The sequence below is a fragment of the Parus major genome, chromosome 3 (genome assembly GCF_001522545.3).
Source record: "Parus major isolate Abel chromosome 3, Parus_major1.1, whole genome shotgun sequence".
Taxonomy (NCBI): domain Eukaryota; kingdom Metazoa; phylum Chordata; class Aves; order Passeriformes; family Paridae; genus Parus; species Parus major.
Genome location: NC_031770.1, coordinates 12,889,625 through 12,961,713, shown reverse-complemented (window position 1 = coordinate 12,961,713; position 72,089 = coordinate 12,889,625).

The window sequence follows — 72,089 nt, the reverse complement described above, 5'->3', positions numbered from 1 at the left end:
AAACTCTAGCCGGGTTAAACATTTCGAGTTCTACTTATTTTTCTCAACATCTAAAAAGGGGTTTTGTCAAACCTAAAGCATAAATCTTACTTTTTAATTTAAGTTTCTTATTTTTTAAATTTTGTTTAAAAAAAAATCAAACTGAAACCAAAGAAAGTGTTCTAACGATGTTTCTAATTCTAATTTTATTACAGGAACATTAGAAATGGGAAAACTGAGCCGATGCCTTCAGCAATGAGATTAACCCAGTTCTACTTTTCTTAAAAACTCTTCCTGTGTGATCTAGTACAACAATGAAAGCAGCCTTAAAATAATAGTGAAAAAATAAAGAAACCCATCCCATATCCTCCAATATGTTTAATTCATTACCTGGGCACCTAAGGGTATATGTTAAATTAAGAGCAGAACACTTTAATTAAAATATCATAAACTCATGAGCTTTGAAAGTTGCATTTTTTAAAGTAGGTTTGCTCATTAGTTAAGACCTTATAAATACCTGACTGTTATTTACTTATTGAATCTGAACTCCATTTAACCCTACATTTATTAGATAGTGTCCTTAGTCATAAAAATGATTTAGAAACCTCTACAGTCATTAGTCTACAGACTTTCCTAAAGATATTGAGGGTCCATTTTGAGTCTTTAAAATATCATGATATAGAAAATGTGAAGGGATTTATACTGGTTACTTGTTTAAGACTAGGTAAAAATTGATAAAAGCTGTGGTGACTTTATATAATGAAAGTGTGTTCTGTGTTTCCAGCATTCAGGTATAGGTGGCTCGAACCAGATCAGTTCAGGGACATTCTGAGGCTGTAGTCATGTACTAGAGAAGGATTTGGTATAAAATGTAGCTGGAGAACGTTTCCAGTCATAATAACATGCTTAGCAAATGTACCATGATGTTAATGCTTCTATGTAACTGAATGTGTTATTTTTTTTTTCTGTTTGATGTATTGAAATAAAAAATAAAATTAAAAACTTCAAGATTTTTATAAGCATTACTTTAAATTTTTAGTCAATGTATGGCTCTGGATATATAAAGGATCACACTTGCTGTTGCAAAAGTCTACTGGAGGCAAAATCACAGTCAGTGTTATTTCTAAACACCACAGTTTATCATTGCAGTTATGTACACTGCTAGAGATTTCCCTGTTTTCTCAAACATCTTTCCTTTCAAGATGCTCAAATCTATTACTCCCTTTATATTGTGTGACTGAAATGAAGAACTGTTTCTTTAGTATCCAGCCTTTCTCAATGATTTAATTTGTGTCAGTAATAAAGCAGAAATGGAAGACCAAAATATTTCTTCCAAGCCATCCATTTCTAAGCAAGAATTCAAGGACTGAGTTCTGCTTATGGACTTAGAAAATACTCAGATAAACCTTACTGTCCAAAGGACCACTTTTACTGGTGCTGGGGTTGTTCCATTTTACCTCAGCTGAAGTTCTGCCAGCTTTTCATCTCTGCTATGGTAGTGAGATGGGAAAATATTCTGGAGGGTCAGTTCAGTGCTTTATAGAGTTATTTGCTTTGTGCTGAGAATTGGGTACAGGAGGAAGCTCTTTGTGGTACCTTGTATAGCAAAACCTCTAATTATTAACAACTCATAATTATGTATAAAAATCAAAGAAAATCTAAAAATCCCTAAGAAGCAAACTTTCAACTCTTATAAATTTACTGGTAATTCCAAAGCATCTACTAAACAAAAATATTTTCCCTGCTGGATTATCTTTCTTTTAATTCTGCAAATACATTCAATTAACTGCTAGGGTTTTTTGGTTGTTTCTTTTATGCCACCTGATATTGTGAAAAAGGTATGCCAGACATGAAAAAAAACAGCCACAAAAGAAGAAGAAGAAGAAGAAGAAGAAGAAGAAGAAGAAGAAGAAGAAGAACAAGAACAAGAACAAGAACAAGAACAAGAAGAACAACAAGAACAAGAAGAACAAGAACAACAACAACAACAACAACAACAACAAGAACAGGAACAAGAAGAATAAGAATAATAATAAGTAGTAATGGTTTGCTCTCCTGTGCAGTGTTTTGAAGCTCAGTAATGGGAGCCATAGTAAATATAAAGTCTGTTGCCATTAATGCTGGATGGAAAGTGCTTGAAATTGAACTTGTCACCACCAGCCCTGACAGCTCCCTGTGACAGTGACTAAGCAGCTTCAAGAAAGTTAATTGATAAACTCTCAGCCCTGTAGAAGATATTTAAGCCTTTTTGTTTGTTTGTTTCCCTACCTGCATGCCTTTTAAAACAAAACAAGTGATAACAGTTAATTGGTATTTTAGTAAGAAGAAATATTCCATTTTACATTTATTCATCCATTTCCCCAGATGGATCTGTTGACATTATGAGCTTCAAAAGCTGGCTCTGCCTACCTGCATATTAAACAAACCATTCTGCAGCAGATAAGGAGGGTGTTATTGCTGTGTTATCATACAGGTGGAACACAGTTTAACTTGGATAATTTGTAAGAGCTCGAAAGCAGCATCCAACAGCTTCATGAGATACAGGCTGCAAATTATTCCTTTTTGCTGAAGAGTCAGACTTACCTTTACTGCATTCAGTTCAAAACCCACTGAAATCAGTGGGGCTTCAGCAGATCCTGTTAGTAACAGCCAGATCCACTTAGCTGTACCATTCACTTACCCTGAGCTCAGTCTGTACTCCCTGATCCTGCACTACTGCAGGTAGGAAATGTTCTAACTGAGTTATTTCCTGGCTGTTCCCAAGCTCTGTGCATTGGGAAATTCACACCTACTTTCTGACATGCTTGCATGGACTGAACAGAGGGATAAAGCAGCAGAGATGTTTCAATGCTGTCTTGCCAACCCACCCTTGAAGAAGGGGATGCAAAACCAAATTGAATTTAAGTCTTGAAAAAAGAAATCAAATTGCACTACCTGCATTCAAAATATTTTCCTTTTCAAAGCAGGAATAGAATTTTTTAAGTGGTAAGTCTGGTGACAAATAACAGAAAAAAACAATCTCTCTAAGGCTTATTTTCTTATCTTGAAATGCATTTCACCCCTATCCTGACACTGAGCTTTCTTCACATATTTACATCAATTGCTCTATTAGTAACACATAAAACTGTTCAACCTGCATGTTGTGAAGTAAATGATGGAGAGTTTTGAACTTAAAATTATTTGTTTGGTTTCTTCATTTGTGTCATATTCCTAATTTTCTTGTGTAGCTTTTTTGCTGAGCACAAAATTTCATTCCTTCACAAATACCTTTTCAAACACAAATAAATTTTGAGTTTGCAAGATTTTTCTTGTCTAGAAGAAGTGTAATTTTCTATATATATAATTTGTTTCTGTTTATGAATGCTCCAGTTGAAACAGAGTAACTGAAATCAGCAGTGGTACAGTCTGTTTTGGCAGCCTTCCTATGTCTGTAAATCAACCCTGAATGCAATAGCAGCAGTTTGCAGAAGCAGACAGTTCTGCAAGTAACAGAGTATTGTATATACTTGTGTGGCCATTTTAAATAAATTGTTATTACAAAATATGCCAGATAGTTAACTTTGAAGATTAAAAACACTCTATGGAACAGAAACAACAGGAACACATCTCATTGAGGAAGATTTTGTGCAATGTTCTTTTATAGTGACTACTTGCATTTAGTCTTTTCTGTTAAATAACAGAAACCTCAATAGGGGCTAATCCTGAGAAGGTTGTCTCAGCTCAGACATCATCCTTGGTTAGTTTCACTGTTTCATACAAGAGAGGATCCTTTCTTTTAAACTTTGAGTGAGCAGATTTTCTTTCATTTATTCAACAGGAGCTTGGGCTGTTGTCCAAAGTTTAGCTCTTTATCTGCTGGGAGGATACAGCCGTTCATCTGAGGTGAAATAATTTGTCATCTCTGTGTCTGTGCCTGAATGTGTGACTTGTGAGTGTAATGAGCTCAGTGATAGCTCACATGCTCTTTGTTTTTCACTTAAGCAATAAAAATAAGCTTGGTCACTGTTCTTTTCTGAATTTTTTTTCTTTGAATTTTGAAGCAGTTTTTTGGTTTTTTTTTTCATTTAAGATATTTCTGCAGGAGGAGCAGGTTTATTACAGAGCAAATAAATTGTCTCTTTATGCTCTAAAACCATTGAATATCAAGTACAGGCATTCACCTTCTGCTGCTTTTGTCAATAAGGATTTCACCATGAGCGGCTTCCTTCTATAGCTTGTGTTTGTTTTTTTTTGTCTTAGGAAGTATCTGGTGAAGTTACTTTGATCCATTTCATCCAATGTATGAAGTGCAGAACTACAAAGCTTTTGTGAGGAAGGGTATGAGAGGAGAAATCCATTAACTGTTGCAAAGTCAGCTGCAGTGGAATGGGAACTGAGACCTTCTTGGGCATCACTGGCTGATTAGGAAAAGGTGGGGCAGATAAAGTGTGTTGGTAAAGCTGTGATTCAAAATAAATGCAAGAACATTGGAAAATAAAACCACAAAACAAAACAACTATTTAAAAGTCAGCTTCTTTACTGTGCCGTTCAAGATGACACTTGTTAGAAACAATGACTACCTCACAGGGCAAGTAAAAAAAAGTGTTTATTCTCAATTGTGCTCCTTCATATATACTCACATTCCAGGAAGTTAATTAGCTTGGATTAATAATTAATAATTAATTAGTCTTTTTCACTTTGTTTAAAAAGTTTAATAGACAATTTACTTAAATTTTCATTTAAGCATACCGTCCAAAATTCAAAAAACCCAAACCAATACACTTTGTTTCAATACCAAGCATGTTAAAGTAGCCTATGTAGTTTGATGTTTCCTTACAAAATATTCTATTGCCTAAGTTGATGTATATCTCAATATCTTCACATTTAAAAAGAAGAAATTATTATTTATTTATAGGAGACCCTAATTTTTATTCAGTTCTCATTATGGTTCTGTACTGGATAATTCTTGATGATCCTCTGAAAATCTTAACAAGTTTTGTCTCTGAAATATCTTTACGATTATGTAGACCACATAAAATAATGGTTTCCTGGTAAATGTCCACAGTCCTTGGAATCTGATACTTGTCAAAAACTGTGAAGGAATCACTTCTGTTCTGCTTTATCTCAGAGTGGAAACTGATAAGCCTTATCCAACATTCTTGATGAACAAAGGAAAGAGAGAAATGTATTTCTCCCTTAGCAAGAATATAAAGACCAGTGAAAAAAATGCAATTATTTTCCTGGAACTTCTTCCTGAGAAATCTTACCTTTCAAATATTAAATTAGATTTTTATAAGAAACTTCCATTGCAAGAACCACCACCTAGGATAATTTTTTTTTTTTAGTTGATTCTCTCTTCCTTTCCTCTAAGGTCACTCTTTTCATATGCTGACAAGCTGCTTGATATGAATCAGACACCACCAGTCTGCAGGAAAGACTTGTTATATGCATTGATTTTTGCATAGCATGTACAGTTTGAACTTTCTTATATCACTGAGGTTCATGGTCTAAGTACATATTTTTTTTAATTTAAGTGCACAGGATCATTAAAAGTAGCTATCAAAATAATAATAATAGAGTTTAGATTATTTGTAAATTATTTATAAGGTGTTTCTTTTTCTTTAGACTATTACACATTAACATGAAATAAAGACTACCAGAATAATGTACATCCCTGGGATAAGCAATGTTTATTCTGAGTAATAGAAGTCAATGTCAATGGACTGTTTGAATTAATATGTTTTCCTTGAAAAGAAATAAAGTCATATCTACAAAAGACACCTTTTTGAATGAAGAATCTGAGGGTTTGGGGATTTGGTTTTTGCTTATTTTTGTTTGTTTGGGTTTGTTGGTTTTTTCCATATGTTTAGATTTAATTTTTATTAGTTACATATATTTTCAGGAATTTTAGATTAATCAACATTTAGTTTCTTAGCCAGGGAGATTATTTATTTTGTTAAACTTGTGTTATATTTAACCATGGTATAAACAGATACGATCAAGAAAATCACTTGCATCTGTGTCTCTGAAATATGCTATCTCTATGTAAATTTACATTTGAATTGGAGGATTCAAATGCAATTAAAGCACTCACTCTACTGCTAAATGGATTGTTAAACTGGTCTATAATTTTTAGTTTCCAAAGGCCCTTGGTTGCCTCTCACAGAATCGTTTACAAATGTTCTGGGAGTTCACTGGAAGTGCAACGATAGCACATCTGAAATTGCCTCCCTTGTTATGCATGTGTGTGCTTGCTAGCCTGGGTCAAAGGCCTCAGTGTCCCACTTTTCCAGCCAAGCACAAACAAGTGGAATAGCCAGGACATTATGTGGTTACCAGGCAAAAGCACCCACTGATTAGTGCCACCGAGTAATTGGCAGGAAGGCAGTTAAAGACAAAGAGTTCATCCTTGCTACATCATCCGCGTTTGCCATTTGTTGCATTATTTGTATCAAAATCGGCCTGTTTAGGAGCAAGAGAGATGTTTTTGTAATGGAACCACAGCAATTGGTTGTTTGTTTGTTCCTGAAATTCAAGCAAGCCATCTATATAACTTTCTATAGCTTAATTTTGCTTCACTGAAATCAAGCCTGACACCCTAACTGAGCAGGGTCTTTGTTTTCCAGCATGCAAAATGTTTACTTTTGGAGAGGAGCGAGGGGGTAGTGGTTCATAGGGAAAATGTTGTGCCTTATCTTACACTGATGAACTTGTAGATTCCTCTAAAGGCACAAGTAGAAAGTCTTTAAAAGAAACTAAGTTTTTATTCTAATAGCAGCCTGTGTCTAGAGTGAGAAATACTTTGAAAACTGCCACAGACCTATGTTTTTGAGGTTAATATCTGATCAATGACTTCCCCTAATTTTGTGTGCCAGCCTAGACTCTACCTGCTTTACTCATGTCTAAGAACAGTGTAGTATTCTGATTTATAACAAAACTCAGTGTATGAAGGCACTGAATTTCTTGGGGTACATTTTAAGTGCTTGCACTGATGAAATATAGAATATCTGCAGATTTAATTTTGCAGCAATGGAGATTGGAGTTACCTAAGAACTTCCAAATATTCTTGACTTTAAATACTTTGTGCTTTGTAATGGCAAACAGATATTCAAAGAGACAGTTTTTTAGTTAAAGATACATTTGTGACAAAGAAAACCTTATGCAATGGTTCGCAATTGCCAAGAATGGTGTTCATTAGAAAATTCATTAAACTTTTCATTGATATAAAAAGTCAGAAGGGCTGAATTTATATTTTCTGTACACTGACACAGGCCCTTGGAACTCGGGGGAGATATGCTCATTTTCAGGGGATCTGTCTCACTCAGAGAGTTATTGCATTCCAAGAAAAGTGGAGTCCCAAAAGACTTCACAAGGTGATATTTCATTTTCATCTCCAGATTACTGTAGTAGGTCATCAGCTTTGACTGCATGATAAAGCTTTCTGAGGGATGTTACTTTCCTTGCACAGAGCCTAAAGCAAACAAAGCCTGCCTTTTCAAAAGTGGATATCCATTTTGACAAGAAAATGGAATCAACTCTAATAAAACTAAGAGAAAAGGTGAAAACCTATTATTTACAAGCTGGGGATTGAAAATTACTGTGACTGTTCTTGCTGCTTTGACTTTTAAAGGAAGTCTGATTGGGTTTTGGGTTGGTTTTGTTGTTACTTTTATTTTTGGTTTTCCCTCAATGTGGGAAAAAACTTGAAAACTTTCTGTTTTCTGTAAGAAACACACCATGAAATATTCTTAGTGGTTTAAATGTGATTTATGATTTTATGTTGAGTACATAGCAGACTGTTTTTCCCCTGTTCTAAATAATGTGGAACATATTGAAGCTTATTTTTTAATAGAATTTGATTCTTCTGTAAAGTCAGTTCTTGATTCTTCCACAGGCTTCCCATGTGACTTCCTCAGCCACAATTTGTCACCTTGTAACACTGAATTAATTTGTTCCATATTTTAGAGGTCTTCTGAGAATAAATCTACATATTCATGTAAAGTGGCAAGATATTAAGTGATGACTATCCCTTTTTAGGGGAAAAAAAAATCTATAAATAAGAAAACTCTGTAAGACCACAGCATTTTAGAACAATCCATTTTTTGCATAAAATGAATTTATTTCTTCTTTGTTAAACTCCAAAAGATCCCTGTTTTTTTATTAGGAAAGAAAGGCTACAATTATCAGGCACTGGAATGATTCTTGTGGTCCAGTCCAGTCTATTCCAGTAATGTTAACAGAACCTTCTCTTTGCTATTGGAAGCCATAATTGAGTCCCCTTATTCTGCAAAACACTCTGGAAAAATGGAAATCTACTTTGAGCTTTCGGAATAATTTGCCCCATTTCCTAGAATAATAGTCAAATTGTGTGTCTGGATATAACAAAAATTGTGTTTATAACTACAGTGATGTATTATGCAATACCTCAGCATTTCGCTGAGGCACGTTGCAAGTGCACTCTGCTGTTGTTCCCAATCGATCAATTTCTGATGGAATTAATGGAAATATTTTCCATTATTTTACTTCAATTTTTTATGGTTACTAATATTTAAAATGGGAAGAATGAAAATATTAAAATATTTTTAAAATATCTCAGAAAATAAGAGGTTATAGATGTGCAAGAAATTAATATTTTTTTTTAAAATAGACTGGCAGAGAAAATGTTGGCTTAAAGGTGTTAATGCTGCATTTCACACTTTGTAGGTGTATTTTCTTGTCCCATAAATATATAATGGATCATACAACTATTTTTACAGCATTTCCATGTAAGAAAAACTCATTTTAAACTAGCAGAAAGGAGAAATCAAGAAAAGGAATTAAATGTAACACTGAGACCTTCTTGAGATATTTAAGTATGTGTTTAATTGAGAACATATTGCAATTCTGTGGAAACTATTTTGACCTTCCCACCTAAAACCAAAAAATAAATCTAAGTTACTAAGACAAAGCCTGGAGATGAACTCCTATTCATCCACTCATCAAACTTAATCAATTCAGAGGCAGGCATCAGAAGAATCGGGACAGGTCATTCTGAAAAGAAAGACAATTATTCCTGAGTCTATGTGTGTGTCTGCCTATGCTTAGAACAGCACAAATGTCTATTTCAAATAAATTAGGAGTTATGTAACTTAAGCTTGCTATTAAATATTCTCAACTGCATTTGCAATATTTGCTGTTGTGGCTCTTAGTATAACCTAGAGATTTCTGCTTTTAAAAATTAATCGACTGTGCTGGTAGCTGCAATATAATTTTTTTTTCCCTTCTATTTAAAGAAGGAAATAATATCTTTTCACATCCTCCAAGGCATCTTTCCAGTATTCTCAAGGCTTAAATGCTAGCTGTAAAGGATGGGACACAATGTGAATATTAATGTCCTGGCTGAGCTGACAAATGTACTCTCTTTGGGCCAGGGCCAGACATGAGCATTCAAAGCATGGAACTGGTCCAGAAGGCTGAGATTTTCAGAGAATCTGGGGAAAAGCCTGCCAAAAGTGCTCAGCAGCTTCCCCATAAAGAGATTGCTCTAGAAATCTGCAATGTGTGGGTGAAAAAAAGAAATGAGCTGTGACAGGACTGGAAGGAGTTGAAACTATTTGGGATGGTGAAGGAGGACAAGGTTTCTGGTGCATCAGGACACGGACAGAGTGGGAATGACAGGCGAACTAAAGCACAAAAAGGCAAATATTGCCATGGTTGGTTGCAGTGAAATGTTTGAAAACAGCCACACATTTTAGTACATTCTACATTTCACCAATGTCACAAAGATCAGGAGGATAAATTGAACTCTTTCAATAATATTAATTTATTTTCCTTTACAACCAAGTCTGCTCCAGAAGTGTACTGACCTCAGGAGGAATTTGGTAGTGAAGGCAGTAATCCCATCACATCTTTCATTGGGAACTGCAGAATCAAGGCTGGGGGCTTGTAAAGGGAACTGTCAAAAGGCATCTTTCTCCTGTATCCTTTTGGACATGTATGTGCATAGAAGCTCCTCTTAAAACATCTTTTGTATAAAATTCCTAAATTATGGCATAATCTGGAGGCAGAGATGGCTCAGTGAACCCTCTAATGAGTACAAATTAGGAAGAATGTCCCAAGAGGGATGTGCAGAGAGGATTTAGGACAGATTACTCCAAAGAAAAGGTGCTCTTGGAACAGACAAGCAACCTAGAAATTTTGTCTGAAAGCCACTCAAACCTTTCAGCAACAGAGAAAATTTGCTGCCTCTGTCAAGCTTAGGCTGGAATTCCATCTCTCTTCACGCTCTCCTTCAGTGTTTCCAGCCTTCATTCCTGCTCACTACCTCCCTCTGCTTATATTCACACACTGGGAAGATCAACTTGCTAGGTGAAAGGTAAAATACCTTTTACCATCAGGGTATATGTTTGTGAATATATCTTTTAGACAGATCTTAGAGGTATTCTGATTTACAAGAAAGGTGCCTGGGCTTTGTGAATATTGCATAGGAACTGCTAGTCTCATTCTCAAAACAGGAGAACATATTGATATTAAGAGGGGAGGAAAAAGCTAGGTAAAACTTCAGCTCTTCTCTGAAACCTTGTATGAGCAGTTCTTTCTTCCCCAACTCAAAGCTCACCTTAGATTTACTAATTTTTCCTAATTTTTTTGTTCCCTACAGAAGTCTACATGTAGTTTGTTGGCCAACTCTTTGTAGCAGAAAACGAGAGTGGTCTTGCTCTGACAAAATCAGAATGATTATGGCAGCTGAATTTCCAATCCTCTGCTCTCAGAAATGCCCTTCCTTCTTATTTTTGCAGTGCAGGTAGCCTATAACTTTCCTCTATGCTTTATTCTAAAACTCACAAATTATTGCTGCAAAGAAAGTGCTTTGTTATAATTTTACAGACTTTCTTTCGTGGTTTCATGGTGAAGGTCCTTCCCGTGACTCAGGGAGCTCAGAAGCCAAGCTCCATGGTGACTGCAGTAGATTTTTTGTAGGAATACTCAATGAGCATGGATGAAACACTGAAATCATCCCTGGTTGTGTGTTTGTTCCCTCACCTTTCTTCTAGATGTTCACATTAGTTCAACAAAATGCATCAACAGGAGGTACAGATATTATTTTTAAAGGCAGGTCTTCATCTGTTAAGAGTAAATTTTTAGGCTCGACTCTTCTAGGAAAACAACTTTTTAGTTTTAGAGTTTTAGAGAAAACTCTACTTGTATGCAGAGTCCAAGATAAGGTTTAGAAACTTTGGTATCCAGTTTCCAAGCTGGCTTTGGACTTACAGGATATGTGTTTGGGATTTGCCTTATCCCAGCCCCCTCAACAGGTAAAACATAAAGGGAAACGTACAAGCAGTTGGTGCAAGATGCATACTGTGGGATGTAGAGCCTCCCCTCTAGGGAGGCTGATCACAAAATGAACAATTGGAAGAAGAACCCTTTCAACAGCACAACATTAAGAAAAATGTAAATATTTAGTAGTAAGGAGAAGAGCAAAATCGATAATAAAAATAAAATTTCACAACTCACCCAAACAAGGATTTTCTTAACCATTGTTTTGATTCAGCCTCATTTAAATGAGAGGGGCTTCCAAAAGTTTATTTCTATAGATTCACTAATTGCCCCACAGAAAAAGGCCCAAACCCAAAAAAAAAACTTCAGCAAAGAAGCAAAGCAAAATATAAAACCAGCCAAAACAACAGCCAAAAAATACCCATGACATCTTTGTAATATGGCCACTATTATTCTGAAAATATTTTTGAAATGAAGTTAAGCATTAGGAAAACACTTTGTTGCTATAACTGTCTAATGATGCCAAAGTTACCAAATCAGTTTTTTTCCCACTGCTTTTTTAATGCCTGTAAAGATAAGAAAGAGCAGAAATATTATGCATTGCTGCATATAACATCACAGGAAAGTCCTTAACGTTTCAACAACTGCTCTGAAATGACAAGCATTAAAGGAAAAGATCTCATAATTTTTGGGATTACTGGAGCATAAATGTCAACAATTGCTATTCTGATTTGATGTCTGTCTGGTTTTCCTGTGATTTTTTAATGAGAAGGTTAGCAACTACTGGCTTGGGTTACCCAGTAAGTAGTGATGACAACCTGGGGTGGAAATGAAAGTGACACAAATGCCATGCAATAAAAAGCAGCAGTTCTTGAACCAAGGGGAAACAAAAAAAATTACAAAAGTAGGTGGTGAATAGGTGGACTGGCTACCAGTAAATTTTACAGAATACGAATACATCTTCAAACAGTAGCTTTTAATGTGACTAAAACATGTATAAAAATGGCTTGAAGAGACAGTGATATTGATCCATGCTGATCTTTATCAACATGACAAAGTAGCATTTCATTCAGTAGATCTTGCATTACAGCCCACTCAGAGCATTTAATGATCTGCAGTATCATACAGTTTTAAGTGATTTCCATAGCAAGAAATCTTTTAACAGGGAAAGCTGGAAAAGAGAACTCCTGCTGTGATCTCTATTCTGGTGTATCATTAAAGTTAAAACTTTCCCCTCAACATTTAGCAATGACAAAGGTTCCAACCTTGGGAGAAGGGTTTCAGAATGATAAGTGGAATGGTTCCTTCCACATGAAGTGCTTTTACCCACTGTATTGCTAGAGGGGAATTTTGAACGTTAAGGATGTGTTCTTTTATTCATTTGGGAGCATATTCTCAGGCCAGATGCAGTCTTTCATGCCTTGCTGTTCTGTAAGCAAAATTTTAAAATAATGTCGCTCTTGTAAGATTTTGAAGGAACTCTTAAAGGATGTTGCTGATATTATTTTATAGACATTTTGTTCCTGACAAGGCAATTTAAAGGTCTGAATCAAATGTCAGATCCTAAACTGTATACTTTGTAACTTCCATCATTATGTTTTGTCAGAAAGGTCTTCAAATTTTAATCATGCTTTTTATTAAAGACTTAAGTTGAGCACCTGCTGTATGACCCAGGAAAAAACCTTGACGAGTACATTTGTTATCTTCAAAACAAGTAACTTAACTGCCAAACTTGTAGATAACCCAAAGTATTTGTATGCATATCATCCCCTTTAATTTCAGTCATTTTTCATTACAGAAGGGAGGAACCTGGCTCTGATTGTTTTAAATGGAATATCAGGCCCTCTGTGCTCTGACATCATTTTATGTACAAAATGTGCAAAAGGTCCCTGTCTCCCATGACCTACTTCTGGGTGCAGTTCTAACCTCAGCTGTGCCTAAGTTAGGATAGCATCTTGAAGTTGATGTTCCTATTCCTAGGCAGTGCCCCAGTAACCAGCAATAAAGTGAAAAAGGGTGGAGTTAACTCTTCACTCTCTGGCAATTAGGATGAAAATAATGAGCTGTGATGGGGCTCAATTGTGAGACAGTAGTGAAAGAAATATCAATTAGCTGACATTATTTTAACCCATGCCTCTTCATATAAATAGTAATGACATACAAGTTGAAATACTGTTCTAAAATAATTTCTACATTAGCTTTTATGTGTTCTCTGTTCTATGTATTTTTAATGTAAAAATGTATATATCTTTGGAAACTCCTATGGCAAATTACTTTCAGCTCTGCTTAGGTTTTTATTTATATTTTTCCGAGGCTACATGACTTAAAATGGATTTACCATTCCATGGTTAATTGATCTGATGAGCATTCCATATAAAATGTTAAAATTAGGTTAGTTTGCAAATTTAATTATGATAAATGCAAGTTAACACCAGCATACACAGATGTATGTATAGATGGAGAGGATACATTCATATGCAGTCATATACAAGGCTCATTCTCATTTATGCAAAGTTCAAAGGACAAATTTAAACTTCTTTAGCTGTATTTCAAAAATATGGATTTACAATTTTCTCAGGTGGATGAGATGATTCATTGAGACTTCGATGACTTAGCTTAACTTAGATAAAATTCACCTAGCAAATACAAAATAACACTTTTTTAGTAATAATTGCACACAAGTGAGAGATGTTGGAAGATTCTCTTGCACTTTCTGTCTTGATAACAAAATATTTTAGAACTTAAACCAGTTTTTGCTGGAGCCAGCACCTTTGCTTTCAAAGGATGTCAGCATGTGGCATACACTATTGTATTCTGAATAATATTTTAAATGCTTTATTATAATACTGGTCTTGCTAATATTAGAAAAATTCACATTTGTGCAATGATATAAAGTTATCCACCACCTTTCCCCAGGTACTTAACTTTAGGGAATAAATGGTTCCTTTCCTTTTGTTACAAGGCACAGCAGATTGTTGCTCCAGTTTTAGAATTGAAGGGGTATTAATAGATTTTACACTGCCAATTTCTTTTTATCTGTGTATAGAATAATTTGACATTCCTAGGACTGTTTCCATGGCATGAATGAGTTGCAGATGTGTGCTCAGTATCAGTAGGTCAGCTTTGTTAAGGTGGAGAAACTGTCAATAATTCTGATGAAAAGAATGTAGGGAATATGAAATGTGTCAAGCTATATTAGGTTTATGGGTTAAAATATGATTTGGAGTAAACATTTAAGGGATTAGAGAAAGAAAAAATGTTAGTAGATTATTTAAGGTACTTGAAAAAATATTTTGATACAGTTTTTGACAGTCATTGGGAATATTATATTCCACTTTATAAAAAAAATCTTATTATGAGTTAAGTGTCAAGAGGTAGATGACTATTTTCACAGAGAGTTCTAAAATAAACCCCCTCTTATTAGCAGAATGGGTCAGTTTTAAATGTGAAAATTAGCCTCACACAGTATATGTTGATAACAGCCCAAAAAAAGTGCTCGGCAACTGTCTAAGCAGTGATAGCAACAAGTTAATAATATATTATTTCCTTTTTCAAATTTGGCATAAAATTCTTAAAAAAATTAAAATTCAGCATCAACATAAATATTTAGCATCAAAAAAAAATTTAAAATGCATATGGCATAAGATGAATGGGACATGATTCCTCCATACATTCATCAAAAAGCTAATCATACCAACTCTTAAGTACATGTAATTCCAAGGAGAGGACCCAATTAAGTCACCTGGATTAGTCACATGTGCAGAATTAGGAAGATTCAAAAGCTCTAAAATGGAGCAAAAACTTAATGCTCCTGCTCGTAAATTTAAGGAAGCATTTTATTAATGGAACACTCTTTTTCAACAGCTAAAAACCGGTATCTTCTTTGTCTATAGTTTTGAGGGTTTATATCTCTTCACTGTATTTTTTAAACAACAGCCACCTCCATTAGTTTGTCAAGGAAACATTGCTTTTCAATTTCTCCTTCAACTGCCAAATCTTCTGGATAATTAGAGCTCAGTAAGGAGTAATCAATTTACTTTGTATACGTGCAATATATATAAAGTAAAATGTGGTATGGATTTAAATTGATAAAAAATGCATATCCTCACTATCCTTCCTAAGTCTTGACCCATTAAATACCTAATTCAGCTGAATTTTATATCAGAATGCCAGCAAAAGCTTATCCAAGACTCCACACTCCTTAGCCTCTTCGCAAAGCTGCTTTAAAAAGTGTTTTGGGAAAAAGTATAGCAGAGCTGATAGCATTAGATAGCTTCTTTTCACCACTTTCCTCAAATTTTGCCTGTAAAATCATACTACATCCTGCTGCATGCAAAATTATATTTTAAAGCTCATTTTATTCCTTCAATCAAAGCAAATGTCCCTTGCAGTCTGCAAAGTCCATGATCACACAGCATTCCACTCACAGGGGCTGGGAAATTTGTTCCAGATCTCAAAGAATGCTAGAATGCTCCAAGTTTGCTAAGCACACTAAGGCCATGTGGCCAAACATTTCAGGAAAAGGCTTGATCATCTTCAAAGCCATTTTTCCTTGCTTGATGGATCTTCCCAGTTAATTCTGAAGTGGAAAAATTTCCATCTTCAATCTGTTGAAATGGTAATTTTTAAGAAAAAGCAAAGGGAGTCACCCATCAAGTGATGGCTGACCACTATCTGCTAATCACAGGTGGAGACGTAGTTTCTATCCCTCATCTCTTCTGTCAAATGCCCCTGAACCCTGTTTGTTTTTTTTTTTTTTCAGGAGAGGTTTTTCAACTTTTAGCTTGAAAATTCAGCTAGAGTCTAGGCAAAATTCAGCTGGTGTGTTGAAGGGAAAACCATATTTTTTGATGAAGGACCCAACTTCAAGCTCTCATCAGTGTCAGTGAAAATTTGCCAGTGTCAAAGCCCTTGCATTATTAATTTCTCTTTCTTACAAGCACAGTGCCACTGGGATTTGTTTATGCTGAGCAGTGGCCAATACAGGTTGCTGGCTGAAAGGACTTTCCTGTTCTCCAGAGGCCTAGGCCTCCCATACTTGTGGATGTGCTGTGCCAGCAGAGCAGCCTGAGAGTTCCCTAAAAACATAAATCAGGGTAACACATGCACTCAGGAAGGAGCTGCCTGTAAAATGTTTTCTGAAGGGCTGTCAGTGCTGAAACACGCGCTGCACTCAGGCCTGCCAGCCCCACCGGTATGAGCGGCAAGCTGCGGCTCTGGGGGTTCAAACAACCAATTTGAGAGCTAATATACTGCCCTGCCACTTCTGGCAAAGAGCTGCTGCCTTTGGGGGAGTCTGGCAAGCCAGGCTGGAGATATTTGGAAGTTGTGGACAAGCGGATGTTGTGTGTAACAGGCCGGACACCAGGAAAGTTGGACGTGCTGCTGCTGGTTCTGCCAGCTCTGGCAGAGCTGTAGGCAGTACTGTTCCAGTACTGCAGCATGGACTGTACATTTTCCACACATGTGTGTCCCAGCTTTTCAGGAGAATGTCTGTCATCTGTAAAACAGATGCCCAGGGATACTTGTGTGAGCAGGGGAAGGTTAGCAGTGCTCACATCTAGAGGAATTTGCAGGAATTTGCCTCTGAGCTGCAAGACTGTTCAATTACTGGGCATGAAGAGATTTCAGCAACAGATTGGAAGTTAACAGTGGAGCAGATTGTTTGTAAAGAGTTTCAAAGTAACCAATATTTTAAAACAATATGCTTTCTAGCCTTAATATAATATGAAACAGTCAGGATAATCAAGTGTAAATTTTATTTTACATGATAAAATGAAAAGGTTAGCAAGAAAGTTATGACACTATTTAAAAAAAGGACCAATTTTAGAAACATTTAAGTACATCTGACCTTCTTCCACTGCACACTGCTTCTTTTAATTTATTAGAAGAACCTCTTAATGTAACTCAGGCATAATCCATGCTGCTGATCATCTCAAATGGACCCAGAAAAATTGAGAATGTGAACGTGTTTTAACAGAAGTGTGAGGTAGAGCCTAATCAAACCCCCCTGTACTATGTAGAACTCAACTGCTGTTATAGAGTGGCAGGGACCTTTAATGATACTGTCACAAAACTCAGAGTTTGCAATGGAATTGGATGGATTTTTAAATGCTTCATACCACAATGTCCATAGGATCCAGCAAATCTTGAAAAAACTCACCAGGTCGGTATGTTACAGGCAGTCACCCAGTACAGGCCATATACCTTAGGCATTGTATATAAATCCAAAAGTCTATTCAGCAGCTACTGCCTGGAATAGAATTTGTGATCTCTTGTCCAATTGTTAATGTTAGAGGAGATTTCAGAACATGTAGCTCATATTTGAACAAAATAATCAGATTTACTGAACATCTCCTGGTGTTGATAAGTCAATGATAATGTAGAAAAGTAGTCCTCACTAGAAAGAAGATAATGCCAAGTCTCTTCCAACCAACAAAGAGTGTATGACAGTAATAAATATTGAAAGGAGATAAAAATACTTCCTTTAACTATGGATGTCAAGAGGCATTAAAATTTCAGTGATGTGTTTTGTCAACATACTTCTACCTGCAGTCCTAGTATGCTTAGAAAAGAATTATCACCATCTGGAGTGTTACAGAAGTATGAAGCTGTTATCTGTTGTTTTCACCAAAACTTCAAATGAAGTGGTGGCAGCAGGATCCATTTAATCAAATTTATCACCGAGTTCATATTTTTGGTAGCAGCAGATGGGTGGCAGTCTGGAAGATTTACCTAGAAAAGACTCGGGGTAGTTCTGAACATTTTCTTAGCATTTCAGCATATGCTGGAAGTGAGTGAGTTCCCACACTTTAGCAAGTTACCACTCATTAGGAGAAGCTGTGGTAACTGATCATGTGCAGATTTAGTCCAAAGTATCAAACACATTAGACCGTGGAGTTCATATTATGAGTAGGTTTTAAAGATGTTAAAGTTGATCTGAGGGAATGGTTTTCATGTCATAAGTGGAATAGACTAAGAAAACTCTGGTTATCAGATTGGCAATACATTAAAAAATATCATTTATATGTATATGTATTTATAATACATTTACTTTTCAGTGTTGATCCATGCACTCTTACTGGGAAAATCTCTGGTGTGTCATCAGAGAGTGAAATTCTCTTCTCTCCTTTGCCACTAATTTATTTCCTGAACACTAAGTTTACTTAGGTTTTCTGCCTTTTCTTTCCCCTAAAAATTAAAGTATAGGAAGGATTTTCTAAAGCTTTCAGTATTGTCTTACTAATACTTCCTTTTAAGTAGATAATTGCATTAATCTAAAAACAACTGCTTTCAGATGCCTGTGTAAAACTAAAAAGGTGCAAAGTTTATATATAGGTTTTATATAGTTATTGTAGTTTGAAAATTGAGACGGGAACAATGATGTTAATTTTTAGTAATGTGACTAACCTTTCAATCTGTAGAGATTTATTAATAGAAACATTGTAAGAATTGTGAAGGTTTTTATTCAAAAAAATTGTGCCAGCACAAATTCTGATTTTTTTAGCTCAGGAAACATAGGTTCCCTTCTGTTTCCATGGCCCCCCTCTGACTTGCATACATCCATGCATGTATTGCAGTGAGTTCCATGCTTTATCATTGTGCATTGAATACAAAGGCCAGAAATCTGACAAAAATCTGCTTTCTTTGTTGCACATTCTCACTGCAAAGCAATGTATAATGCAGAACTGGCACCACCACCAGTACATGCAAACACCTTATACCAAATTTTCTTGAAGCCTCAGAGGCATTTTAGAAATAAGTGCTGGAATTCAGAAATGAGCCCTACCATTACAAATTATATTTCAGTCCATCTTCTTCCTTCCAGCCTTCTTTTCTTACCCCTCCCCTCTTCTCCTCTTCCTGTCCCTCTCCTTCCTCCTCTTCCTCCCCTCCCAGCTGCATCCCAGATATGTCTCAATCACAATCCCCACCAGCATGTTTGTTTTTATGCAGGTTTCTTTTTTGTTGTTTTTTTTTTTTCTATTGCCACTACTCTCTAGACCAAGTACAACCTGGTGGTGCAGCTGCTAGTGACAGGCTTTTGTAATTTGTCTTTATTTGGGGATTCTGGTGCCATCCCATTCTTGTATTTTGGAGGCCTCTATTAAGAATTTCTGAGATCTGTGGTTTTAATGGTTTCTACTGTGGCAGTGTCAAAGCAGCACAAGGGTTAATCAGGTTATGTTAAATAGTCAGACATTAAGAGCAGGTGGTGTTCAAGGACTCAGCAGGCTTTATTTCCATATGGAGTCCTTAAATTTTGTAGCCTGCCTGCAAGTTTCTTGGAAACCTCAGTGAAGGGTTTGTTAAAATACACTTTTTAAAAGTCTACCTAGACCAAAACCCAAACCCTCAGGGGTTTATGGTGATTCCTTTAAATAATTTAGTCTCAGTTTATTTTTTAAAAATAGTAATTCTTGCAAAGTTGCAATGGCTTTAGAATTTAAAATTGAACTCTGCTAAAGGAGATAGAATAATAAAGTGATATATTATAGTCTATGCCATAGTGTAGAATTTTAAGAATTTCTAGTATTTGTAATATAATTTCCAATTCTAAGTCAAATACTTATTTTTTCTTGTGTCAGTAGTCCTGCACCCCCATTAGTCAGACTGATATTTATGACCACTTATGAGCAGACAAACTCAGATAACCTCGTGACTATAGTAATACAACTAGCAAAATCTTTTCTTTCCATGTTAACATTAATAAACTTGTTCATTTTCTGTGAGTTTGCTTTGTTTCTTCTTACATTCATACCTGTGGTTTGATAGGAATTTTTCTACTAAAATTGCAGCAAATTAGGACCTTCTGAAGAAGACATAATTTTGCAGTAATGTGCTAATTTTGGTGAACGTTTCAGAAGGAAGAAAAAAATTAAGGTTCTTGCAAATAGCTCATCAGAGAAAGAGGCTCTCCATGTGAAACTGGAGCTTGCATTTGTTAAAGCAACATTTAAACTGTGAAGTGCAAGCTAAGATCAGGATTTCAATGAAGTACTGCACCATTTTTCTGGAAGTTTTCCAAAACCATAAAAATACTGGTCCACAACTTAGGAAAATATGCAGGAGGAAAAGACCTTGAAAAAAATACAGAAAACCTATGGAGGATTGATTGGCTTCACTAAAGCTAAAATGGACTAAGACTTCTGGCAAGTCAAATTAGGAAGCCTTTGGATCAAATAATTGAAATAAAAACTGCTTGAAATAAAAGATCTAGTGTACATATACTTCTGTAGAAATATCAGAATCTAGAAATAATGGAATTAACTGAAAAACCTGATTTAGATAAGGCTGATGCTACTTTGGAAACCAAAATAAAGAATTTTGTGAAAAATAAATGATAATCTATTGGATAAGTTAAATACTGTGGAGTAAAGAAATTAGAAAGGCTGAAATTAACCATAAGGAGTGGTTCAAAAAGATGAAGAAATGAAGAAGGCATGGGATGAATGCAAAACTTGAAGAATATCAACACACACTATAGTGTTTAAATGAGTTTGAAGATCCAGGGAGAGGTCAGAGGAGTGTAATACAAGAATGATTGCAGTTACCACTCACCCTATTAGGAGCAGAGGGGTCACAACTCTCAAAAATAGAATCTGTGCTGATATCAAGAGCTTTTGACCATTGCCACATAAATTTGCTATATTTTAATTAATATTAAATTTATATATCAATTTATATATTTAATATATTTTTATCAGATAAACAGGCCAAAATGAAAACATATAAGCAGCATTTGGAAAGACATTACTTCTCTCTGGAGGTGACTGGATGGTAACCACGTTAAAAACAGGAAAGGAAAGAATCCACCAGGACAATGTTTCACTTCAGAGAGGAAAATGAAACAGTTGGCTGAAATATCTGTTCAAAAGTCTGGAAGGGCTGCAGCAGCACATTCATTTAAAGATGGGAGTGAATTTTCAGAATAGATGTATTCCCTACACAAACGGAAGAAGGGAAAGGAAGTAGAGGAAAAATCTTGTATCTTTTACAGAACAGAAGAGAGAGATACTGGAAATACAAGATCTTATGATAAGAGATGTGTCCAACTAAAAGAAAAAGTAAAAGGCATACCAAGAAGTTAAAACTTTGACCTTGCAATTCTTTAACAAGGTAAGGAAAAACTTACTAAAGGAAATAAAAAACCACCAAACCCTATGAATAAAATATCTTTTTCAAATACAATGGCCATTACAGAATTAATATGGTTAAAAAATGGTCAAGAAACTAAAGGACTACTCTTGGAAACAGGTCATTACTAGTTTATTCTTGGGAAGTTACTATTGACATTTTCAATGGAATTGAATCTGGCAAATTCTTTTAAATTTAGGCATAAATGGCAAAAGTTTGAGAGCAATAACTACTGACCATCATGGATAGTATATGTACAAAGCTAATAAAATTTGCCTTGACCCATAAGCTTTTGTGTGGTTTCTGCTGCTTTCAAATCAGCCTTAGGATCTGAAGATCAAACAATTGTAGATGCAGTGTGACTTTTTTTTTTTTTTAATGTTTTGTGGGTAACAGAGACTATTGAAGAGCAATAGACCAGAAAATCTGATTTATCTACTGGATAAACTGGAAGAAAATGTAATGAAAACCAAGGATATAAGAAATGTGGACAAATATGATGCAATGATTCTACAATCAGCAATGCTTTTTGCAAGAATGAAGTTATGCCTGTGAAATTTTATTACACTTCTCTGAACTCACAGTTGGATAATGGAATAAAGGTGACCTGGCTGTTCTCAGGAATCAGGGTATTCAAAAATGGTTTTAACATGTCTCCTTAAAGCTCTCAGCTAAACTAAATTCATAGAAACAAACATCAAATCAAGAATTAATAACTAAATAAAAGAGAGAGGGAAAAGTTGAGTAACACATGGTGGGCTCAAGTAATCAGTGAGAGCTGAAAGCACCAGTGATGGTTCATTTCATATTTCTTTACTTTTCCATGACTTCCTTGGTAATTTGAAAGTGGATAAGAATAGTGGAATGGCATTATATGATTAAGATAACATTCTAGGTAGCAACAACCAAAATTGATTATTAATAAGAGTTGCAAAAAAAGCTCTATTACTAAGTGATGGTGATTTCAACAGGAATAGCTGAACCTACATAAATAAAATGATGACCATATTGTCCAGTCTGCAGACCAAACCCACTCCTCAGGGAATTCTGCTGCCTTCCTGTGGCCTGGGTGAAGGATGTGAAAAGAGAGTCTCCTGTCCTGGTCAGGGCCTCAGGTTTTTTCCATTATGGATTTCACAGGTAGGCAGAAATTTGTGGGATTTTGATCATGGCTGTTTACATAACACCACAGGCCTGCTGTCAGCTGATGGGGTCACCCCTACCAAAGGTGGAAAAAGGATCTTTGCACAGGTGTCAGCAGGGCTCATTGACAGAGCTTTAAAGGATGGGAAAAGGGTAAAATCAGGATGACTGGAGATAAACCTGGGGGCAGCATGCCAATGTTTGTGGAATAATTTACTAGCAAGGTCTTTCGGTATTCTGTCTCAGAGATTTCTAAGGTCTTTTCTCACCTAAATGATGAATATAACTACAGATGCACCCATTTCTTGAGCACTGAGTGCAATGCATGGAATCATGGAAACAGAATGGCTTGTGTTGAAAAGGACCTTAAAATCATCTAGTTTCAATCCCACTAATGAAGGGACATCTTCAACTAGATCAGGCTACTCAGAGCTCCAGTCAATCTGGCCTTGAACACTTCCAAGGATGGGGCATCCACAACATCTCTGGGCAGCCAGTTCCACCACTCTCACAGTAAAGAAAGATATAGAATCCTCATGGATTTTCCAGGAGGTATTATCTTCAAAGACCCAACCCTGTTTAATTCATGTGAGCTGACAGGAAAGCAGCCTGATCTGTCACACTTGTGTAAAAAGTTTATGGAAATGGTGAACCTGATTTATTTGAAATTTGAAGCTCAAATGGACTCTGGAGTGGAGTTATTCTTTGTCAAGTTTCAGCCCACAGAAAGATTATAAAGCTGAGCTCTGAACTAGTAAAAATAGAATTCTCAAATGAAATGCTGACACAAGTCTCAGGCATAAGTAGGATGAGCACTATCATATATGAATGAGCCTTTCTCTCTTTCATAGAAGCATGCCATGCAATATGCAAATCACTTGGTTTAATGAACAGCTTCATTTGAAAAAAAGTAGTTCATGTGGTTAAACACTCAGAGACAGCTATTAATGTTTTAATTCTACGGGCTGAACTAGGATCCATAAAATTAAATCAAATGAAACTCCAAAAATAATTAGAAATAAAGCAGCTAAATGTAAATGATTATAGGTTTGTTGGCTGCTCCTGGGTCAAGGTTTAAAAATTCAGGAAGCAAAAAGGAATGTATCATGCAGGGAGTCAACAATAAAAATATTCATACAGAAATACATCATAATAACTTTGGCTTGGTTAAATCTACTATAAATAAGCTCAAAGTGACTGAATGGTGGCATATAGGGATAAGGTACAGATATATACCAGATATACATAGATAGAAGGATTAAAGTTACATAATACCTAAACATGTTACTGCTTTAGAAGAATGAATACAACTTCACACAGCTTTAAAGGAAGAGAATCTCAGCTGAGCAGCTTTGAATAGACACACACTACACTGAGGGTATAAACTCATTATAGAGCTACTTATATACAAAAACTGAAAAACCTGAATAATTCTAAATAAACAAAGCAAGCTCCTATGTATTTGCCTTGGGACAGTGAATGATATCTGTTTTACCAGACTATTTTCCATGTGTTTCCATGAATGATTGCATCAGGGCTGCATCCAGGCACATTTGTGTGATAAACTACACCTTTCCTACCAGATATAGCACCCTGTATACATCTCGGATCTGAAGCAGACTGTCTTGGTTTAAGACAATTGAAGGGCAACACTCCAAAATTATTTCTCCCCCTTTATTTAAACCAATCCCTTCCCACCGATAAGGACAAAGGAATGCGAGTAGACATAAGTGAAAAAATAAAAGTATACTAAAAAACCCAGAAATAGCAACCCCTGGTCAAAATGCCACATCAGCTCCACCCCCACCTGCATTCTGCCATGGTACCATGGTACTACTGCACCAGCTAAAAACACCACTTCAGGCACTATTTGTCCTCTCCTTGGGCTCCATCCTATGTATCTCTATTGTACACATAAAGAAATTATTTATTGATGTTTAAATACCCTTTAAAAAAATGAAAAGAGAGAGTTCATAAGGTGCCAGTGGACTCCTGTTAGAAGTTGGGGTTAATTACTTGTTATTATATATATAAAACATTATCCTCATCCTACTAATGACAATTACATGAAAGTAAAAGAAGAAATTAATGTCATGCACAAACAAGAGGAGGAATAACACCCTGCTTGGGGAAAGTTTTGGAGGTGGTGCCTTTCATACCCTACAGAAACACACCATAATAAAATACATAGGAAGATTTCTATTGAAAAGGTTATGCTGGCAGTAATGCAATAGGAGGGTGAAAAAGGAGTCTTTTCAGTATCACAAAAATTTCAAATTATTCATAATTTATTTTAGTAGGAGACCTTGAGTATGCATCATGTAGGTCACAGAATAGGAAAAAAAAAATCCTGCTTCGTATTTCAAATTTAATATAAGATGAAATTAATACAATCCAGCACACCTTGACCACTCTCTACTTTTCTCTGCATTCCTATTTCTTTTTAACCTTTTCCAAGCTTGTTTTCCTCAAATTGTTTCTGCTTATTTGTCTGTCATTCATCCAGCCACACAAATTTTGATATGAGCCAATATTTACAGCTTAGAACATCTCTATAATATTTTAATTTGTTTAGAATCTAAACAGGTCATGTTTTCCACAATGTTCCCATTATAGACCTAAAGACTGTGGCTAAAATAAAATATAAAATAAAAAAGAAGAACATTCTAATATAAGACTTTCATGCCTGCAAAAGCAAAAACAAACATGATGGAGAAACAGAGACAGATGTCAGAGTTTTAGGATAACAACTGTTGTTTCATGCTGGGCTGGTGGCTAGATCTGAAGAACAGATGTGATGTTGACAGGAAGAAAGACTGAGTTGGTAGATAAGAAACATTTTGGTGGTTTCGGTAAAAAGTTTTAAGAAAAACTATCCTAAGGAGGCTTGCACTATCCTAAGGAGGAAATAGAAAAAGCCACTGAATGGGTCTGGGACAGGGGAGAATAAAGTTATCAGCAAAAACACAGACAAGACAGTCAATGCATAGTTGTGAAAGCCAAGACAGTTGAAGAGAGCAGAGCAGACAGAGCAAGCAAAAAGTAAAAAAGGTTTTCCTTCCTTCTTGCTTGTTAGACCTAATAATGGAATCTCATTTTCAAGGAAGAATTTTTTCAGACAGTTGGAACAAATTTTTCAGGTACATTGATGTGAGAAAGCAGAAAAACTGTGCGTTGGCAAGGGGAGTCTAAAGCAAGTTTTTAAGAAAAGTTCTTTATGTTCTATAAAATCTGTGTTCTTCATCCCTCTTTGGTCAGAGGGCTGGAACCCAAGGAAGTATAAAATAAAGCATAGAGGAAAGAAAGAAAACTTCAGCCAGTTGGGAATGGATAATAGTCACCAGCTTGATTATAATAGTTTCTGATTTATTTTATGGTTAAAATTGAAGTCATATTGTAATGAAGGTGATCCGTGTAATCTAGTAAAGAGAGAAGTAGTGATCCAATGATCAAATCATGACCTTTGGTCTGCTGTGCCAATAGATCTGTCTCTGTGGCTGCTTGGAATTGAATGGCAAGTTCAAAACCTGCACTGTATCACTCATGTTCTTTTGGTCAATGTTTTCTAAGTCATTACAGCTTTGTTGATCTGCATTTTAGTATTACTATTTTAAAATAACTTGATCATCTCTAAAGATATCTTAAATGAAACTTGGCACTTGGAACCCTATGTCTTATTTAATTTAAACCCAAATCACTTGTAAAATTTAGAAATATAAACACTTTGCAAAGTTGGTTTTGTTTTTTTTTTTTAAATTCAGCTAATTCTCTTCCTAACATGAAGATACAGTGAAATGGCTGTGTGCTTTTGAAAGTGTATCAATCTACCAGCTTCATTTAATGAAATGTCAGATTTATCAGACAGAAACAAATTTACCTTTGCTGTTAGTGAACAATGACATTTGGAATAGACTGTCCACCCCTCATCAAAATGAAGCCAAATTAAATTAATAGCTGGAATAGCTATGGGTCTTTTTACACTCCAAGCAGGTTCTGGATGTAAACGGGCTAAGAAAAAGGCTTCAGTGACATTGCTACTCTAAAATATTGAGAAGCTTCCCTGGGCTGCATTTCTTTAGGGTTTTAAAGAAGCACAATGCAACAGAAGTTTAGGAAATCAAACATAGCCTATAAACTAGAGATGAGAATCAAAAACCCTTGTGAATACCCAAAGCCCTGCACATATGTAGAAACAGATGATTAGAGTGTTGTATCTGTCAGTTGGAAGTGGTTAAATGTTCAGCTGAACTGTCTCTTGAGTAACTCTTTTTTTATAGTCCAGGTTTTAGAATTCCCCTGATTTTACAGGATGGTGCCTTGATGCCTCTAAATGCTCTGGTTGGTTAATAGGAATAATGAGGAGCTGCTTGCCATTCCATTCTTTCATCTCTGTTGCTACATTAAAATCTTCCCCTTCCAGGACATTCAGATGATCTTTTGTAATCTTTGCTGTTATTAATTCATGCCTCATTATTAGTTGGAAATTAATTTTTCAAATAGTTGCTTCAACATTTTACAATTCATGACATGGATACTACAAAAAATAGGCTGTAGTACAAATATAAAGTGAATAGACATGGTTTTCTTAAAAGAAATACTTTGGTTTCTCCCTTCAAATGGGCTGATCTGGGGAGCTGAACAGCAGAGGAAAAGTTACTTTGAATGTGTGAAAAACTTACTTTGTGAAGTGTGAAAAAAGGAACAAAGTGGACCTTATAATTAAAAAATTGGGGGTTTTACAACAGTTTGCACTTTAGAGGGTATTAAATCAGCATTTTGTCACATAAAATGCATTTCAAAAATACAAAATTGGGAAATATCCTTTTCAGAGATGATGAAGAGAAGGATAAATCCAACACAATGTGTTCATTAGGAACGACTCATAAGTTCAATGTATTTACAGGATGCTTATTTGGTTCAATGAAATGTCAGATAAAAGCAGGTTTTCAAGCAAAAATATTTTTTTAACAGAAAAAATTATCAAATTAAACATTTTTATTAATTTCCATTTTAGAACATATATTATGTAAAGTAAAAAAAATCTGTTTTACAGCACAATATTTAATCTAGTGTGTTTGACTGTTCTCCACTTCCTAGTAATTTCAAGGAAAAATTAGTGCCTGCAAAAGGAGATTAAATTTGACTACTTTTTTTCTATTTATCTATCTATTTATCAACAGTATTTATAGAGAGAAAATTCGTAATAATAAAAATACCCTCCCTCCTATGCAATTAAAAAATCCCAATCAAACAGACTGACTGTATTTCTTTTTGTAAACCCATTATTTTCAGGTGATCAGATACAGAAAATTATATATTTAACTATAAATCAAGTTGGTAGCTTCCACTAGGAGATATTAAAGTCTGAATATTAATGATGTTAGTTTCAAGGATAAAAACAACAAAGATATTAGAATAGCTGTGAGGGGTAAAATTTTGTCTAATTTTTAATAAGTCTAAACTTTTGTCTAAGTCAGGAAAGTTATATAATTTATAGTTGCTAAAATAATGCTTTACTGTGCTGATTTTTATGGGAAAAATTATTTTGTATTATTTGGATTTTGACCAGCAGACTTGTAAATACCAAGCAGTATTATTCAAGAAAATGAAAATATTGGATTAGGAGTTATGTCATTACCTAAATATTAAGAGAAGTTTGGTTCAATGTATGACAAAGTTAAAATGTGCAATACTGTAAAGCTTGAACACCATCTGTCTCTACATGGCCCAGCAGAGTATCTAAGAAATTCATGTCCTGAATTATCTGCTGAAGTGACTAAAAGTTGCAGCTCTTCTCTTTCATGAAATATGTTCAACGAAAAATACCTCAGTGACTGGGGAATTAATGGAGGAAGAAGGTGATTTTTTATTGTTGTTTTATTTGTGTGAGTTTGATAATATTTCTGTTCATTCCATAATGAGAACACCAGTAGCTTCTTAATCTTCCCTGGCAGACATTTGACCTTGTTCCCGTGAACTTGAAAGAACATGATTAACTTTACGTGTACAAGCAGGCCGAGAAAACCACTTGAACAGAATGGTAAACAAGGGATTTTGAGCAAATTTGGAGAAACAGAGTGGAGTTTCTCCCACTAACAGATGGCTTTGCAGCAGGTAGCAGAAGAAGATAATGAGTAATCAAGTGCAATGACTAAGCTGTCTTGGACAGGTTGTGTTTTCTATTCTGCTTCCCACTTCATCTCTCCTTCTCCCTGTGTATAGGGATTCAGCCACTAACCTACATTCTGGTGAAGTCCTCATCCTTAAAACAATTCCAAGTGAAAAAAGAGATTGCAGCAGCATAAGTATAATGTGCTAATTGTGAAGAAGAAGGTTGGTAATCTGGAGTGAAAGCATTAACACGCTATTTGAGAGAACCAGGTTTTCCTGAGATGACATAGTTTGAGATCTCTGCCAGAAACACTACAAAGAGGAAGAAACAGATTGGTGATTTGATAACCAACTGCTAAGGAGAGGTAGGAGGCCTTCTCCCTAGCTAGGAATTTTACATTTTTATCATAGATTTGATGAATCATATAGTGAGATAGCTGTTCTGGAAGGACAAAAGACAGAGGAACAGAGAATATTTTTAGTGAATGTTATTTGGCATGAAGAAGCAGGTATTAAGGGAAGTTATTCAAGCATGTTATAGAAGCAAGAAGTCATCAAGAGTTCTGTATTACAAATGGTGAAAAAAGTCTTCTTTTTAAAAACAAAATAGGGAGTGATCTACACTCATATAGTGGAAATCATAAAAGCAAATTTTGTCCAAAGTATAAAGCCATTTTACAGAACTTTATATGGGATATCTACTATAAGTAAGTTATGGAATCTCATGAAACTGTGCACTTAAAACACCTCTTTGGAAGTTACAATTTCATGGGATAAAAACGTGAACTGTCCTTGCAGAGGTCCTTATGGTTTCATAAAGAAGAAGCAGATGGCAGAAACTACATGAGTTGAATTATTGCATGTATGGTCTGGTATATATATATATATTGTATGTATGGTGTATATTTTGTCTTTTCTCAGGAAAAACAGCTGGGAGTGCAGGTCAGCCTGTTCTCATAGGGAAACACTGATCTCAATTATAGGCAAGCAGAACCATCCAAGAGAATGTTAAATTTAAAAATCCTGTATAAATAGAAGTTCACAAAATAGTGAAGAATGGAAGTTTCTGATTTGCTTTAGCGATGTTAAATTTTAAAAAAAAAGATAGAAACTCTCAGTGGTGTGAAGTATTTTATATAGCTGGTATTATCAAAGATAATGTTTGGAGTGATTCACATGATGAGAATAATGTAAACTGTTTTTCCTCAGTCTGGAATTTAGAATACTTGTCTGTGTGTGTCTGAGAAAGAGACCTGTTCTATTAGAGAAATCATTACCTGATTTAAGGGTACTGAATCCTCAGAAGTACTAGATATTGGATGCCTGCAAATCAATTTATTAATGACCACAGTTCAATGAGAAATGCAGAAAAGAATCTTTGCTAAACCAGTCAAATCAAATTAGAGAAAAAGAGAAGCTATCTTTTTAAAACACAAGTTTAATATTAATAGGGACTATTATTTACAGATAAAAGCTGGAGAATGCCTATAATAACTAATATAAAAGGATTAGGTTTCAAGAATTGCAGTATTTCAAAGCAAAGAAAATTTCTGAGTGAGAAATCGTGAGAGAGGGAAAAATTCCATGGGAATGTGAATTAATATTGAGATTGCTTGGTGCAACACAACTACACAGCCCAGAATAAATGCTTTAAACAGAATACTTCATTCTTACATCATTCTTAGCACTAGTACATGTCAAATATCTTCATACAGAGGTGGAGGTTTTTCTCTGAAGTAGCAGTTTTGGGTTCAAGGCTCTTTTCCCATGGGCATTCTTCTTTTGTGTGGCCTGGGAAAAGTCTGCCTCTTTCTTCTCTGTACAGCTCAATCCACTGAAGAGCACAGGTGGTGAAATTGCAGGAACAAAGAACTATTAAAAGGTATCAAAAAGAGGAGACAAGAATAGTCAGTAAAAATCAGAAGCCTGAAGCTGTAGAAACAAGAGGAGATATCAAGGAAGAAATCCCTCACTCTTAATGCAAATAAATAAAATAGTGGGTGGGGTGAAGGCTTTTTGGACTTTATTTGGAATGTAATAAACCCCATTGGGTCATAAATCACACACCAGATGGAGATGATGAACCACTGAATAACAAAGTAGAAAAGGCATAGGTATTCACTAATTACAGAACTTGTTTTCTCTTTGAGAAACTATGGAATTATGGGGGTGTGTCTGGTAAAATAGGTAAACTTGAAAAGCTAAAGCCAATGCATATTTATAGCAAACTAAAGAAGGAATTCTATTTTCTTCAGTACTTGGTGCCTGGATTTCTTTTATTAAATTCTTATTCTTTTCTTTTTCTTCCTGTTCCAGGAATAGAAATGGTTTGTTTGGGGTTTTGTGGATTTTTTCTTTCTCCTGAATTTCCATCTTCTCTATTATGTGCTGCAGTATATTGTCTGATTGCATCCATCACATTGTGTCTCCTGAAGTAAATAATATATTGTCAAGTTATGTATTATTTAATGCTGAAGAGAGCCTTCACATGTGAGCACACAGGTATACACTTACAATTTACTGTGGTGATGGAACCTATATTTACCAGATGTTATAAAGGAAGAGATGAGAGAATTCATGTTGAATTCGTTCAAGTTGAAGTTCAAGTGTTGAAATTTACTTCAGTAATGACTGAAAAGTTCAAGGTGAACTCTATTATCTATTTAAAAGAGATTATGAATTGTTTGTAAAGGCAGTGTGTTTTCTGTTGTCTAAATACCAATGCCATCAAATCAAAAACCAAGTGCTGAAGTATATTTTAAGACCCTCAGCTGTCTACTGTTCATGTAACAATTATGAGGGATAGGGTTGGAAGTTGTGTTATTCCTTTGATTTTTAAAATGGCAAATTCTTGTACATTTAAAACTTAATCCATATCATAATCCATACCTGTTATTCCACTGAATCATTTCATCAAAGTCATATAAGCAGTAAATTTGAGGCCTCAGGGTTGTATTTTTTTACATTATCATATAGATCCTGTGAAGTTATTCTCTGACAAGTTTCAGATTTGCATTTAATGACTTATACATTAAATACTTATACATCTACAGTGGGTAAAGGACTTCCAGTGTCATTTACCCACTGGAAACCAGGCCTCACACAGTGGTTTACATGGTACCCAAAGGTTTCTTGGGTTTTCCCTTGGCTAAAAAATCTGAATTTCACCATCTTATGAGGTAAGAAAGTCTGGTGTTGAGGAGCATTTTCTAAATTTCGTGGTTATAGTTCACTCTGATTTTGAGTAGAAACCATGTTCTAATTGCCAAGGTGGTAAATTCCCACCTACAACTTCTTATTTCCACTTCATTTTTCATTACATGAAACATTAAGCAAATTGAGAAATAAGAAGTTTGTTTATTAACTTGATTAAAAACTTCAATCCCTTGAAGTAATGATGCCTGCTCTGCATGAGTGGGTTATCCCTGACTAAGAAGCTGCATGGATGAAATTTGTACCAGCAAAAACATTGCTCATACTGATGTTAAAACTTGCCTGTGTTTTTTCAGCCCTGCATTACCAAAAAAAGAAGAACTTTTAAAGCTTCATTTGATACTTTTTCTCCTTCCAATCCTCCAGAACTGAGCTGGGAAAGTGCATACATAGGATCTCTGGTCATTGACACACGTAGCTTGTGACGAGTCTCTGATAAGTGGGAGCACTTAACCACAGTGATTTAAGTCACTTGTGCCCTCACTACTGACAGGATGAATCTTACTGCAGTGGCAACAGGGCTAAAACCTTTTTTAAAGATTATTCTCTTTTCTACATTTTGATTCAATGGCAATATTTTAAAGTACAGTTAAGAAATCAAATTACAGATGTTTTGTATCATTATATTTAGCAATCTTTGTATGCCACTCCCCACCCCCTCTTTTGGCTTCTGTGGGTGTATTTATTATTTAGTTATTTGAGCAATATTTTTGTAGAATGTGTTCAGCCTGTTAGTTGCCTGTAAACCCTTTGCTGAATACTTTCTGTCTGTTTTTGTGTTTATGATCAATAAAACCATGTTAATATTGGTTTAGCAAGGAAGTAACAGATGTGCCAGGCCAGAAGACTATGAAAGAATTCTGGATAATTAGAGAAAAAAATTTAATTGTTGCTACTAAAGTCCAGTAACTGTCAAAATATTTACAACTTGTGAATCTCATTCCTGAGTGCAAAACTATTACAAACATTGTCTGGTGCTTTAGGTTGGAAAAATAATGTTTTTATTTAACCATATTATTACCTTGAAGTGAAGAGCAAGAGTAGCTGATAACAAAACCATTAACTATTTACTTATGGATAAATATATAAAAGAAAATAAAGATGATATATTGTGATTAAAGACACTGAATTAAATTTTCATGTGATTGATATGTTTCATGTGATAAATATAAATATTTTTCTGGATTTGCTATAGTATAAGTTCAAACCTGGAAGAACACAAGTTATTTCCTTAGTGTACAAGACTTTCAACTATGAATTATCATCCCAGGATTTTCTTTCTGAATTTTAATTTTAAACTTTTACTAGAATTATGACTGTGCAGCCATTGAGCTCAACAGCAAAATTCTCAAAGTTTTCCTAAAGTAACAATGGGCACCACCTTAAGAGGTTTGACTGTTATAAATACTGTAAAACTGTATAACAAACTGTTTGAATGTCTGAATTTAATTGTGATGAAAACAAGATAAAAAAAAACAGTGATCTATGGCTTACTTATAAAAATTATAATTTCACAATTAGACAATTTTAATTTTCCCATCACCTTTGTATATGATGCTTAGAATAAGCTGTTTGGTTGTGATATGTGTGTATTTCCAGAGAATTATCTTTTATGTGTTTGATAACTCATTTACATTTGAGAACAGCTTATTCTCATTTCAAAATGTCATTATTTGTTAAATTCAATTATATATTAAAGTGAGCCATTACATAAAAAATAAATTCAATGTTATGTAAACCTGAAATTATAGATTAACAGACTGTTAATTAAGCACTGTAATTCCATAAAAAGCATGTACTTGAGGAAAAAAAAGAGCAAGTTCCTAGTGAAGAACTGTAAAAACATATTGAAAAATATTCCCCAAAATAGAATTTTTAACATTACTGCAATTGTTTGAATCTAATATTATTGAGTTTCAGCCTTTACATATTAGAAATATTAAACCTTTGCCACTTTTATTATTACTGAAATGCTTGAATTTTATTCTTCCTATGCAAAATATCAGAGCTTTCAAAGCTTCAGTATTGACAAATTCAATATCACTAATCAAAAAATATTTAGCAATACACTTCTCTAGCTGCAGAATGGTTTATGTACTTTTGAGTCCCGTAGCATTTGTGATTTTGGTGCTTATCCTAGAATCATAGCACAGGTTGGGAGGGACCTTAAAGGTCCTCTTGTTCCAACCCTGCTGTCATGGGCAGGGCTGCACTCCAGACCAGGTTGCTCAGAGCCCCCCTCAACACGGCTTTGAACACTGCCAGGGATGGGGCATCCACAAATTCTCTGTGCAAGTCGTGCCAGTGTCTCACCAACCTCACAGAATTTTTCCTAATATCCAGTTTAATCCTAGGCTTTCAGATTGAACCTGTTCCCTCTTTTCCTGTCACATGCTCTTGTAAAAAGGCCCTGACCCATGTGCAGCACCTTGCATGTGGATTTACTAAACCTCATGAGATTCCCATTGTCCCACTTCTCGAGTTTGTCCCTTTAGGTGGCATCCCATCTTCAGGTGTGTCATTATTGTGATATGGTGTTATCTTTATATGTTTAAAGCTAAAAAAGATAGATATTTTCATTTGATTGCACTTATTCACCAAATATCTCATGATACATTAATATGCTACTACAATAATATCTCACTGTAAGTTAAAAATCATCATATAATATTTTGCATGGGATGTAACTTTATTAAAATGAGTTTACTCACTGCATTAAGTAGAGACCTTACTCATCACAAAAATACCTACCATACTCAAGGCTCTAATATTTGAAGTACAATTTTACAAATACAAAGTACAAACCCATACAGTTGAAAGCACATTTGTTAGGCTGGATTAGCTCTTGGACTCAGACAACTTTCTGCTACAGATCCTTGATTGACCAAGGTGTTTCAGAGTGCATCTGTGGTCTCAGCTCTGTGTATCATTGGTGGTTGAAGACTTTTTTTTCTCTATTTTAAACTGTCACTAAATAAGCATCTGTGTGAGAGAAAATAAAATGTTTTAGTGCTATGAATTGATTTTATTATCCCATTCACAAGACATGGAATTATTTGACAGAACTATAAACCAGGGAGAAGTAAACATTGCTATCATCCTTTAGAAGAGTACCAGGAGAAAGGACATGGTGATACTGAAGTGCTGCTAGCTTTCCTGAGTGCCAAAGGCCAGCCAAGGCCCTTCTAAAAATGTCACACAAATTTCTTATTCAAAACAGTGAATTTTATGGAACAGAATGTCCACTGAATTAAAAACAAAATTACACAAATTATCACAGGTATAACCTGTTAAGAAACAGTAACATCACTGATTTATAGGGATGTCTGGAATTTAATTTTACACAATTCTAAGGAATTATTAAAAAGAAATGGATCTGTGGCTGCAATTTCTACTCCCATTTGACCATATACTCTCTGTCTTTACTTACATGGTATCTGATATCAACTACTATTCACTTTTTTGATCATGTTCAAATAAAATCTAGGAGAGAAAACTTTTAGAAAAGCAAATTTCTTGAAAGATATGGTAATCTGAAGCTTTATATTCAATGAGCATGGAGTTTAATTTTAGCTGAGTTTGGACTTTACTGTTCACATTTCATTTTGTTTTGGGTTTATTTTCCCCATAATTTGAAGAGCTTTTACTGAGTAGTTATTGAGCACGATAATGATGAGTCAAAAACATAAAGCAATAAGACTGATAGCAGTGCATGATATTAATGCAAATTGTATTTGCTATTCTGGTATTTTTCATGATGTACAGCTATTTCAGGTCAGTCATGCTTGACCAACCTCATAGACCTCTACAATGAGAAGACTGGCTCAGTGGATGAGCAGGACAGCATTGAATACTGCTTATCTTGGCTACAGCAAGGGTTTTGATGATGAAATATGGACTGGGTAAGTGAAAGCTGGATTAAAATTGGCTGAACTGCCAAGAAAGAGAAAGACTTTGGGGTCCTAGTGGACAATGAGTTGAGCAGAAGCAAGTAATGAGCCTTTGAGCTGGCAGAGAATTTCCAGCAGGTCAAAGGGGGTGATCCTTCTCTTCTACTCAGCTACACTGAGTACTGTACTGTCTGAAGAGCTGAGTCCAGTTCTAGGCTCCCCAGTACAAAAGAGACATGGGAATATTGGACAAAAACAATTGAGTATTGGAGCTTCTCTCACAGAAGGAGAGGATGAGAGTTGGGACAATTCAGACTGAAAAAGAGAAGGCTCCTGGGGGAAATCTTGGGTATAAATGCTCTGATGGGTGAGTGAAGGATGGGGCCAGGCTCTTCACAGTGGTGCCCAGTGAAAGCACAAAAGGCAAAAGGCACAAATAAAACACAGCTGAAATTCTGTTCAAGACTAAGGAAAGAAAAAAATTGGTGTGTGAGTTCAGCTAGAAAACACCCAGTGTGGTTGTAGAATCTCCATCTGTGGAGATATTTAAACAAAACTGAATGCAGTTCTGAGCACTGTTCTGAGACCAGTTCCTCTGGTCTGGAAGTTTGGTCTAGACAATCTTCAAATGTGTATTCCATGCTCAAACACTCTGTAATTCTGTGTGTTTCTAAACATAAATTTAACTCTTTACTTAAGAATGAAATTACATTAAAAAGATCTTCAGAAGATAAAAACAGTGTTGAGCTAATTACTCTCTGAAGTAAATATTAAAACATTTGTAGCAACTCAGACGGTTGAAACCTTTGTCTTCTGTTTTACGTGACATTTATAATCAGATATTGTTTCTACCTTACAGAGAGACTGTAAGCTAATGCCAAGGGCCTCGCTGTTCCAGTGAGAATCTTTAATTCTATCCTTTTTACCTGAGAGACTTTTACCTCACTTGTCTGTGAGAGACTTTTAATTTGGGATAGTGGGAGGACTGCCTCAGGAAACACTGGCCCAGAGATGATACCAGGTGTTTTTTGGTTCAGAATTTGGTTTAGTTTATCAAGGAAGATTTGGCCTCTTTTGATGGTGTGAAGCAGCTGGCCAGGAGTGCCATTATAAACAAATACAACCCATGTTTGATTTTATATAAAAAATTTTAAGAGTGGCAAGACTGCCTCTGGACAAACTGGTTTAGATCTGTTTTTCTTTGTGGCCTTGATTTATTAGAAATTATTATCTTCATTGAACTAGCAAACTCTTCTCTCTAGACTGTGATGACTGGGAAATCCTTATTTCTCTCCTGTGCTGGTTTTAACAACTACAGACTAATAAATAATCTACTCCCTTTCCCTCCACTCCTTCCAATAATTGAGGAACAATAAGGAGAGATTATAAATTAGAATAACAATTTATTAAAATCAAAATAACCACAGCAATATTAATAACAAAGGGTATTCAAAAGAGATAGAGTATTTTACCCACAAAAGGATATTTACCTCCAAGAACAAAGACACTTCCTAAAATTAGGCCTGCCCACAGGGTCTCTAGAAAAAGGCAATATCGAAGGAATTCACTGAAGGAACAGAAAATGTTCTGGAGGAAGGGACTGGCAATGCCAGAGTGCTGATCCCAATCTGTTTTCTCCAGAGAGAGACAGGAAAGGTGGGGAATTCCCACCTTCCTACACTCTGTTGTTCCTTCTGAAATCATGTCCCCAGCAATGATGTGGGTGGCATGGAACAGAAAAGTGATAAAAACTTGAACCCCCCCCTTTCTCTTTAACCAGGACCTAGATGAAAAAGGTTTTCATCATTGTTCAAAACTGATTCAGCCACTGGTCCTAAGTCATGTTCACACTGTAAAATGTTCCAAAGAAAATCCCCTTTGCTGCTGGATGTGCAGAGGGAGTTTAATGCTGGGAACTCTGAGCTAAGCTAGGCATCTCTAATAATATAGATTTTATTCAACAGAGAATTCACCTGGTGTTTTTCTGAAAGCGGGTGTTCTTCTGAACGCTGCAGACTCTTCTTTACAAGCTCTCTGAAGATTGGGTAGAGGCAGATTAGCACTGGGCTTGCCCCAGGCTACTAAATCCTGCAGAGAGACAGAAAATAATGTCTCAGCCCTGGGACTGCTTGTCTAGGTTTGTTAACATGCAAACTAAATTCACACAGCTTCCTGTTTGCTTTGCACCATGACCCAGACTCTCAAGAAGAGCCCAACTGCTGAATTCTCATTGTTGCTAATGCCAGCGTAATGGAATTGCTCTTAAGTGCTGGTGTGAAATTTCCCCAGGGTTAACAAATACTTAGTCCATGACTACATGGCAAGTCTTTTAAGCCTATTGGCATAAGCTACTTTGAAAGTGCACACAAATAATCTGAAAGAAGCTATGCAAAAAGAAAAGTACGTCTGAAATGCAGGAGCTGTTTCAGCCTGATCTTACAGCCAGTGAGATGTCCAAAAGCCTGCCAAAGACTGAGAGCTAGCAAAGACAAAAGCACATTACTGGGAGGTCCTCAGTGCTGTTATGAAGTTAAACTGTGGCATAAAGAACCCCCAAAGAAAGTCAAGGCTCCAAGTAGACCTTAACAAGGCAAAGGCATAGTTTGAGTCAGATTTTCTTTCAAGGAACTACACTGAGAAGCCTTGGGCTGTGCTGACTGTCTCCTTGATAGAAACTTTAGAGGAACATGCCCATGGTCTTTGTCACTATTATAGCACTCCAGTAAATGGGGAATAAGAATACTGCTTACTCATCCTGCACGTCACAGCATCTGGATTTCAATATTGCCTGTCTCAATGATGCTTGTTAATTAATAACTGACATCTACACACAAGTTTTCCATATACACCTTGCTTTTATTGGCAGATTTTACTAAAGTAAAATTCACATTTGTCCATTGTTTTCAGTCCTGTGTTTTATTTCTTTCCTCAGGCCCTCATAGTGTTCCCCGTAAAGGTGCCCAAGGTTAAAGGTAAATTGTTTTAAATGGTTTTGCATTTCATTTGCACTTATCGTTACATCTATATTGTTCTATTTTCTGCAGTGGTCTCCCATGTAGCTTGATTTTCCTTAATCCCTTTGTATGACCACTCTTTTTCTTGAGGAAATGAAACCTTAAAGACAAAACCAGCACATCCAAGGCAGTATTGCTCTAGAAAATTTTCATCACATATGCAACTAACTTGTGCAGTTAGATGTACAGCTTGATTGTTGCACTGAATTATTTAGATTTTTATATATATAAAATTAAACAAATTATGCAGAGTTCTCTGCTTCAATCAATGATGGTATTTTATTTTGATCTCTCCCATTGAGACTGTATCCTTATTCTCAAGAAGTGATCCAAGGGCCCTCTAATTAGGTAGGGAAGATGATGAAGCTTTTTAAACAAAGGCATTGTAGGCATATTCTCTTGTCTTTGACTATGCCTGAATAAATACATATTGTCAACAGCATTTTACTTTATGTCAAAGCAGGTTTTAGTTTTTCTAGATTTAAGCACCCAAACTGTTTGATTTCTTGCATCTTCTGCAGCTTTTTCCTTTCTCTTACTCTCAGTTTATTGCTTTTCATTACTAACCACTAAGTGCCTCCAGAATTATTGTCATGCTTATGTCTTCTGATAGTAATTTCTTATCAAATCTTCAGCCCCATAATTCTATAAAATGCCTTCTTTTTCATAACAATATGCTAATTCATGTTCAAAGTATTGTACACTGCAATCTGTTTCATAGTTTCCCATAAGCATTTTCTTTTGATTCAATCAATTTATTTTTCATCACCTAGCAACCTCCAAATTCAGAAAACAGAAATGAATCTGCAACAGATACTTTATTAATTCGCAGCTCATTGTCAGAGGCATTTTATACTGTCCTGAGATGAAATTAGAAAGTTAGAGTTTGACTTTGAATAATATATTTATCGGGGAAGATTTTATTCCACTGGGGTTATGGTTCATCAAATTAATTTGTTTGCAGTTCAGCAGTCACCTGAGATATTCATTGAAAGTTCAGAACATCTGTGTTTCTCATCAGATTTGGCTGATAGAACATTTGGATTCATTCATAGCAACCTGAAGTAAAGAATCATGTATTTATTCTTAATCTGCCTGCACATTTAAAGGGAGCTTGAATCAAGAATTCATGTACTATAGGAAAGAAGAAAAAGAGGAAGATGGTCTTGGAACACAGAACAAAAAAATAATTTCTTACTCAGCACCAGCCTTATGTAGGATCATTTGTGGAATTGTATTTCAGGTTTAAAGGCAATAAGGAATATTTGTAAGGTAGAAGCAGAAATTTATGAAGCTGGTTGCAGAATTATGGTCTTTATATATAACTTGAAAATCCCCAGTGGAATTTTATGTGAGAAAATAACTCTTTAATCAAGGCCATGCTTCCATTTTCATTTTAAAATACTGAGTTTTGTAGATTTTGCACACTTTGTTACTTGCACAGTTGTCATGTCACTTCTGTAGGGGCTGTTTCAACACAGCCATACAGAACTTCTGCAGCAGAATTCAAAAGATGACAGCCCAAAATTCCCTGTACTGCATACATGCTGCAAGATCAGACAGCTGTGAATAGTGGTCATGAGAATGATACACCAGAAGCAGGGATTTCTCCAAGATGCTGAAAGAAACAGATCTGGAATTCTACCTCTGGCACAGGTCTGACTGTGCATGAGCTTTGAATTGGCAGATTGCAACAGCTGTGGTTACACAGGTGACCCTGTGGATTTGATTGCTTTTCTCAATTTTCTCTTGAAAAATATATGAGTGTGTTTTTAGATCTCTGTCAAAGGAAAGGCAATTTCAGTTTTATATCCCTATTAGCCTTAGGTAGTTCAGATCTGCATCTTTTGTCTCTGCCCAATCCTAGGTTGATGGGTTACATTGCTAGGGAAATTTCTTTTGTCTGCTTTTTAAGAATGTGCAGCTGATAGAAAAATGGTTTAAACATTTTAAATGTTAAAGGGTGAAAGTTTTTTCACTTTTCTGCCCTTAGACTTAAAGCACCAAAAAATCCCAGGAAGATAAAAAAAGGGCAGGGGGAGAAAGAAATCGAGAAATTTTCAGCAAATGACTAGCGTATGCTTATACACTTACTGGTAATTTAAGGTTTGGGGTACTTGTTCAGATTTAAATATTGTTTTCAAGCTCACAGTTCTTCAGTCACCCCATCCATGTGGGCTTTTATAAAACCAAGATTATGGGTCTGAAGTTCACAGACCTAGGAGATGATGTGGTCAAATGTGCACTTGCAGCTGAATCAGGTGAAAGGATTTTGTTCCTCAGGCAGCCAATCTTCTCCCCAGCCCTCATCCCTGGTCTGCTGGCAGGCTTTCATGTGCTTCTGCTCTACACAAACAGTCTCAGTTTACACAAAAGCCAACCCAAAGGTTAATACTGACAGTATCTATGCCTACCCTGGCTGTTTTGACAGGAGCAGAGAAGATAGTGGCTGCATTTCAGTCTCTGGCCATCCTGAGATGATGGTTTCACCTGGAGCACAGGGATGGCTGAGGAGGTGGCCTGGGGACAGCAGCCCAGCACCTGACTCAGCAGCCACCAGGAAAGTCTGCCTACCTGCCAGCAATGACCTTTATCTTTCATTTTTTCAGGTTTCTTAGCTTTAACAGTGCTGGTAACAGCTGTGTCTCAGGCAGACACAGTAGTGATTTCCACCACGAATCAAAATTGCTGTAGCTGCAGTTGCCAGTTTGTGTGGTCTCTGAAATCCTGAATAAAAGACAGCATTTTTAAAAGGTCAGATCCTCACTGAGGAAAGAATGTGGATCATAAGACGAAAGAGACTGACTTTGCAAGTTTGGTGTATGATGTTAATCGATGCTTCACAATTTATTGACTTTACTTTAAAAAAAAAAAATCCTCTCAGCAATGTGTCTGTCTGCCACTGTTTTATTTTGTATTTGGAGGTTTTAGGATTCTAGCACAATCAGAAGTTTTCTTCCTCTTTCAATTGACAGAATAAAAACATTATAGTCACTTACAGCATCATTATTTCACTCAGGAGATGCATTTTATGAAGCTAGCACCTAATTTTAGCATAAACAAGTACCCATCACATTCATAAAATTAAATAAAAAGGGTTATTCAGGTGTTTGTTTTTGTTTGCTTGTTTTTCATGTTCACAGCCTGTCATTTAGTGGTGATAGGACTAAACAAAGGCAAGCAAGGAAAGCAAATTTATCTGTGAAGCCCTATCAGTGAACTTACCATCTTTTTCATCAAAATAATATATGTTCTGTCACACATCTGAAGCTTCACTGTTAATTCAACCTTTTTTGCCTGACTGATTTCATTGCATCAATAAAAATAAAAAGATGGACAGGTCATATAGGTGAAACAACACACATAGTTCATATATGCACTATTATATATCAAGCATAAATTACAGTATTGGTAAACAACCTCACAAATTATTTTAACCTTTCAAAATAAGATCACACTGTGGAACTTTTGTGCACATTCAGAAAATCAGTGTTTGGAAGATTTCAGTCAGCATCTACTATGTTTCAGATTTTCAAAATGTTACTTAAAAGTTATCTATGGTAGCTCCACAAACAACTAACTTTTATAAGAGAAGTACATAGAATTTTGTAAACATTTTTCTTGTTGCATTCTGGGAAATGTGGTCTTTGAAGCATGAATTTTTCAAAGATGTGAGGATATTTCAGGACCACACCACTCACTCTTAAGGCACATCAACTTTTGGTGATACAGAAACAGAGAAAATTAATGTGACTCTTTTTGACTTTTTTTTTTTTTTAATTTATTTTTTCCCACAACTATAGTGAATAATAGAGACAACACTTAGCTATGACCTATATGCCTAAAAAAATCCATCTGTTCTTTGAATTGGGTGGGTTGCCTCACTGGCCTGCTCTTTGACAACCTGCTAAATAACCTGAATAAAGTAAAATTTTGGGTAAAGTCCACCAGGATTGTTTGAGAATAGTATTTATAAAAGAAAAAAGATTCAAGCATGCCTGTAAATAACTAATCACAGAAGACCCAGAAGAAGTATTTGGAATACTAGGTCAGGGACAATATCTTAGCTCCATTTCCAGAACCATAGGTGCCAATGTGTTCACTTATATGTTTCTTTCACACTGGCCTCTTGGTCTATGTTTGCATTATATCTTCACCAGGAATATTTCTTTCTCTTCAGTAACATGCATTAAAAGACTTCAGACGTCTTCCTTGACTTTTCATTCTTCTGCTTCATGCTGTCAACCACCTTTCTTAGATGGTCATAAAGCATGAAAAAAATGACAAAATGCTCCCCCAGTATTATGTTACTCCTGCACTTTGTTGTTTAGTAATGTCTTAACCGGTATTTTTATCTTATGAATGTTTATTTCTCAGATATCTTAAGTTGTTGTTTTCTTTTAAACTCTTTGGGTGAAGAATTTTGAATGAAAAAGGTGTTTGCTTTAATGACTCAGACTCATGAAAAATGCTGTTCTTCCTCAGCTCTTGCTTCTGCAAATACAAACACACACACAAACACAGACCCAGAGACACACAATATTTTCAGTGTACTCTTTTGGCCACTGTTCTTACTAGAGCTGTAGCTTGTACATCCATGACCAGGTTTGAGCTTGTGCAGAAGCAAAGTCTCCTCTCCATCCCCCCTGACCTGAGACAATGTCATTGCATGGCAATGACAGAAACAAATTTGTCAGCTTCTGGACGAAGAAGAAATCCTGCTCTTGGCAACTTGTCATCTTTACAGATTCTCTGTTATATTTCAACAAATCTTGGCTGAGTCTGGCAGTTCCGTAGTGTGAGATGCTGCCTAAATTAGTCTGGCAGGTACAACAGATGTGTTTATCAGAATTTCTTTCTTTCCTGTGGAAAATTAAGACATGGCAGCTTGAGATGTTAAAAAGAATGTGCTTCTTTGATGACTGAACTGATTCAAACAAAAATATAGTTCATAGTTCTGCAAGTCTTTTCTTCAGCTGCCTAACTTGTTCTGAGCTTCTTTGGTCCTTACATTGTGTACTTTTTTTTACTCATACCCAAAACTCATATGACTGACTGAGTTTTATCTGCTGTTACACCATACTGTAGTTTGCAAAAAATCTTCTAAAACCTTGTAAAATATTCATAAGAGTAACAATTTCTGACTAACTAATTTCTGATTCAAAATCCCCTTGGTCACAGCTGCAGAATAGTTGGGGTCATTATGCATTTAAAATACGGAGGTACTTGCCTCCCCCAGTTTTTTAAAAATAATAATAGGTAAACTGAACTTCAGAATCTAAGGTGGAAGTCTATTGATTTTGAATATTTACCTATATTTTTAATGATTATTAATATTTATAAGAATCCTTAAAACAGAATTTCAGTTAAGCATTTTCACAGTTGAGGGGAAAAAATAAAAAGCCCAAACAGTGAAGACATTTATTATGTGGAAGCCATAATTTTGAGACAAAAGAAAATAATGTCTGGGATTATAATTGGTCTTTTAAAAGACATCTGGGTAACTGTGGCCTAACCCATTTTGCAACTATGCAAAGGATAGCAGATGATCCTTTCTGATTTCACATCATCTCACAGAGTACAGTGTAACCTTCTTAACTGACACTTCGCTAATCCTCATTCTTTATGAATCTGCACAAAAAAATTGGCAGTGTTTTCACTTCCACTAAGCAAAGATTTAAGATTAGGAAAAAGTGCTGAGAGAATGATTCATGTATTGCTGGGATGTCACTATCTTTAGAATATGCACTTAGTAGGATAAAGTACATTATTAAATAGCTGACATGTGTGACATACGTCCTTATTTTCTGTTCTGCTTTCATGCATGATAAATTTCTAAGTCTGGTAAAATAGATGGACAACTTGGTAGGTACTGAAACTGTAAAACTTTACCACACAGAATTCTTCATTGCTCTTTGCAGAATCCAGGCATAAACTGGGCTTCAAGCTTTTGGAGGTTATAGTTTTGTGTGCAGTTATGGTACCTGAGCTGCACAGTGCATCTGCTGAATCATAAATGACAGCTGAAACTATTCATGAGATTCCTCTTTTTTAATCTTACAGTAAAAACAATTTCTAGACAACTGTGGGTGATTTGATTAGGAAACTCTGCTTGCAGTAATTTTTAGTGAGAGGGATTTCATGGATAACTTTTTCCTCCTGCATATATTTTTTGATATTAAAACTGATTCTTTTTTAGGACTTGTAAATTTGATTTCAGGATGGGATTATTTGGAATTCTCAGAAATTTTGGGGGCTTTTAATTAAAATTAAAATTAAAATTAAAATTAAAATTAAAATTAAAATTAAAATTAAAATTAAAATTAAAATTAAAATTAAAAATTGAAAGGCACAGCTGAGTAGTGTATAGATTTAAATTTCTACTCCATTTCAATTTAGAGAAAATTATCCTACAAAGTGATGTCATATCATAACTTTCCTACACCCTCTCTGGTTCACCTACTTTCACAGACCCTCTCACTCCCTACTGCTTCACACATTTTTTACTGTACAAATACACTCAGGAATGGTATTCTGGATTTCAAACACTAAATAGAATTTAAGGTTTAAAACACTCAAATTTGCAGATTTTGGAGGGAGGAAAGCGAAGTGCTATGAAGAGAGAGTTGTCTAAATGTCAGGAAATATGAGCATTTCTATTTACTACAGTCAAAAGCAATTAATTTTTATTTTTTAAATTCTCAAGAAATCACAGAGGCTTACTTGTTAATTATGGTCAGAGATCTGTGGTCCTCTTGCCTGCAAAATACTCCTTGAAAAGGGCTCTTTGGGAGTAAGGACTGTTGTAGTTCCTGACAAAATAAAAAACACATATCCTTCAGAAATTATATGTGCAGTTACTAATGACCATGTTATCACCCTTAAAATAAATACAGTTCATCATAATTCTTTTTGTTTCCAGAAAAAATGAAAAATATGTAGATTACACTTAAATTCAAACTTGTTTCATGTTAGGAAATTGCTTACTTAGATATTTTTACATCAAGTTAATGAACTTCATAAGATTTGCCCTACCAACTCTCCAAGAAAACTAGAACAGAGTGTACCACAATCATGAATTGTCGATCAAATCAAAATCTACATAACATTCACCCAGACTAATTCTAAAATTGTTTCTGAATGAATCATGTTATTGAGAGTATGTTTCTATTCTTAGATTTTGCTTAAAAAGTTGCCTTATTAAATAACGAATTACTCATTCTTTTAAGAACAATACCTTTCTCTGTTTGCAATCTTATAGCAAGGTACATGTAACAGCAATGTCATGTGAGAATGCTCATATAGCATTTATTTGATATTTATATTCTTTTCTAAGTCTCTGGGTAGATACATGACCTTTTTACAATAATATCTAGCACTGTGCTTTGGCATTTGAGAATTGCCTTCTTTATTGTTTAAACAGAATATTCGTGTTGCAATTTAAGTTAAGCACATTCTATTTTTCTCTTGTTCTCTCTCAGAAGTCAGAATAATTGAAGCCTGTCTTTTTATAACATCTTTATTATTTCCTGAGAATTTATTCTTCCCTGAGTTACCTTTTCTTGAGTCTAAGCATGCTTCTTTATCATCAGCTTCACTTTCCTAACTTTTAATCACTCTCTGCCATTCAAGATTGTGAACTCTCTACTTTCTTTTTATTCTTTTTGAACTGAGACAGAACAGTTGAGGCTGGGCCCTTAACAGTGTATAATAAAGGGAAGTATACTAATTGCTGATTTTACACATAATGATCCTAATAATGTAATTCAAATCTCCACTTGCTCTCTTGTTGCCTGTTTTGAAGTATAATCTGTTATCCAAGCTATTGAGATAGTTATCCTCTATTTTCTACGGTTGCTTCAGAACTCATTATTTATCTCTATTTAAGTGTCTTTATTCAACTACATAATTGACACCAGTCTAATTTTTTCAATTTGTCAGGCTCTTATTATTATTCTTTTCCTGAAATATATTTAATGTTTCATTTCCCAGGCTTTAAATAACCCATAAATTTGATTAGCTTACTGCCTTCTTTTCAATTCTCCAATCTAAGCCTTTATTTGAATCCCAAGAATCCCTAACTTGGATTTTCAAAGCCCGGTTCAAAATTCAACAGCCCAACATGGCTTCAGACACTAAAAATGTGTTCCACTTGGACAAATATTTTTACTGGTTGCACTTTTCTATGAGGCACCTTAACTAATCCCTAATGTTTATCTACTTCTAAAAAGAGTTTCAGATAATTACCAAAACCCCCTGAGGTTATCATCTTCTGTCAAATCAGCTAAAGGGAATTAGCAGAATAGCTGGATATAGCTGGAGGAAGGATATTGTCATACATCTCTGCTATGCCTCCTTTGTCTCTATTCCTGCTCAAAGACCTAGAGAGGACCATTTTGGCTGCACAATGATGATAAAGCCTGTCCTCACCAGTTCCCCATTCCCCACACCACTGTGGCACTGGGCTGTGGAATTCCTTGCAGGCTGGGACTGAAAGGGCACCAGGAGTGCAGGATGTCCCCCCTGTCAGCAGCAGTCACTCTTCCCTATGTTATTCCCCAGCGTGGTTTTAGGCATTTCAAGGTGCAGACTCAGACTCAGAGATTTTTGCTTCCATACAAGACTTGCTTTAGCTGGTCACTGTGGTTCTGCACTCTTTTTCACAAGGCCCCTGCCTTACACAACAGCATTTATAGAAGGTGGTACATCCAGAGAGCACTGACTCTTTGCTTTCATTTGGGAATCAAGCCCACATTTTCCATAGAAGATGAAAAGGAAGTAATCCTGTGTGTCCCCTTCTTGGCTTCTATCAGACAATACAGGAATAAAGCAGCTCTGTGGGGTTTGGAGGTTAATCTTGGTGAGTGTTTCCAGTGCTTACTTAGCATATCTCTGTAATCTTCCTGACAGTGAGAACATCTTCCAGCAACCTTGATTCCCAGAGTGCCCATTCCTTACAGCTAGAGCTGCCAGGAGGGGCACAGAGCTATTTCTGCTCTGGTTTCTCCTGAAGCTTTGCTGACAGTGGAAAGAGCTGCAGACACTACAGAGGAGTAATAATACCAGTGGGTTTATTGCTCTGTAGTCTGCAATGTGAGAGCTTTCTTTCATGTCCAAATCATGAAGACCAGATAAGACCATAAGGTTTTATTGGACCAGGTATAGATAATTTGTGTTGGTGCTCTCAGTTTTGGGGAGGAGTTTGTGGCATTTTGACACTTTCTTCAGCACAGATTTCCTCTCCACCCTCCATTCACAATGGCAGGGGAGACTTTACTGGTTCTTCTTGCTAAAGCCTCAGTCTTCCCCTCTTTATGCTGTCACTAATAAAGTCTCTTACTAAAGTTACACAAGCTGATTTTAAGCAAAACACTCTCTGCTTTTCCTCTGCTCCTTCTCCCACAGATTATTTATTTTAATTTCTTTAAGTTTTTTTCTTGTTAAGACTATATTAAATACATTAGGATGATTCTATCCTGCAGTATAAAACAGAAAAAAATTACTAGACAATGTCTTGGCTGCTAATCATTTCTGAATCTCCAGCATGCCAGACTAACTTATGAGACAGAAGACTTAAGAGAAAAACATGCTGTGGAACTGAAGAGCAACTGGAGGAAGGAGAGAAGCTCAGCTTAGTTACAATATACTTTGTTCAGGTATATTGGTTGTTAAACTGAAGTGACAGCTAGTCAGGCTATCATGTAAACAGGTTAGGCACAAAGGAGGAAAAAAAAGGCTAGGCTAGCTGTAAGAGTTCTTCTAAATTGCTTTCTCTTTGAAGTGACATAGCAACAAAAAAACCCAGAAAAATTAAAAATGGGGTGACTTGTATATGTGTGTTTTTGTGTTGTTTTAATTTTGTTTATTTGTTTTCAAGAAAATGTGAGCTCACTGAGCAAAATTCTTTTTATGTCAAACAGACAAATCAAAAAGTCTGAAATTCCAAAGAGCTGCAAAGTAAAGAAGTTTTACCAGAAATTTTGGCAAGCAAATAATAGAAGTATTTGAGCACAACACAGTGGAAAATTTTGCACATAAAATCTGGGCTGATCATTTCTGCAATATTATGGTGATGGCTCCCAAAGTTTGACAACACTATTAAGGAAAGATAGAAAAATCAATACAGGCATTGTAAACCTCTCTTTTGAGCTTACAGTAGCACAAAGCTGAATTTTGATTTGCTGTATTCCTCTTTTCTTGGCTGTTTTCATATTTGTGCCATACTGCTTTTAGGTTTTTGGAAGCTACGATATTTGCTTTACTGCAGCTTTGAAAAGCAACAATTTGAGCATTAGCTAGTTATAGACTAAACTTCTACTTCATCTCAGTGAGATTTTAGGGACTTCTCTCAGTAGAAAAACTCAACCTAAACTGGTTTTAACATGTTCTTTTTCCCTGTTAACTTAATAATCACCTCTAACCACAACTTAGCTTTGTGTTTCTGCTCTAAGAAGGTGTACCAATCACTACTTTTTATTGGTTACAAATAGTATTCTTGGTATAATAGATAGATGTGTTGCCAAACTACTGGCACCACTGGATTGTTCTGAAAATTATATAAATCCCAGGTAACTTAGGGTGTGCACAAAAACAACATCAACATAATTTCAGATTTTGAGCTCAAATAACTGGGAAGAGGAATATCTTTGCAGACCTGCTTTCTGCCAACAGGTCTGGAAGATTACTCTTTTCCATCAATGTAAATTTTCTATTAATTTTATTGTAAGAAGTGACCTGGTTCTTCCATCAATAATGTAAGAAGTCCTTATATAAGTAAATAACTAAGCAAGCATTTTCTGTCATTTTTATTTGTGCCATAGGAATGCCTATGGATCAAATTGAGTGACAGTATTCATCATTTAATTGTTGGTAGGATAATTAAGAATCATTCTTACTTACATCTCTAATTGGTTATGGACCAACTTAGACATTTCTGCAAAAATAGCAGTAAATTGGGGAGCTATATATATATATATATATATAATTTAATTATAATTTAATTAATTATAATTTTAACTATATTTATATATATATATATATATATATATATATAAATATAGTTAACAGCTTAAGCAGAATTCTTTCTTGACCTATTTCATCTTCTTTAAAATATTTTTTTCCAGCTTTTTGGGTACTACAATAAAATATTCTTACTGGAAATTTTCCTGAGGGAAAAAACCCCAACTTTTACCCTCCTGATATTTGCAGGAAGCAAGCAAATAAAATGAATGTAACCTAGTTGGAGTAAACTTATCACCAGAAACTGTTTGTGTCCACCATATTTTGTGGTAAAATCACTTTTTTTTATGTGACATTTGAACAGTGGGAATGAAACTAATGAGATCCATTATCTTAATGTGCTAAATTGCTTTGAGCCCATTGGGGTGATTATTATGCAGTTGAATCCAGGAAAGAAAGACACCATCAGGATGCTGCTTGGTTTTTATGGCCCTGACTGGCTTCACCTGGGACTTGCACCCACACTTACTGCCCCAGGGCTCCAGCTAAGCCCAGGTTTGGGACCTGTTCCTTTCCTCAGCTGTGTTACCGGAGTGTCAGTGCTTGTTTTTCCCTCTAGCTGCAGGCTCTAAGTAGCTGCTCACCTGGATAGAGCCTTTAAATATCTGTTTTAGCCTTGTCACCAGCCTAGTAAACTTTTATTTCGGTGAGATTTTGTCTCTGGCATAAAAGCCTTTTGCTCTTGGCTAGACCTTGGCCACAGCTCGTTTTGAAGTGCGTGGGGCTGTCGGTGGCACCTGCTGGCAGCGTCCATCCCAGCCCACCTGGCTCAGGTTTTGGGGTCTGCATGCTGCTAGTAGGGCCTTGCCATAGCTGGAGTCAAATTCCCCTCAGGAGAAATCTGTCCTTGCCTCCCCTCCAGAGATAGCAATTATCTGCCTGGTGCTCAAAGAAAAATTATCATATTTTTGAAATGATCATAATTTTGAAAGTAACAGCTTGGCAAATAAATTCTCTGAATAGGTTGTGCCCCAGTAAATCTTCTGGGCTTCTAAATTCAAGAGGAATAGTTGGTTATCCATGGTTATATGGATACAAGTCAAAAGACCATCTTAGCATTTAACTAACAAATTCCATGTTTTAAAAACTTTCATTACAACTTAAGAGACAGAGACATTTAAATTTTTTCAGTTACCATTTGGTTTATCCTCATCATCAAGCCTGAGTCAGGGTAATAAAGTAAATTTTGTGAATGGAATCTGATGAAAAGTGTTTAATTAAAAACAATATGTTTTTGACATTTGTGACCAGCAAATTTAACTTGTGGGTGCAGATTTGTAGTTCATAACAGGAATTTTAGCATGCCATGAGCACAAGCAAATTGAATTATCTGTCTGCATATGGTGCATCTCAGTGAGAGACCCCTGTCTGCATTTTTCTGGGGCAGGTTTTGTCTATTAAACAATTCCCAAACATTGCCCAGCAACTGCACTGATAAGTTCTTTGACTACGTTGTAGTTCACGTCTCTACAGAGCATGAGAAACAGAACAACAGGAATAAAGAAGCACTGAATCCTTGGTGACTGATTTTACTTATGTTTTGTTCCTGTTCAGTGGCTGGTGGTCTTGCACTGGAGATACAAGATCAGTAATAAATTTGCAGTCATGTAAAAACAGTTTCAATGACAAAATACGCCTGTTTGAGTTTGACTAATTGAGAAATCTGTCAACCCTATTGAACCATATCCCACAGCACTCTAATCTAGCCAGTCGAGTTTGAAACAGACTATTTAAGAATTATTGAATAGAGCAAAACTGGAACAAGGATATGAGATTAATAAGGTCACAAGGAAACAATTTTGAGACACAAATTTACAAAGATTTACCTGTAAATTCAACTTGGGCCCAGTGAATAGTGTTATTTAATTCAACTAAATGTCACAAAATGTGGAGAGCTAAACATGTCATGTACCTCTGCAGGATCAGGACTTACTTCAGGCTATAATTCTGCATGTTAAAATAATGAATGAACTCTCTTTTAAAAACTTGCAGTAATATCAAAAGGTTGAGTTTCAAGAGAAAACTATCAAGCCCTCATTTCTGCCCCTTGGTCTTGCCATTAAGGGACTCCAACATTCAGTCTGAAAAACAAAAAATGTATTTTAAAGTGGAGGTGATCAATGGGACCTGGTCTGAGACCTCCGAAGAAAATAACAATTTTAGATAGCTCAAATTTTGTGCATTGAAATTTTCATCTCAGCTGAACTTTCATATCTCACATTTACAAAGCAGTCACTTGCAGGTCTGACAAAGAAATATATATATATATAATGATTGTAAGAACTTGAACCACAGAAATTAAGTTATTTTACTGAAAGAAGGCAGTAAGCAAAGGGCAGAAATGGGATGATAAACCAGGTCAGTTTCTCAGTACAACAGATTGCACTTCAATTTGAATTGAGAATAGTTCGTGCTTTCAGTTGTTACTTTCTTATTTGCTTTGTGAATCTTGCTGAGAATTATATTGTTATAAAAATGGGTGTTTTTTTATTTACTGGGTCTCTAATATCAGTAATTTCATATTTATATGTGTATTATACAATAAATACCCCTAAAAATTTAGAGGTCAACTGGAATGCCCCAGTAGGACCTAAAAGCCCCTGTTAGCAGCAGGATGTTTCAGTAAATTGAGATTTTTTTGAATAACCTGTTCTGGATAACAGTAGAATAATTTAATTATTGCTTTCTTTTAAGACCTTTAAGTGCACTCATGTATCTTGAAAAAAAAAAGTGTGTTTCTTCCATGAAGAGTAGTTTTCTCTCTGACAACATGGTTCCGCTAATTTCAAATGAGTTCCTCTGCTTTCAAAATGTATATTATACTAAATTATAGTAAATATTGCTAAATTTCAGAATGGAATTATATGTAAGAATTTGGGAGGGATACGTCCTTGAAAAAAAATCTGTTTAATATCCTTTTACCACTTTCATGAAATATGATGTTCTTATTAAACATTTAACCACTAACAAGGTGCATTGAAGGAGCAATGTAAAACCAAAAAAATCTGCAGTAATATACTTCAGATCATGTGGTCTTTAATCAGAAATATTATATTTATTATTTTTTCCAAGTATCCTGAAAATGTTGTAGTTTAATGGTTAGAACTTGTTGAAAGCTGGCCTAAGCATATCCTGAAACAGAAATGAGAAGTTTAAATTACCTTCTGTGATGTATTTCTGCTGGAAATAATGAAGATGCTTTTGTCTGCCTTGCAGGCACTTAAATGTATGAGAACCTGAATCAAAATATCCTTAGTACACACTAGCATTGTTTAAAATAAATCATATTATCAGTTGTATGTCTAGAGAAAGTGTGGTTTTAAACAGCTAAAGAGAAAAATGAATTATTTTACTTCAAATGCTGAGGTGCAGTATAACAGAACTTTGTTGCTCAAGAGCACTTCCTACTAACATTACTTATGATTAAAGCTGACAGTTGATTTTTTTTTTCTTTAAATCCTATTAAATCTTTTTTGTCCCTGAAAGAACAAATTTTCTAGGAAGCTTAGAAAAGAGGCTATTTCTGCATTGCACTTCTATTATTTAGAATTTTTCACAAAGTCCATTTTGAAGAAAAAAGGAAGCCCTTTGCCTACAAAATGTTATGACTTGAACTGAAACTACGACTGTCACTCACCATCCATCTCCTTTTATTAAACAGTTTGCCCTCCTACATAAATTACATATGAAAAATTATGAAAATTACAGTTTCATCACGTTAGAAAGCTTTCCCTGAAAAATGAGGTTATTTATAATTTTCCTTTAAAAATGCCCTTTTCCCGACAAAGCACCAAAGGAATATCCAGTGCAGCTCGAATGTGTTCTATTTATGGTTTGTGTCATGAGGCATTTTGGAGGACTTCTGTCACCAAAGAAAGGCAAAGGAAGGGAAAGTTCAGGAACACAATGGAATTCCTCCAATGTAATATGGGGGGAGAAGGTCCCTAAGCATTCACAGGATGACCTTACTAAAAGGTCTCTTGCATAGCCTGCTATTTCTAGAAAGGCTTGGCAATGTCCCTTCTTGATGGACTGATGAAAAATATATATTTTACAATGATCTAGACTTACTGGATGAGCAATTCAATAGATATGATTATATTTCAGTAAGGCACACAAGTGCCATTTTCAGTAGTTTGATACTTTGGCCACCTCTACTCCCTTCAAACCTTAAACACAAGTTATTTTTATGCCTTAAGTTTTAGCTCTCATGTTTTTCAGATTCTGTACTTCATTAGTATATAACTCTGAACTTCAAATAAAGTGTTAGCAAGTTCTCCTCACAGTTTAGTTAGACAAAACAATCCTTTTCCAGCCTAAGAACCAAGGTCACCATAGCAGCTTCAGGCCCAAAAAAGTATAAACAGTGAATTGGGGATAGAAAAACTGGGAGAATGTGACTTCATTATCTAAATCTGCAATTAGACAATTAACCCCCATATGCAAATGGACCAAACTTATAAAAGTGGGAAAAACTTATGACCTGTCGTCAATCTTGGGTGCAGCCTGGGCCAGGGTCTTGTACTGCCCAAGGTGTGTCCTTTGAAAGCCTTTTTTAGAAATATCTTCTTTATTTCTGTTACTCTGTCTAGCCTCTGTTCCAGGCAGCCTCTATAGTTATCAATTTTTTCTGGTCAAGTGTGGTCAGTGTGAGTCAATGACACCTGATCTGGAAATCTAACCTGAGAATTTGTAGCAGAATCTGTATTTTTTCCCAGGGCCAGCAAGCTGTAGATTGGTGACTAAAGAAGAAAATTTACACAGTTTTCTGTATTGAGGCTAATGGAAATATAAAATGGAAACGTCTTTGGACTATAACTCAAAGAAAATTACAAGATCAAATGTATTTGAAGAGTAATATGCAGGTCTAAATTACAACTTGAAGGATTAAGCCAAAAGACTTCTGTACTTGCTTAGGATTTCTCACTGATTTTTCACACTATCATTTTTTTTAAAAAGTCAGATGTCTCTTTAAGATATTAAACCATCTCTTAAAGAGAGAGGCTATATTTTCTTTATGTTTTATCTATGTTTTATCTCTATTTTCTATGCTTTTCCGACAACCACTGATGGGTTAGCTGGTTGATGATTACAGATGCATTAGTCATTGTTGGTCATGTTTTCCTGTGGAACTACTCATTACCACACTACTGTCACTTCAGCTGAAAGCTTTATCTGCATTTGCTTTTCCAAAGAAGATAGCAAAAGGCATGGCTGAGATTAATCTTAGATGTTTCTGAACCTCTCTGTCTTAGTGTCTACCAAAATATTAGAAAAAATTCTCAGAAGAGGATAAGAAGTTTAGAGAAGGACAAATGAAGAACAAAGGCACAAGCAATCATAAAGCAATATGTATTTGTCAGGCTTTCCTGCTAAGTTACTCTAAATAAATGTCCCATATTGCATCTCAGAGGATGCTGTTATATTTTGTACTTTATCACCGCTCCCAATTGCATCTTGAATGAAACAGTTTTTCTGCAGGTTCTTGGGGATCAGCAGTTAATGACTAATCTCCATCTCTCCATCCCCCAACCCTCCCCATTTTTTTTTTCTTGAAACCAAAAGCAAAATAAAGCCTGTGCTCAGCAGAAATAAGTATGAATGAAAACACCCCGTTATTGTAATGTCAAGCACCCAGGAGGAAGGTCAAGACTGATGACAGGAGGCACTTTGACATGAGAGAGGATTATTCTGCCACTTTGCAAACACTTTGATACCAGAAAATAGCCATAAGTAAAATGCAAATTCATGGCTGTGGATATTAATGTGAATTCAAATTTCTACTGACACAAGCAAGAAAATGGAATTTTGAATATACGCTGCATTTATTTTCATGCCCAGGTTAGATTTTGTGGGTACGTTGCAGAGTTAACTGCTGAAATTAATGATTGAAATAGTTTCAAGTGATAAATATACTAGAGAAAGTGTGGTTTTCTTTGGGTACTTTTCACAATGAGAGAAAAAGGCAGTAATTTGTCCAGTTATGCACCTTACTGCAATATTGGTGTAATCTGTGTCAGGGACAAAGAATTTTGGTTCTCCATGTGCTTCCTGGCTGGATGTACCTGCAGCAGGGATCCCTGTGCTTTACTTGATGCACCTCACCAGACAGGGTGATCATTTCCTACCTGATGGTGATCCCCATGAAAAAACAAAATGGCACAAAAGAGTAGAAGCAGCAGGATTAAATTTCCTTCCCAGAAAATCTTGTAAGAAAAATGAGGGAACCCCATGTAAATCCTATGTGATAACATAGGAGACGTCATAATGATGCATTGGAAAATCACTTCCCTGCATCTTTCTTATACCTCTTTATGCCTTCCCCTGGGAGGCCACACCAGGAGGACACCATACTTTTGACATCTAGATTGTGTTTAATGTAAGTTAAATGATGGCTTATATCCCAACTTTATCTGGCTGACCGTAAGATTATTATCACAAAACAGAATTCTCCCAGCTTTTCATACAGCACATCATGTCCTTGATTGATTTACTGGCATCAGTAACAGTTGCTGAACTCAGAGGCTGGGTCTCCACAAATGCTCTAAAAGTCATGGGCACTTAAAGAAAAATCATTACAAATCTGAATGAGCCTGTTTTGTTCCTTCCCCTCTCTTCTTCCTTATTTTGTACAAAGAGGTCTTAACACTTCACAAGAGCTCATGTGGAGGTAATGGTAATAGAATTAAATAAAGGTTAGGCTGGTCATCAGAGCTGAAAGAACATGCAGGAATTCTAACTGAATGACACGTACAACATATCAAAATAGAGACAAATTGAGGTGGTCTTTATCATACATAATTTGCTTGACTTCTTTTTTCCACATTGAGATGAGATAGAAGATAGAAAATACTAACAGTTTCTCCCATTATAAAAATCACAGGCAGCCCTCTGGTGATGCAAGCCTCTAAAATAATTATAATTATTGATAATTAAAATAATTTGCTAGTAATCTGCCTGTCAATTTATAACAGTCAGGAATTGATTACTTCCTAAAAAAAAGGTCTTAGTTGCTTTATTTTTTCCTTTTTGTGTGCCATTCTGAAATAATTAGAAAATATAAACTAAAACAAAATGTCATCATAAATATTCAAGTAAAACCATTTCAAAGATCAACATCATGCTACCAACCTGAGTGGAAAAAAACATTACTTTAGTAAAAAACTCCCACCAGAAACCTGGTAATATCCTAATCTTAATTCTTACTAATCTCTGGCTCTCCAAAATTAATTTCCATTTGTATTTGCTTCTGGTGGTGCTTAATTTGATTAAATTTTAACCCTTTCATATGTTTAAAAAAAAATTATTTCTTATGTGGTGGCATTACAATCTTTCTGCAAATATAATTTTTTCAAAGTGACTTTTCACTAAATTTAGATGAATAAATCAAACTATAAAAGCATTGTTTTTTAATAATACCTCAACATATGAAAAATACCTTGTAAGGTAAGATAAGACTCAGAGATAGTCATCTTAATGAGTTGTCATTTACTAAATGGAATAATAAAGGTGAGGTGACATCCTAAAGAAACTGCAGACTGTTGATCTTAGCAAATTATTTCGGATTTAGTATTCTGAAATCACAATATCTATCATTTCCAGGATGCTGAAGTCCAGGTTGGATGGAGCTGATCTGAGCTACCTGTTCAAGTGGACAGAGTCCCTGGCCATGGCAAGGTGGGTGGAATTCAATGGTCTTTAAGGTCACTTTCAACCCAAAGCATTCTATGATTCAATGATACTGATTCCTTTTTATTTTGCTGTCATGTCATGTTGAACCTTGGCAGTTTGCTGTTTATAAATGATGTGTTAAATTTCAAACACTGTCTAAGTTTAAACCAAAATGATGGTAAACAATCTCCAAGATAAATACAAGACCCCATTACTTAAATTTTTAATTGAAATCTACTGAATGGATTTTGATATATTTCTGAAGGTTGTCAACGATAAAAAAATTGGGGAAGCACTGCTTAGAACTGCCACAGCAGATGCCACCTGTGGCAATTTGTGTTTTAATTGGCAAAGATTTAGTATTTACTGAAGTAAAGAACACTGAGACACACTACTGTCCTCTGATACTGCAGAAGTACTCCAGGAAACATTTTTTGCTCTGATTAAGAATGCCTGTGTCAAAACATGATCATCCAAATGCAAATGACATTGCAATTTCTGGATTTCAATGACATCTCTGACAGGAAAAGCAGGCTAAGAATGTTTATCCATATATTCATTCATTCCTCTTTCTCAGAATATTCTCCAACATCATGCAATCCTTGATCAAGAATTTCCTGAGCAAGAAGTGGTATTTTATTTTAATGACTATTTAAGGAAGGTTTTACATATGTCTATATGAATATGAAGACACATAAAATGTAAAGTGAGATTTAAAAGCTTGCACCATTCCTGGTTTTATAAATGCTTTGAAGCCACAGCTGCGTGCATCTAAATCTGAAACGTCTTTAATAGTCTAATTAATGATAGAGAGGAGTGGGGCAATTACAAAAATAGAACTCTAATTTAGGCAGAGTCACAGCCTCTTTACCAGGTTCTCTATCAAAGGTAGTTTTTTCCCCCTTTTTCACTGAAACAGAATCAATCCTCAACCCGAGAGATTCTACTGAGGCAGGTGCCTGAAGATTTATACCACCTGTCCCCATAATTTCTCTGAAGCAACCTCATTGTGTGTACCACCTGAGAAGCTCTTTCAAATTGTCTTCAATCTATGTATTATTTGCCCTAATGGGATATAAAACATTTTCCAAATTGCCCTACTGCTTTTTTTTTTTCCTTTTTTTTTTTTTTTTCCCTCTCACAGAAGCACAGCTGGCTCTGGAGATGTAAAACAGTTCTTCTGGCAGCAGGTAACAGAGGTTGGACAACAGGTAAGGATTATGTCCAGTCTAAAATAAGAAAAGGAGAATAAACACTAAGATGTAAATTCGACCAAGGTATTTGGACTAATGTACTACTAATAAGCAAAATGCTTTGACTTTTTGGGTGAACAAGCGGAGAGTAGGATTTATTTACAAATATCTTCCAGATCTGCTTCTGCAGAAAAGACTAACTGGTTTTCTTGACAGCCAGTTTTTAGCACAAAGGAAGATACTACAGTCATGCTTGGATCATCTTTGCTGGCTTGAGTAAAAGTCAAAGAGGAGATGAAGTTTGATTTACAATTTACAATTTACAGTTAAAGAAAAAAAACAAACAACCAAACTACACTTCAAAATAAATTATTCCACCTAGAATTGATAAAGGAAAATTTGTATATGTGAGAAATAGATTTTTATTATTCTGGTTTTTCTTGACATCAGGTGAGACTATTTGAGAACTGTTAGTTCCAGTAAAAAAAAAAATGTAGAATATGAATTAGACTGATGAACTACTTCATTGAAACATATTAGGAGAGAAAAAAATCTAGTTCTATAGACTTTAAACTGCAAGGAATATTTTTAGTGCTTTTATCTGAAGTACTAATGTGTGATGTTCAATAGCTGAATTTAAAATTTCCATTGATTAATGCCTGATTGAATTAATAATAAAAAAAATATTCTGAAGTCACTATAGTCTCTTCAGCTCGTCATCTACATATATTATAATATAATTATCTAATATTATATACAGAATATATTATACATAAATATATATTATTAATAGCACCAACATTAAATATTCTGACAAAACTATTTAAATGTACTTAATTAAAATTATTTTGTGATTCTTTTTTTACATTTCTACCTTTTGAGAATAAGTTAGTACAAAATCATTTAAAAATCAGAATTTTTGGCAGAATAGAGAAGTGCCCATTTGTTGTGTCCTGTTGGATATTATTTCTGCTGATAGACTGTGGTTTAATGAAGGATCTAAGTGATGCAGGTGGGATTTTTTGAATTACACTTGGTTTTCCACCACTGAATTTTGATTGCATTCTGGGTACTTGCTCTGTATCTACCATATCAGTTTCCTGCTCATGCCTCACTTCTTCAGGCTGGTAGAAGAAGCTCTGCAGGGTTTTTGCCTACCACTGGTTTTCCATGGTGAAAACTTAAGGAGGAAAAGCTTGGATCAGTTTGCACATAATGGATCCATTTGCAGTGGACTGGTGACTCCCCATTTCTCTTGTCCCTGTCAGAGAAAGAAAGCTGTTTAAGGGCGTGTGTTGGCAAATTTGATTTTGGGGTTCAGTTTCTGTCAAGGTGTTGGGAACAAAATCCCAACCATGCAGGTTTGTACCACTTGAGTGCCCCTGAATACTCTTTGTTTGAAGGAAAACTTATACATTAAACATACATTAAAAAGTAAGAAATTAAAGAAAAAGTAAGAATTTTATCCATAAAAAACTTGGGAATCAATTTCCAAATACCGTCCCACTGAGCAATGTGTCATTACTGAGGTCTCATAAAGTTACATGCTGAGCTATTTACAGGATGAACCAAAGTAATTAGCTCTATCTTTTGTAATTAGGAGTCAGTCAGTATGTCATCTGAGATAATTATGTTGCAATACAGATAATATTCCTGAAGAGTAGATATTGCATGGAATTATTTGTCTACTTTTATTGTGATACGTCTCCAGATAAAAATTTCAGTGATGGCTGGGAGAACATGTTGCAATGACTGCAAAAACTTCATTAAATTGAGTTAATTTCAACATTGTTTCTATTATTCATATGATTGTAATAATTCTACCTTGGTTTTATGTTTTTATGTTTTTATTAAAGAAACACAGTCACAGTATTTAAACAAGAAGAATGAAAATTCATCTCTCTGTAGAACTTCACAGAAGTCAACACAAATAGAACAAGCCTGACTTTTTCAACTTTTTTATTTCAGGTATGGGATCCTAGATAAAATCTGTTGTAGTACTAGGAAACATCATCAAGGAAAAATCAATTTTAAAATACAAATTGTTTGGATCACAGTAACACTTAGTTTTCATAGGTTCTTATTGAAGTACTAATGAAGATTTTTCATGTTTTATGACTTGATTAGATCTCTCATACACCAAAACATTTGTTTTTTGCATGAAAATCAGATAAATGACCCTGACTGGATGCCAGACATGCACCAAAGCCTCTCCATCACTCCCCTCTATAGCCAGAAAGAGGACAGAAGAAAATATAACAAAGGGTTTATGAGTTAAGGACAGCGAGATCATGCACCAGATACCATCACAGGCAAAACAGGCTGAAATGAGAGTTATTAATTTAATTTATTGCTAACAAAGTTAGATCAGAATAATGAGAAGTAAAGACAGACCTTAAAAACACCTTTCCCTCACCCCTCCCTCCTGCCCAGCTCTGCCTCCTACCCCAGTCGTGCAGGGGGTGGAATGGGGGTTTTGGTGGTCAGTTCATCACCCCTGGTTTCTTCCCCTGCTCAGGAAGAGAAGTCTATCCCCTGATCCAGCACAGGGTCCCTCCCATGGGGAGATAGTTCTTCAAGTTCTCCAGTGTGAGTCCATCCCATGAGTAACAGCTCTCTGCACACTGCTGCCATATTTCAGCCTCAGGGCAACAATTCTCTGAGGGCTGCTGCAATGTAGGTCACTCTTCCACAGGGTACGGTCCTTCACGGACTGGCTGCTCCAAAGGGAGTCCCCTGTGGGTTCACAAATCCTACCAGGAATCCTGCTCCAGAGTGAGCTCCTTTCCCATGGGTCTGCAGGCCCTGTCAGGAGCCTGCTCTACCACAGGCCTCCCACTGGATCACAGCCTCCTCACAGACATCCACCTGCTCCAGTGTGGGTCTTCTCCATGGTGGATTTCTGCATTGCCATGGTCCTTCATGGGCTGCAGGGGCCCAGCTGCCTCACCATGGTCTGCACCACGAGCTGCAGAGGAATCTCCACTTTCAATTCCACAATGGTCTGCACCAGGAGCTGCAGAGGAATCTCAGCTCTCAATTCCACAATGGTCTGCACCAGGAGCTGCAGAGGAATCTCCACTCTCAACTCAACCCAACCCAAAGCACCTCCTTGCCTGCCTTCTCCCCTGACCTGGCTGTCTTCAGAGCTGCTCCTCTCCCATGTTCTCATTGCTCTGCTTTGGTCACAGCTACGATTGTGCAACAACATTTTTTTTCTTCTTAAGTCTTTTATCACAGAAGTGTTACCACCATTTCTAATCAGCCCAGCCTTGACCAGCAGCACAAGAATTTGGAGCTACCAGGGATTGATTCTGGTGGACATGGACATCAAGAGGACACTGTGAGCTGGAAGGATTGTGTCTTGAGAAAATTCTCACCTGTGGGCTTTGACTTAGGCTCAGCCTACTAACAGAAGTAATGTAGAAATAGTTCTGCTTTTATTCATCTGTGTTGTCAAGCCCCTGGCTGATGGTGGCAGCCTTGTTTGGAACATGGCTTCTTTTCATGGAGGCTCTCCCTGACTACTCTGAATTACAAGTTCCCAGTTCCAAAGTCAAAAAGCTTTTCCGGACAGCAGTTAGCTCTTTAAATTAAACATTTCTGGGTTGATTTCCAGCTGGTGAAGACAAACACCTGTGACAGAATTCAGCACTTAAAAATAAGACAATTATTACAGCAGCAGGGTGTCACAGCCCAGCTGAATTAGATGCCTGTGTCTGTGGGAAAAATAGGCCCTTCTTACAGAGGGATTGAGGAAACTAAGGGTCTGGACAAGAAATTGCCAAGGTGTCCAATGAATTCATGAAGAACCAAGCTAAAAGTAATGTACCTTTGTGTACTTCTGGATGTTCAGTGATGACATCTGCAACCAACTGCTTAGCATGGAGGAAGGCAGCAATTGGCACCTCTTTTTTTAATAGTCAAGCAATGGCCAATGTATTATGGCAAATAACAGGAGGTTTTCTTTCTGAAGTGGCCTCTGGCTGGGAAAGCGTGAGTCTTCATCCCAGTTTCTATATCCCAAGTCACCCAAACAAGCAAGATTGTTTTATTTTACGACAATTATAGGGAGAAAAGATTCCAATATTCCCTTTTAGGAGTTTTAACCACTCCTCTTTCACCAATGACACACAACTGAGAAAAGACCTAAGTGAAAAAAAAAGAGTTTACTAAGAAACAAAAAAACAGCAACTAAGATAACAGTAATGAGCACCAGATACAAACATGCTGAATCCCATGGACTCCCTGGGAATGAAGAAAATAAGATGTTGGCCTCTGTAGAAGCCAAACACAAGATGGTGGAGAAGCCTTCTCCAAACTATGTGGCCAAGAGAGAAGTTAAAGGAAAAACGACAGAGCAACCAAGCCTCCACAATTACCGAACCCCCTCTTCACCTAGAAAACATCAGGGGCAAAACTGAAAACCTGGAAGAACTATTTTTTTGTCCAAGAACAAGTCAGTGCTGCTGGGCTGCCTGCTCCACACCACCCGACAGGGGTTGTTCTGGTGGTGGCAATCCCATTGGAAGTGGTGGCTGGAACTGCAGCAACAGCTAAAAAATTTGTGGAGAAAAGGGTCCGGCATCCCAGCATAGCTGTCACGAGTGGCAGCAGTGAAAAGGCCCAAAGAAAATATCTTCCTTTAGTCCAGGAGCAGAGTTGCTACAGAAACAGTGGCCAAAAAGTTGTTATGAAATTCTCCAAAGCCCAAAAGTGAGCCTCAGCCTCTCACTGCCTGGGCTTGAAGAACCTGCCCCAGGCAACTCTCTTGGCAGCCTGGAGAGAATCTAGAGCCTTTGCCTCCACTCTGAAGCCAGGAGGAAACAAAAAGAGGGCTGTGTGTGAGTAGTCCCTGTCTCTCAAACAGACTCTGGAGCACTCAGTGTGAAAAACCCCAGATCTGCTTTCAGACCCTGGGTCTTAACAGGGCAGTGATAATCTTGAGCAGGTTGACACAGAGATGTGGAATACAATACTTTTTTATTTTTTTTTATGGGTTATCCAGGACAAGATTCAAAAGGCTAGAAGAAGCCAGATAAGAAGATGTATATCTGTCCCTTTTGGGCAGGGCTTTGGATGGGAAATGTGGACTTTTCTTCTGTCTCCACTTGTCTCTGTGCATTTTTATTCAGTTTCAGTATCATTTTAAATGTGCTTCCCCTATAGATTGGACATTGTGACACTTCACATGTGGTAAGAGAGTTTCTGATCCAAAACTAATATATTTTAGATACAGAAGACTTTTCCATAAGTCTTTTGTGAAATAAGGTGAGAAACTTTCTGAGCTTCGTCAGTCATGGTTTGAGAAAAAATGATTATTCTCTATATCTTAAGGAAAATTCACATTTAGGTGTGTCTCTGCACAAGACTGAATTGTCACAGAGCTTAAAACCAGTCAAAGTTGAAAAATTCTATGTAACAGAACCAAGCTCTAATAAACAATCTTTATGTTGATGAACTCAGCCAGGAGCAGTAGAGCATGAAAGGGGATGTTGAGTACCTAGGAGAAAGGTAATACTGCCTCTTAGGAGAATTATTTCTGTAGCAGGAAAAAGTCTTTAAAAATCTATTCCATTGACAAGAAGGCACATACAGTGTGGAATTTTATCTGTGTCTTCTAGGACAGGATTTTTGCAATGTGATATTAATAGAAAAAGATGCATATATCCCATAGGCCTGCTTTTAGCTTTCAAATGCACTTTTGTAAGACTATGGACAAACCAAATTATTTTTAAAAGTACATATAATAGGTTATAAATCACATAGTATCCTTATTACATTGCTTAACTGATCGACTTTATGGATAAGCTGCTCTCAGTCTGGCCTAAAATAAAAGCTGATAACTATTTTGGTTTTAAAAAAAAAACAAAAAAGAAAAATGAAAAATGAAAAAAAGAAAAAAGAAAAAAAGAAAAAGAAAGGTGAGGAGATTATATGGAACTTATTGTTAGGTCTGCCAGATGGTACCCAGTTATTCAGCTGTATCCTGTCACCCTGATGGGAATGTATTTTGTGTAAGCCTTGAATTTTCCTCTATGAACCCAGTGAGAATTTCTAGTAAAATCACAGCCTACTAGAGAGCAGAGTAACCTTTATCACGTCATCTGTGCTTAAGTGGCCTTTGAGGAAATTTATTGACCTTGTCTGGATTTCTTTTGGGTTTAATTTGTGACAAAATAAACTGAAATTTGTTTAGGATCCTCATGAAGAACAACACCACATACTGTTATTGTTTTCTTTCCATCACCTTCGAATGTGGTGCTTGATACTGATTAATTGCCTCTCTTTTCTTTCTACCAGGTGCATTTGCCAGGTCTCATCTCTGATAACAGATGCCACTATCTGTGTTTTTTTCAAATTTTTGTAAATCCCAGTTAACTGTTTCTGCTCTAAAGCCCTCATAGCCTAAATCTTAACTCAGAATTTAACAGGGCCTGTGCTGCACACATGATTTAGGGGCTGGGCATAGAGCCATAAGGGCTCATTTAGGTCTCTCCCCCTATAGAATATCACTTTTCGCCCCACAGGAGTGGGATTAATTTAGTAAAACAAAAATTTTGTATTGATGCAGGCAGTGTATGGGTCAAAATTATAAAATATGGTGAAATCATACGGTGAAATGAAAACATTTACAGTACATGCATGGTATTTTTGCTGCCACTTTCTTCCTTCAGTGTGATGCTCAGAGTGGGTCTGAAATTGATTCCTTTCAATTAACAGTGTTTCTGGGGGAAAGAAATCCAGAATTTATTAAATATATACAGTTTATTTTCAATTATTGAATAATGTCCATTACTATGAATCTAAAAATATGCATAAATTTGAAAACTAATCTTCAGATATATTATCATAATGTCAATTTTCCTTTTAGCACAGAAATACGAACTGGATAATGTGGTACTTTATTAAAAAAATGAGTAAATCTGAGATTACAGATTGCAATGGAAACACAGGGAAAATAATCTGTGTTCTCCAAATCCTATGTGTAGCATGTCCTGATGGGATTTTCCCTCCTATTTTCTCCTTTTCTTTGTTGAAATGAATGCAATGCACTATATTATTGAAAACAATCATTGTAAAAGATGCTAATTTTTTTCCCCCACCTAGTGTGTTTTCATTTACTATGTCACTGGCACTAATTTCTCTAGTAATAACCCTCAATCTGTTGACCTTGATGAAGCTATTGATTGGCAAAGTTTTTTTCAGGTATCTAATTTTTGTGGGATTAACAGACTGGAACTTGGTAAACAGGTTTTTCCCTTTCCTTTTGTGAAACATTAAGTAGTTTAAAAAGAAAAGTACTGATGCCCCAAATAATTATATTTCATACATATTCTGTCCTGAAAAGTAGAATTAGAAATAGCCTGTCTATCCTTTTAACAACTTCTAGCCAAATCTCCCCTGTTTACAAAGAAGTAGGTTTCAGTTATTATTTGTAAAAGTGACGCCTGGGAATTGGCCTGCAGTCTGAATCCAGGCTCAGGAACGAAAGACATTTTGCCATGGAAGCTTAAAACAGCATCTCAGCCCTTTGATATCCACCCCTCCAAACTTCTTCAATACTTATATCAATTCATTTTAGCTATTTGAAAACCACCAGGCTGTAATAATTAAACTAATATATGAATGATATGGGTACCAAAGTAGCTTTCTTCCAGAGATGCCCTGTCTATTCAGTACTAACATAAATATTATTTAGTATGCTCCATCATGTCAACTGGGCCATGACAAAAAAAACTAAAAAGATGCCATTTGATGAACAAGGTGTTTGGTCCTTTTGGGGTCTAGGTTTTGCTTATTTTTTGTTGTTTTTTTTTTTTTTGGCAGGGGGAGCATGTTGTTGGTTTCTTGCTTGTGTTTTTTTTGTTTGTTTGTTTGTTTTGTTTTGTGCCATTTTGTTTTGCTGTTTTTTCTTCTCTTTTTTTAAGAGGCCCCTATCACTGGAACTATTAATTGAAAATAGTGGTAGAGGTGGCTCTGTAGTATTTCCCCTGAGTGAGGAATCAGGATAAATTTACCAAGCTTTGTAAGAACAGGATTTGGGGATAATGGCTGTTTCAAGTATGAGTTACTTTCTTGTTTCTTCTGGGAGAATGGGGAGAGCTTTTGAAATCCTACCTGGTTAAAAGCAATTTTTTATTATATTATCTCAAACATTGAGTGTATTTTCTGAGGAGATAACAAAGTGTCATCACTGTCTCACTTGTGGTTACAGCATTTACCCCTATGTATCCCCAAGGCTTATTTTAAACTTTTTTTCACTTTCCACATTTTTATTCAGTGGAGTGAGGCTACAAAAAATTAAGAATAGAATTTACCCCATTCTGATGCTGATAAAAACTAGACACCTTTTTTTTTTACACCTCTTTCCAACTGTATGTGTGTTTCTGTTCACATAAAATAAATTCTTTAAACTCTATAGATGCTCTGGGAATAGTTAGGTGCTGGGAGAAGACTATGGAGGGGATAGAGATATTTGTGTTGTACATCAGGAAATGCCAGATTTTCTGCAGAAAATGTAAATATGGGAAAAGCATAAGATATTCCATCCCAGAAATCATTTGTGACTTCACCTAAATTTTATGGTTAGATTTATTGAAAATTCATCAGAAATCAAATATCAAAGATTACTTCTTTAGCACAGCCACCACAACGATTCAGAAAAAATAAAACTTTTGGAAAATATGTCAGGCATGCAGTATTCAAAGTTCAAATCCAAATTTAAATGCAGCACAAAGTGGGAGTCCCGTGTGGCTCTGTAAAGAGGGGACTTGGCATTTTTGGCCTGTAAAGAGAGTTATGACATAAGTTGCCTGAAAGGATGCTCCTGTGAGGCTTAGCTAAACTGTTTCTTTACAAGCTTAAACTGTACAGTTTATGACTGAACATTTGGAGATCTGGTTTGGGTTTTTTCCTCAAAAGCTGAAGAATCCCAGCAAGTTTAAAAGAATATTTTCTTTCTCTAGAAGTACTATCATTTTCCCTCAAAAGTGAAATTACCTGCTATTTCATTAGGAGTTAGGTGTCTCTGAAAGTTATGCAAATGCATCCCTCATCTACAACAGGAATCTTACAGTATAAAACCAGACCTTGCAATTGCTTTCTTTCAAGAATCTGAATCAAAAAGTCTGGGCACCAAAATTTGCATTTAATCTCCACAAATCAGAATTACATCTGTCTTTGACCTTTGCTAGTTGCCAGTAGGGTAACTTACTTGAGGTCTGACAGGGTAAGACTTGAATTAGCTCAGCTTCTGAATCTTCTTGATGTCTCTCCACTGCAGTTTGTGGATTATGCATTCCTGTATAACTCTGATATCTCCTGAGGAATGTCAAAATCCAGTGGACCTTAGACAGAGACAGTCATGAATCCACATATGATGTTTTTCTCAACATAGTTTGTTCTGAAGAAAAATTCCAACCTAACAGTTGGAACAGTTTGTGACCAGAGAGAACAGAAAATATTAGAAGTAATTAACATATTTTATTTATTTAAATAAAAGCACTTTTAAAGAAAAAGAAAGCTCCATATTTTTTTTGTCTCCAACAGAATTAACAAATATGACAAATATAAGAATGTTGAGGCTGTTGTGGGAATAGAAATAAAAAGGCCAACAGAAGGAGAAACATGCAGACACTGAGGTGAAAGGATGAAGAAACAAACTCCTGGACACATTTTGAAGTTCTTATATTTGTAACAGATACTTCCCAGCTATAATGCATGTTATATGATTGAACAACTTTATTTTTGACTGCTGATCAGTGCAGTGGCATATTCAGTTTTATTCAACAATCAGGTAATCCTAAATCAGATGCACTAGCATGAATAATGACATGTAAAGCCTGTTAATATATTAATTATTATAGTGCCTCAGACTGTGAAACTTTACACAGAGTTAATTATCACCATGTTAATGATAAATACAGAGTGGGTAATTTCATTTGTACAGTGCATTTGAGGAGTTAGGTATTCACTGTAGTATTGAAATTAGCAGTGAAAAACCTCAGTTCTCCCACAGTTTCTAACGTCCACACTATTAACGCTAGCGCCTGCACCACACTGTGGATGCAAACAAGATGCTCATTAAAAGAAATTACCTGTGTCTCTGTTCCATTGTGCCCTAAGGTGTCTGAGAACAGTGCCATTGTTTTCTGTCATTTCTGTTTAGAGGAAGAAATTTTTCATTGTCTAAATATTTGAGAAAGACACCCAGAGTGGAACCTTCAGAGTTTCTTGACCCTCTTCAATCTTTGATGGTTACAAACCATCACACCTAGGGAAAAAATAGCAACCTGAATCTAAAAATGCCTTATATTCAGTAGCCATGGGCCTGCTGTTCTAATCATTGTTTTCAGTACCCAAGATCAAGTTTGCAAAATCAGCTCCAGCAGATTACAGGTAGTAGAGCCTCAGTAATGAGAAGGTAAAGCAACATTTCACAGCAACCCAAACATAAATCTGACTTCATACTTGTACACTGACTTTTGAACACCACGCTTGGTATTTAGCTAGGCCAGGCCAAGAAAATAAAGGCTAGAACTGCTGGGATTGAGAGGTGAGAGTTCCATTGGGTTCCATGAGCACCTCGAGTGTCATAAAGGAAGGAATAATCTGAATAAATATTTGTTCTTTGAAAACAGAGTGAAAATGCAACTCTCCCTGAGCTGGTTGCTCAGCCCTTGCCCAGGTTCTCTGCTCCAAGTCTCCTTGTTTTCTCAAATTATTTAATTCCCATGCTTTGTATCTTGTTTCACAGCCAGTTTTGTATGTGTATTCTATTTTTTCTACGTACTTAATTTTGGTGACTGAATGCAAAAATAAATGCATGGATGAACATGCTGCATAAGCTTCTCCTCAGAAAAAACTTTTTCAGCATGTCAGCTGCTTCCTTTCAATACAAAATTTTGTTGTTTTTCATTATACATTTTATAATCTTTCATGCCACATTGGCTTACATATCAGTATTCTACTCTGGGGAGCCTTTTGTGGAACTCTTTATGAATAACACTAACTCAGCTGTTGTGTCTGCTTTTACATATAACTATGATTTGCTTATTGTTAGTAGGCAGACTCCAGCCCTTTGTGTATTTTATTCCTTAATTTTGTTTCACACCTGAGACATTTTGAGAGTCTTTAAACCACGAATGTTCTGCATGATCCCCTCCCAGGATGACTTATTACAGTGAAGCTTTTCAGTCATAACTGAAATCAGTTATAGTCTTTCACTGCAGTCCTTTAAATGATTATGCAACTGATAATCTGTTACTGTCAACAGGTCATTTCCCTAAATAGATTTGAGTTTATGACAGATAAAATGAAACACCATGTTTCATTTGTTCTCTGCCTGATTGATGCTCCCCATGCAGCTTGAATATGTGCACCAGGATGGTGGTGCTTGAGACTTTTCTTGACAGCAACTGAAATATTATATATTTATGACTTGTAAGAACTTTATTAAGAATATTTCAGCACCACTTTAAGAATAAGGGAAAAAATGGAACTCCAGGAATGGCAGGGCCAGTGAGTACAATTTTTGAGTTTAAATGGCCTGAGTTTAACATAAACTTCAAGTAGCAGGACGAAAATCCTGTGAATTGGGAAGAGCTGTTGACTCCCTCCAAGGCAAAAAGACCCCACAGAGACAAATTGTCCAGACCCCTGGACAAATTAGAGGACTGGGAAATCACCAGTCATATTAGGTTCAACAAAGACAAGTACTGGATTCTGCATCTGCAATGGGGCAACTCTGGACATTCGGACTGGGGAAGGAGAGGCTGGAGAGCAGTGCTCTGGAGAGGGACCTGAAGGTCCTGTGATGGCAATTTGGATATGAATCAGAAGTGTCCTGGCAGCCAGGAGGGCCAAATGTCTCCTGGGGGCATCAGGCCCAGCAAGGCCAGCCAGGCAAGGGTGGAGATTGTCCCTCTCTGCTCTGCATTGGGGCACCTTCACCTTAAATATTGTCTGCAGTGTTGGGCACCAAATTATAAAGAAGATATTATGCCATTAGAACACTGAAGGTAAAAGGTCTGGAGGGGACATATGTCTAGAGGCTGGGGTCATGTGCCTTGTCCAGCCCAGAAAAGAGGAGATTGAGGGGAGGCCTTATAGCGATCTGCAGCTTTCTTATGAGGGGAAGTGGAAGATCACATCTTCTTTTTGGTGACCAGTGAGAGTACCCAAGAGAAAAGCACAAAACTGTGTCAGGGGAGGTTTAGGCAGGAAAAGGTTCTTCACCCAGAGGGTGATTGGGCACTGGAACAGGCTCCCCAGGGCAGTGGTCACAGCACCAAACCTGTCTAAGTTCAAGAAGTGATTGGACAATGCTCTCAGGTACATGGTGTGACCTTTGGGGTATCCTGTGATGGGCCATGAGCTGGATTTCGATGATCTTGATGGATGCCTTCCAGCTCAGCACATTCTATGATTCCATGGTTACACAGGATAGTTTAATCCGAACCAGCAATCTTAAAAGAAAAAAATCAATGGCTCCACTTGATATTCTTATATTCTTATATTATTCAATATTCTTAACTGAAGTCTCTTGTGTTTCTCAAAATTCAGAAGTTTTATATGCCTTCACCTTCAAAGAAGCAGTGAAAAACAAAGGAACACTGAAGCTGACTATGACCTTTTACTGGGGAGCATTACCACCTCCTCCACATCCCACTCAAAACACCTTTCAGCCCAGCTGTACTCAGTTTAATTCTTTGGGAACGGGTTGCAAGGTTACGTGAAAAGGGGTACATATCTTTCCTCAAGGGTTATGGGAAGTAAACACATGGCTGATTGTCTAAACTCAAAGATGGTGTTGCCTCTATATTAATACAACATTAATGAAATAGCAATTTATACCCTTTGAGAAATGGTTTCACAACTTCACCTGTCTGTACATCTTTTTACTTCCATCTATTGAGATATATATATTAAAATACACATCCAGTGAAGCTTTTTATATATCTCATAAATATATACCATAACTTCTTTTAAAACTGCATTGATACAGAAGAGCTTAATGTTTAATGAGAAATTATCCTCTTTTTATAGCTCATCTCCAGCTCTGTGCTCAGTTTGCCATGTTCAGCCCTCTTTTGGTGGTCTGGATGAATAAAAGGTTCCCTGCTTTGGAGGACAATGCTACTAGATGAGTTTTATTACTGAACTAGCTTGAATACACTGGTAACAGACCCAGTCATTCTATTTTCTATAATAGACAGCAGGACAGAACTCTGATGAAAGACAAAAAATTACTGAAAAATATGAAAAAGGAAGAAAGAGCAAAGAACATCCACACGTGGTCTAAGCACATGGAAATACTTATTTTTGAGATGCACAAAACAAGGACATTAATAGAAACTATTTGAAAGATGGACTGTAGAACCAAACAGCTGAGAAAGTAACTTTTTTTCTAGAAATCACTGGTGTAACACAGTTCACCTGTTGGGATAGGAGAGATTTTATATGTATGTGAGCTGAGC